Source organism: Pristiophorus japonicus, chromosome 15 (genome assembly GCF_044704955.1).
Source record: "Pristiophorus japonicus isolate sPriJap1 chromosome 15, sPriJap1.hap1, whole genome shotgun sequence".
In the NCBI taxonomy this organism is placed as follows: Eukaryota; Metazoa; Chordata; class Chondrichthyes; family Pristiophoridae; genus Pristiophorus; species Pristiophorus japonicus.
Window position 1 is genome coordinate 53,919,646 of NC_091991.1, and position 56,725 is coordinate 53,976,370.

Genomic DNA, 56,725 nt, shown 5'->3' on the forward strand with positions numbered 1-56,725 from the left:
ATAACCTTTTGGACTCTGGGGGAATCAAAGGATATGTGAATAGGGCAGGAAAGCGGTGTTGAGGTTGAAGATCAGCATGATCTTACTGAAAGGCGGAGCAGGCCTGAGGGGCTGTCATGTATGTATGCGTGGGTTGAGCTGACCGGCGCCTTCGAGCAGCTCTCGAGGGGAAAAGCCCCGGGGCTCAACGGGCTGATCGTGGAGTTCCACAGGGTGTTCTGGGACGTCTTGGGGTGCGACTACGCGCGGGTCCTGGGGGAAAGTCTGGCGACCGGGGAGATGCCCCTCTCTTGGCGCAGGGCAGTCATCGTCCTGCTGCCTAAGAAGGGCGATCTCCGCCTACTTAAGAACTGGCGCCCGGTCTCCCTCCTCAGCACGGAATATAAAATCTTCGCCAGGGTGATGTCTGCTCGCCTTGGCGCCGTACTGGACCACATGATCCACCCCGACCAGTCCTACACGGTCCCAGGCCGGACAATCCATGATAACATCCATCTGGTCCGGGACCTGATCCATCATTCCTAGGAGGCTGGTCTGTCGGTTGTCTTCCTATCCCTAGACCAAGAGAAGGCATTCGACAAGGTGGATCACGAATATCTGTTCAGAACTCTGCGCGCTTTCGGGTTCGGGACGCATTTCGTTGCCCGGATCCAACTTTTGTACGCTGCCTCGGAGTGTCTGATTAAGGTTAATGGGTCTTTGATGGCGCCTCTTCGCTTTGGGAGAGGAGTGCAGCAGGGATGTCCCATGTCCGGCCAGTTATACGCCATATGCGAGGAGCCTTTCCTGCGCCTCCTGCGGATGAGGTTGACGGGACTGGCTCTGCAAGGGCTGGGCGTGGAGGTCGTCCTCTCGGCTTACGCCGATGACATGCTCCTCATGGTCGAGGATCCCATTGACCTGCGGAGGATGCATGAGTGCCAGGAGATTTACTCGGGCACATCCTCCGCCAGGATCAACTGGGAGAAATGTTCCGGACTCCTGGTGGGTCAGTGGTGGGTGGACTCCCTCCCGGAGGAGCTCAGGCCTTTTGCCTGGAGCACGACCCATCTCCTCTATCTGGGAGTCTACCTTAGCCCCGACGAGGAAGCCTGGCCGGCGAACTGGCAGGAGCTGGAGGCCAAGGTCGCCGCTCACCTAGGGCGCTGGACAGGACTGCTCCGAGTGCTGTCCTACAGGGGTCGAGCAGTAGTCATAAACCAGCTGGTGGCTGCTATGCTGTGGTACCGGCTGGTCACTTTGACCCCTCCCCCTGCGTTTGTCGCCAAGATACAGAAGAAGCTGGTGGACTTCTTCTGGAACAACAGGAAACACTGGGTCTCTGCCGCGGTCTTGAGTCTCCCGCTTAGGGAGGGCAGTCAGGCGTTGGTGTGCGTCGACACCCAGCTAACGACTTTCCGTCTTCAGACCCTGCAGAGATACCTTTACGTTGAGCCCCCTCCTAGGTGGCGTGCGCTGGCGCCGTATTTCTTCCGCCAGCAGTATAGCCTCAATTACGACACACAGCTCCTGTTTGTGAGCCTGGGGGATCATCAAGACCACCATGCAGGGGCTGCCTGTCTTTTACCAGGAACTCATCAGGGTCTTTAACAAAGTCTCCACCAAGCGCAGCTCTCCACTGGCTGGAGTGGCGGCTGTCCTGCAGGAGCCGCTGCTCGGGAATCCGTACCTGCACGACCGAGGTTTTAGGTGGCGGTCGGAAGAGAGGGCTGTGGCTGGCGAGGTGACCAGGGTCGGGGACCTGCTCAATGGCGGAGGAGCGGACTGGATGGCGCCAGACATGCTGCCACAGCGCCTAAATTCGGCCGACGTCCGCCGCACGGCCAATGACATTGATTCGCTAAAAACAGCACTGGGCCCTGACTCCATTAGGTGTGTCGAGGAGGCTCAAGCACGTGGGGAGATCCCGTCCGAACTGACCCCCGTCCGGACGGAATTCCTCATCGGCGCCAAACACCGGAACCTCCCTCGGGAGCTGACACCTCACAACTTGAGCCGCCTCGGGGAAATCCCCTCCGTGCCTTTCAGTTCTGCGCGGAGGGGTTTCCTGTACGGGCTGCTCCTGCACACTCTCAACCTTGCCATCCTCGTCTGCCGTCCGGACACGCCATGGCGCACCATCTTGTCGTCTGTAGGAGGCGGGGAACCCCGATGGAGTGCACTCTACGCGGGAGTCCTCCCATTATTTATTGGGGATGGCCTGGAGGGTGGTGCACGGAGCATTCCAGTGCAATAAATTTTTAAGCCGGTTCACGGGCTCCCAGGCCGCCTGCAATTTCTGTGGTCTGGAGGAGTCCATGTTCCATGTTTTTATTGAATGTTCGAGGTTGCAGCCCCTGTTCCATTATTTAAAGGGGCTGCTCCTCAAATTCTGGTTGCACTTCAGTCCCACACTCCTGATCTTTGGGCACCCTGTGCGGAGGGGAGCGGGTAGGACTGCTCCTGGACACGGCCATGGGTGCCATCAGCCGGTCCAGGCAGCGGGCGGTCGAGGGGGTCGTTCAGCCCAACTGCCTGTCTCTCTTCCGCGCCTACATCTGAGCCAGGGTGTCCTTGGAGATAGAGCAGAGGTGGACGCCGGAGGGACTGGAGTGCATCATCACCCCCGGCAACCAAATTTTAATTTGATTTTACATGTTTTAAAGTTTAATTTGTTTTACTGCCGGGTTTTAGTGTCCCCCCCACACCCCCCCCCCCCCCAGTCAGGGGGCACTTGTATAACTTGCCTCTCGGTGCCCTAAAAAAAACCACAAAAAAAACAAAAAAAAGAGAAAAAAAGGGCACTTGAAAAGTGTTGGAGTGTGCCCCCCCCCCACCTTTTAATAAGGGGGCATTTTGATTTACTGTTTATTTTGTTTCAGCACAAAAAAGTTGTATGCGTGGGGTTACTAGCCACCAGGTGGCGTCACTGTCGGAGGTCATTGGGCTGTACGCACATGTTTGCGACCCAGGTATAAAAGGCAAGCCATCATGTAATGTAATCACTTTAGGCCCTAATAAAGCAGAGCCAGGTTTGTACCTGCGTTAGTTTACAGTATTCAGTCTATCGAGTTATTACTTACATAACATTTGGCGACGTGGTAACTTACGAACCTTCGCATGCAAAAATGAGCACAATTGGAATTCTGGAGATTCGTGGAGGGAGAGGACTGGGCAGAATTTGTAGCTCACCTAGACCAGTACTTTGTGGCCAACAAAATAGAGCAACCCAGTGACGCAGTTAGGTGCAGGGCAGTCTTCCTTACGGTTTGCGGTCCGAAAATCTATGGACTCATAAAGAATCTTCTCTCGCCTGCAAGTCCAACGGACAAGGACTATGAGGAATTGTGTGCTCTGGTACGTGACCATCTCAAATCAGAAGAAGGCATCATCATCTCACGATATCGATTCTACAAGCACGTTCGTTCTGAGGGCCAGGATGTGTCGGAATTCGTTGCCGACCCAAGACGTCTAGCTAGACCGTGTAAGTTCGAAAACGCATTGGGAGACATGCTGCGGGACTTCTTTGTAATCAGCATCAACCTGCGTAAGCTTCTGGCAGCGAAGACGCTGGATTTGAGCAAGGCCATCACGATTGCCCAGGCATGCATGACGACGGACAAAAACTTAAAGCAGATAGCATCGAAAAATCGGAACTCGGCAAGTACTGTAAACAAGATTGTATCGTCGTTTGGCAGAGCTGCATATGGCAGGGCCTACTCGACTGCGTATGTGAAATCTGTGGCTGCCCAAAGTCTGCCAACAGGATTGAATCTTACTTCACCGTGTTGACGTTGTGGGGGAAATCATCGGCATCATCAGTGTCGGTTAAAACAGTACATTTGTAAAGGCTGTTCGAGACTGGGGCATCTCCAGTGCATGTGTCCGCAACTGAGCAAGCGTGCTGTGATACACCACGAGGAGGATGATGACCAGTATAGCGCGGGTCCGGATATGCAATCCGAGATACCAGAGGAGGAAGTGTATGGACTGTATTCATTCCTAACGAAAAGCCAACTAATAATGATTAATGTGAAACTTAACGGTGTGGCGGTACCGATGGAATTGGACACGATTGCGAGTCAATCAATAATGAGCCAGAGGACATTTGACAAGCCGTGTGATACTAAGGCAGTGAGGCCTAAGCTGAGTCCGGTCAATGCCAAATTGTGTACGTACATTAAAGAACTCATAACGGTGATTGGCAGTGCAGTAGTCAAGGTGTCGTATGATGGTGTGGTTCATGATTTACTGTTATGGATTATTCCAGGCAATGGTCCAACGCTGTTCGGCAGGAATTGGCTGGAAAAAATCAAATGGAATTGGAACGATAGCAAAGCATTGTGTCGGAGGATGAATCTCTATGTGCTCAAATGCTGAGCAAGACCCCCTCGCTGTTTGAACCAGGCATTGGCAATTTCACAGGAGCCAAGGTGCAGATCCACATGGAGTTGGATGCAAGACCCGTCCATCATAAAGCTCGGATGCAAGACCCGTCCATCATAAAGCTCGGGCGGTTCCGTACATGATGAGGGAGAAGGTCGAAATCGAACTGGACAGAATCCAGCGTGAAGAGGTCATATCACAAGTCGATTTTAACGAATGGGCCCGCCCCATTGTTCCTGTGTTGAAGAGTGATGGCACTGTCAGGATTTGTGAAGACTACAAGGTTACGATCAATCGAGTTTCGAAACAGGAGCAATACCCCTTACCGAAGGCTGATGACCTGTTTGCAATGCTAGCCAGGGAGAAGTCGTGCATGAAACTGGATCTGACGTCGGCCTACATGACACAGGTCGAGACGTCGAAGAAACTTACATGCATCAACACTTATAAAGGACTGTTTATCTACAACAGGTGTCCTTTCGGAATTCGTTCGGCTGCAGCCATATTTCAGAGGAACATGAAGTCCGTCCCTAGAACAATCATGTTCCAAGATGATATCCTGGTCACAGATTGTGACACCGCCGAATATATGGACGACCTGGAAGAGGTTCTACATCGTCTGGACAAAGTGGGACTCAGACTGAAACGTTTGAAATGTGTCTTCATGGCAACGGAAGTCGAATTCCTGGGGAGGAAAATTGCTGCTGACGGTATCAGGCCTACGGACTTGAAAACCAAGGCCATCAAAAATGCACCCAAGCCTCAGAATGTGATGGAGCTGCATTCGTTCCTTGGTCTACTCAACTACTTCAGTAATTTCCTACCTAGATTGAGCACCTTATTAGAGCCACTGCACATGCTGCTAAGAAAAGGCGATTACTGGGTTTGGGGTGCATCTCAAGATAAAGCTTTTGAGAAAGCTATTAATCTGCTTTGCTCTAACAAGCTGCTGGTACATTATCACCTATGTAAGCATCTAGGGCCCAAGTTTCCACATGATTTGCGCCTGATTTTTAGGAACAACTGGTGGAGAACGGACTATCTTAGAAATCGCAATTCTCCACATTTTTTTTTCTGCAGTTCTAGTCAGGTAGAACAGTTCTACTTTGGAACAGAATTTTTTCTTCAAAAGGGGGCATGTCCGGCCACTGACGCCTGATTTCAAAGTTTCCACAGTGAAAACGTACTCCAAACTAAAGTAGAATGGAGCAAGTGAAGATTTCTGTAGAAAATCAGGCGCAGGTTACAAATTAGGCGTCCAGAACGAGGTGGGGGGAGAAGGGGGGGGGGGGGGAAGGGAAGTCATTAAATTCTACAATAACTCCTTATTTATACTTCTTCAAATATTATACAAATAAATCCAACCTGAATAAACATTTATAAGCAAAGAAAAGATTAAACAAAACATCTTCCTATCTGTGTGAAGGCACGGAGAATGCTGCAGTCAGCCTGAGGGTCCCGTTCTTCCCGCGGGGGAGAGGAGGCGCCCGTTCTTCCCGCGGGGGGGAGGGGAGAGGAGGCGCCCGTTCTTTCCCGCGGGGGGGAGGGGAGAGGAGGCGCCCGTTCTTTCCCGCGGGGGGGGGGGAGGAGGCGCCCGTTCTTCCCGCGGGGGGGAGAGGAGGCGCCCGTTCTTCCCGCGGGGGGGGGGAGGAGGCGCCCGTTCTTTCCCGCGGGGGGGGGGGAGGAGGCGCCCGTTCTTCCCGCGGGGGGGGAGAGGAGGCACCTGTTCTTCCCGCAGGGGGGGGGAGGAGGCGCCCGTTCTTTCCCGCGGGGGGGGGGGAGGAGGCGCCCGTTCTTCCCGCGGGGGGGAGAGGAGGCACCTGTTCTTCCCGCGGGGGGGGGGGAGGAGGCGCCCGTTCTTCCCGCGGGGGGGGAGAGGAGGCACCTGTTCTTCCCGCGGGGGGGGGGGAGGAGGCGCCCGTTCTTCCCGCGGGGGGGGTGGGGGGAGGAGGCGCCCGTTCTTCCCGCGGGGGGGGGAGGAGGCGCCCGTTCTTCCTGCGGGGAGAGGGAGGAGGCGCCCGTTCTTCCCGCGGTGGGGGAGAGGAGGCGCCCGTTCTTCCCGCGGGGGGAGGGAGGAGGCACCCGTTCTTCCCGCGAGAGGGGGAGGATGCGCCTGTTCTTCCCGCGGGGGGGGGAGGAGGCGCCCGTTCTTCCCGCGGGGGTAGGGGGGAGGAGGCGCCCGTTCTTCCTGCGGGGGGGGGGAGGAGGCGCCCGTTCTTCCCGCGGGGGGGGGAGGAGGCGCCCGTTCTTCCCGCGGGGGGGGAGGAGGCGCCCGTTCTTTCCCGCGGGGGGGGGAGAGGGGAGAAGAGGCGCTCGTTCTTTCCCGCTGGGGGGGAGGAGGCGCCCGTTCTTCCCGCGGGGGGGGGGGGGAAGGAGACAGTGAGAAGGCTGCAAGTGCTGATGTGCTGATGGCAATGTGCTTTTATTAAAAAAATGTTCAAAAATTAAACAGCTACAAAGAACTACAAAAATAGCCGAGTGCCAATGTCTTTTTCACACTGCGTGTGTGCGAACGCTCCAACGCGCACGCGCAGCGTTGCCGGCATGAAAAAAACTAATTTAAATAGTACCCGCTCCCTCCCACTTACAAAATCGGCGCGAGTGTAGGCTCCGCCCCCCTGGGCGCCGTGCCAGGCAGACAAGGAGCTGCAGAACGCTCCAGAATTGCGAGTTTTTTTTAGGCGCCGTTTTAGGCGCGAGAAACAGGAGTCCAGCTCGGAGGGGCACCCGTTTTTTATCGTGTGGAAACTTGGGCCCCTAGTATTGGCCTGTGATGCTTCGTCATATGGAGTTGGTTGCGTGCTCCAACATGCTAATGAGTTGGGTAAACTAAAACCTGTTGCATATGCTTCTAAAAGTTTGTCAAAGGCGGAAAGAACCTACAGCATGGTAGAAAAAGAAGCATTAGCCTGTGTGAATGGGGTTAAAAAGATGCACCAGTACCTGTTGGGCTTCGGTTTGAACTGGAAACAGATCACAAGCCACTCATTTCATTGTTTTCGGAAAACAAAGGTATAAATACCAACGCATCGTCCCGCATTCAGAGGTGGGCGCTGACATTATCTGCCTATGCTTATATCATTCGCCATACACCTGGCACTGAGAATTGTGCTGATGCATTGAGCCGTGTGGCATTGCCCACACCGGAGGTGGAGATGCCACAACCTGCAGACCTATTGTTAGTTATGGATGCTTTTGAAAGTGAAGGAACCCCTGTCACAGCTCAACAAGTTAAGACCTGGACTAGCCAGGACCCGATATTATCGGTTGTGGAATGTTGTGTCCTTTGTGTTGATTGGTCTGCCATACCCAAGCAAATGGGTGATGAGACCAAACCTTACAACCATCACAAAGACAAACTATCTGTCATGTATGTATGCTTGGATTACTAGCCACCAGGTGGCACTGCTGTCTGAGTTCATTGGGCTGTTCGCACGTGTGTGCAGCCCAGGTATAAAAGGCCAGCCATATTGTAATGTAATCACTTTGAGCTCTAATAAAGTAGAGCCAGGTTTGTACCTGTTCGGAATTTACAGTATTCAGTCTAATGAGTTATTGCATACATAACATTTGCCGACGAGGTAACAAGAACCTTCGCATGCAAAAATGAGCACAATTGGAATTCTGGAGCAATTCGTAGAGGGAGAAGATTGGGAAGACTTTGTAGCCCGCTTGAATCAGTACTTCGTGGACAACAAAATGGAGGAAGAGACAGAACCAGTTCGGCGCAGGGCAGTCCACCTCACGGTTTAAGATCCGAAAATCTAAGGACTCATAAAGAATCTCCTCTCGCCCTTAAGTCCAACGGACAAGGACTATGAAACATTGTGTGCGCTGGTACTTGACCATCTCAAAGGCATCATCATCTCAAGATATCGATTCTATACGCACGTTCGTTCTGACGGCCAGGATGTATCGGAATTCGTTGGCAACCTAAGACGTCTAACTGGACCGTGTAAGTTCGAAACTGCGTTGGCAGACATGCAGCGAGACGTCGTTGTAATTGGCATCAACCACGAGGTGATCCTGCATAAGCTACTGGCGGCGTAGACGCTGGATTTTGAGCAAGGCCATCACGATTGCCCAATCATGCATGACGACGGACAAAAGCTTAAAGCAGATATCATTGAAAATTCGGAACTCAGCAAGTACTGTAAACAAAATAGTTTCGTCGTTTGGCAGAGCTGCATATGGCAGGGCCTACCCAGCTGCGTACATGAAACCTGTGGCTGCTCAAAGTCTGCCAACGCGAATGAATCCGATATCACTGTGTTGGCGTTGTGGGGAAATCATCGGCATCATCAGCGTCAGTTTAAACAGTATATTTGTAAAGGCTGTTCGAGAGTGGGGCATCTCCAGCGCATGTGTCTGCAACTGAGCAGGCGTGCTGCAACACACCACGAGGAGGATGATGACCAGTATAGCGCGGATCCGGATATGCAATCCAAGATACCAGAGGAGGAAGTGTATGGACTGTATTCATTCCTAACAAAGAGCCAACCGATAATGATTAATTTAAAACTTAATGGCGTGCCGTATCGATGGAATTGGAAACGGGTGCGAGTCAATCAATAATGAGCCAGAGGACATTCGACAGGCTGTGGGATACTAAAGCTGTGAGGCCTAAACTGAGTCCAGTCAATGCCAAATTGCGTACGTACACTAAAGAACTCATAACGGTGATTGGCAGTGCAGTAATCAACATGTTGTATAATGGTACGGTTCACGATTTACCATTATGGATTGTTCCAGGCAATGGTCCAATGCTGTTCGGCAGGAACTGGTTAGAAAAAATCAAATGGAACTGGAACGAGATCAAAGCATTGTCGTCGGAGGTGGATACTACATGTACTCAAGTGCTGAGCAAATTCCCCTCATTGTTTGAACCAGGCATCGGCAATTTCACAGGAGCCAAGGTGCAGATCCACGTGGACTCGGATGCAAGACCCGTCCATCATATAACTTGGGCAGTTCTGTACATGATGAGGGAGAAGGTCAAAATCGAACTGGACAGACTCCAGCGTGAAGGGATCATATCACCAGTCTAATTTAACGAATGGGCCAGCCCCATTGTTCCTGTGTTGAAAAGTAATGGCACTGTCAGGATTTGTGAAGACTACAAGGTTATGATCAACCGAGTTTCGAAACAGGATCAATATCTGTTACCAAAGGCTGATGACCTGTTTGCAATGCTAGCCGGGGGGAAGTCGTTCACAAAACTGGATCTGACATCGGCCTATATGACACAGGAGCTGGACGACACGTCAAAGAAACTTACATGCATCAACACTCATAAAGGACTGTTTATCTACAACAGGTGCCCTTTTGGAATTCGCTCGGCTGCAGCAATATTTCAGAGGAACATAGAGAGTCTACTGAAGTCCGTCCCCAGAACCGTCATGTTCCAAGATGACATACTGGTCACAGGGCGTGACTCCGCCAAACATCTGAACAACCTGGAAGAGGTTCTACATCATCTGGACAAAGTGGGACTCAGACTAAAACACTCGAAGTGCAGCTGCATGGCATCGGAAGTCAAATTCCTAGGGAGGAAAATTGCTGCTAACGGTATCAGGCCTATGGGCTCGAAAACCAAGGCCATTAAAAATGCACTCAAGCCTCAGAATGTGATGGAGCTGCATTCATTCCTTGGCCTACTCAACTACTTCGGTAATTTCTTACCTAGGTTGAGCACCTTATTAGAGCCACTGCACGTGCTGCTAAGAAAAGGCGACAACTGGGTTTGGGGTGCGTCTCAAGATAGAGCTTTTGAGAAAGCTACTAACCTGCTTTGCTCTAACAAGCTGCTGGTACATTATGATCCATGTAAGCGCCTAGTATTGGCCTGTGATGCTTCATCATATGGAGTTGGTTGCGTGCTCCAACAAGCTAATGAGTCGGGCAAATTACAACCTGTTGCATATGCTTCTAAAAGTTTGTCGAATATGGAAAGAGCCTACAGCATGGTAGAAAAAGAAGCATTAGCCTGTGTGAATGGGGTTGAAAAGATGCATCAGTACCTGTTGGGCTTCGGTTTGAACTGGAAACAGATCACAAGCCACTCATTTCATTATTTTCGGAAAACAAAGGTATAAATACCAATGCATCGTCCCGCATCCAGAGGTGGGCGCTGACATTATCAGCCTATGATTATGTCATTCGCCATAGACCTGGCACCGAGAATTGTGCCGATGCATTGAGCTGACTGCCATTGCCCACACCGGAGGTGGAAACGCCACAACCGGCAGACCTACTGTTAGTCATGGATGCTTTTGAAAGTGAAGGAACCCCTGTCACGTCCCAACAAGTTAAGACCTGGATCAGCCAGGACCCGATATTTTCGGGTGTGAAACATTGTATCCTTAGTGGTGATTGGTCTGCCATACGCAAGCAAATGTGTGAGGAGACCAAATCTTATATCCGTCGCAAAGACAAACTATCCATTCAATCAGATTGTATATTGTGGGGTAGTCCTGTTGTTATGCTCAAAAAAGGCAGAGAGAAATTTGTGCATGATCTACACAGCACTTATCCCGGTATTGTCATAATGAAAGCCATTGCCAAGTCTCATGCATGGTGGCCTGGAATTGACTTGGATCTGGAATCATGAGTGCATCAGTGCAACACTTGCATGCAGCTAAGTAAAGTACCAGCGGAATCGCCGCTAAGACTGTGGTCGTGACCATCTAAACCATGGTCCAGGATCCACATCGACTTTGCAGGTCCCTTCCTGGAAAAGATGTTTTTAGTTGTGGTGGATGCATATTCCAAGTGGATAGTGTATAATCACGTCATCCAGTGCATTCACAGCTACCATTGAGAGCCTTCGTGTCATGTTTGCCACCTATGGTCTGCCCGGCATCATTGTAAGCAACAACGGATCTTGCTTCACCAGTATGGAGTTTCAAGAGTTCATGAAACTCAATGGTATCAAACATGTGAGGTCAGCACCATTCAAACCCGCATCCAATGGACAAGCAGAGCATGCTGTCCAAACAATCAAGCAGAGTATGAAACGTGTAAATCAAGGTTCACTGCAAACTCGCTTGTCACGCATATTGCTTAGTTACAGGACAAGACCTCATACGCTTACCAGGGTCTCCCCTGCTGAACTATTGATGAAGAGAGGTCTCAAGACCAGGCTCTCTCTTGTCCACCCTGACTTGAATAATCGTGTCGAATACAGACATCAAAGTCAGCAAGGGTATCACAATCGCGCTACTGTGTCACGCGACATTTCTATCAATGATCCTGTGTATGTACTGAATTATGGTCAAGGTCCCAAATAGATCGCCGGTACTGTTACAACCAAGGAGGGTAACAGAGTGTTTATCATTAAGCTCAAGAATGGGCAGACATGCAGGAAACATGTCGATCAGATAAAGCTGCGGCACACGGATGAACCGGGAACAGTCTGAGGAAGACACAATCAGTGACCAACCAACCTACCCTCAGTCATCAGAGGACTCCGCTGTCATCAATGAATCTGGACTTTCAATCACTGTCATGGTCAATGAATCTGGACTTTCAATCCCTGACGTGGTCATTGCCATTCCCATCAGACCCAGCCCCCAGTCATAGCAGACTCAAAATGCTCGCCCAAGGCTGGAGTTGAACTGAGACGATCAACTCGGGAGCGGAAAGCCCTGGACCGTCTCAATTTGTAAAAAGATCGTTTCTAAAATCTTAAAGGGGGATACTGTCATGTATGCATGCTTGGGTTTACTAGCCACTAGGTGGTGACACTGTTGAAGGTCATTGGGCTGTGCGCACGTGTGTGAGGCCCAGGTGTAAAAGGCCAGCCATCTTGTAATGTAATCACTTTGGGCCCTAGTAAAGTAGAGCCAGGTTTGTACCTGTGTTAGTTTACAGTATTCAGTCTATCGAGCTATTACATACATAACCGGGACCGTATGGCCTACTCCTGCTCCTAATTCTTATGTTCTTATATTCTTCTGCTGGAAACGCAGCAATTCAATCAGTTTCAGAATGGGCGTGTAATTGCAAATGAACTCCAATACAGGTAAGTGTGAGGTAATATATTTTGGTAGGAAGAATAAGGAGGCCACATACTCCTTGGAAAATAAGTGTCTAAATGGGGTAGCAGCAATGTGGTAATGACCAGATAATCTGTTTTTGTTATGTTGATTGATGGATAAATATTGGCCAGGACACCAGGGTTAACTGCTCTTCTTCGAAATAGTGCCATGGGATCTTTTACGTTCAACTGTGAGGGCAGACAAGGCCACAATATAACGTCTCATCCGAAAGACAGCACCTCCAGCAGTGCAGCACGCCCTCAGAACTGCAGTGAAGTGTCAGCCTAGATTTATGTACTGATAGAAACATAGAAACATAGAAAATAATGCAGGAGTAAGTAATTTGGCCCTTCGAGCCTGCACCACCATTCGATAAGATCATGGCTGATCATTCCCTCAGTACCCCTTTCCTGCTTTCTCTCCATACCCCTTGATCCCTTTAGCCGTAAGGGCCATATCTAACTCCCTCTTGAATATATCCAATGAACTGGCATCAACGACTCTCTGCGGTAGGGAATTCCACAGGTTAACAACTCTCTGAGTGAAGAAGCTTCTCCTCATCTCAGTCCTAAATGGCCTACCCCTTATCCTAAGACTGTGTCCCCTGGTTCTGGATTTCCCAAACATCGAGAACAATTTACCCGCATCTAACCTGTCCCGTCCCGTCAGAATCTTGTATATTTCTATGAGATCCCCTCTCATCCTTCTAAACTCCAATGTATAGAGGCCCAGTTGATCTAGTCTCTCCTCATATGTCAGTCCGGCCATCCCGGGAATCAGTCTGCTGAACCTTCGCTGCACTCCCTCAATAGCAAGAACGTCCTTCCTCAGATTAGGAGCACAAAACTGAACACAATATTCCAGGTAAGGCCTCACCAAGGCCCTGTACAACTGCAGTAAGACCTCCCTGTTCCTATACTCAAGTCCCCTAGCTATGAAAGCCAACATACCATTTGCCTTCTTTACCGCCTGCTGTACCTGCATGCCAACTTTCAATGACTGATGAACCATGACACCCAGGTCTCGTTGCACCTCCCCTTTTCCTAATCTGCCACCATTCAGATAATATTCTGTCTTTGCATTTTTGCCACCAAAGTGGATAACCTCACATTTATCCACATTATATTGCATCTGCCATGCATTTGCCCACTCACCTAGCCTGTCTAAGTCACCTTGCAGCCTCTTAGCGTCCCCCTCACAGCTCACGCCGCCACCCAGTTTAGTGTCATCTGCAAACTTGGAGATATTACACTCAATTCCTTCATCTAAATCATTGATGTATATTGTAAAGAGCTGGGGTCCCAGCACTGAGCCCTGCGGCACTCCACTAGTCACTGCCTGCCATTCTGAAAAGGACCCGTTTATCCCGAGTCTCTGCTTCCTATCTGCCAACCAGTTCTCTATTCACGTCAGTATATTACCCCGAATACCATGTGCTTTGATTTTGTACACAAATCTCTTGTGTGGGACCTTGTCAAAAGCCTTTTGAAAGTCCAAATACACCACATCCACTGGTTTTCCCTTGTCCACTCTACTAGTTACATCCTCAAAAAATTCCAGAAGATTTGTCAAGCATGATTTCCCCTTCATAAATCCATGCTGACTTGGACCGATCCTGTCACTGCTTTCCAAATGCGCTGCTATTTCATCCTTAATAATTGATTCCAACATTTTCCCCACCACTGATGTCAGGCTAACTGGTCTATAATTACCCGCTTTCTCTCTCCCTCCCTTTTTAAAAAGTGGTGTTACATTAGTTACCCTCCAGTCCATAGTAACTGATCCCGAGTCGATAGACTGTTGGAAACTGATCACCAATGCATCCACTATTTCTAGGGCCACTTCCTTAAGTACTCTGGGATGCAGACTATCGGGCCCTGGGGATTTATCAGTCTTTAATTCCATCAATTTCCCACCTAATAAGGATATCCTTCAGTTCCTCCTTCTCACTAGGCCCTCGGTCCCATAGTACTTCCGGAAGGTTATTTGTGTCTTCCTTCGTGAAGACAGAACCAAAGTATTTGTTCAATTGGTCTGCCATTTTTTTGTTCCCCATTATAAATTCACCTGAATCCGATTGCAAGGGACCTACGTTTATCTTCACTAATCTTTTTCTCTTCACATATCTATAGAAGCTTTTGCAGTCAGTTTTAATGGGGCCAAGTTTCGGCCTGAGTTGCTCCTGTTTTTTTGGAGTAACTGGTTTAGAATGAAGTATCTTAGAAATTTGAATTCTCGGCATTTAGTTTGCTTCAGTTCTAGTCAGTTAGAACAGTTTCACTTTGGAACAGAATTTTTTTTTCAAAAGGGGGCGTGTCCGGCCACTTACGCCTGTTTTCAAAGGTTAGGCAGTGAAAACTTACTCCAAACTAACTTAGAATGGAGTAAGTGAAGATTTTTGTACGTTCGAAAAAACCTTGTCTACACTTTAGAAAATCAGGCGTAGGTTACAAATTAGGCGTAGGGAATGGGGGGGGGGGTTTAAAGGGAAGTTTACAAACATTAAACACTTCAGTTTTATAAATAAAGAGCCATCATCAATAATAAATGATAAATACATCAATAAATCAACCAATAAATCAATCAAAAAAAATTAATATAAAATAAAAAAAATGTTTAAAATCAATAAATAAAACATTTTCTACTTACCAACTGCAGCACCGGGAGTCCTCCAACAGCATGCTGGGACGGCCCCCCCCCAGTGTGTCTCTATCTCTCTGTCTGTCTGTGTGTGTCTCTCACTCTCTGTCTGTGTTTCTGACAGTGAGGGGAGGGGGAGAAGGGGGAGAAGGTGAAGGGGGTGGGGGGTGGGAGGAGGAGAAAGGAGAGAGGAGGGAAGGAGGCTGAACGGCCGGGCCCAAGACTTTGGGCTGGATTTACAGGTAGGTGGCGTCGGGTCTCAGGGGGTCACAGATGTCCGGGGGGAAGAGTCACGGAGGTCGGGGGGGGGTGGGAGAGGGAGAGTCACGGAGGGGGGGGGGGGGCAGCGCGGAGGTCAGGTCGAGTCGGGGGAAAGCAGAGGTCGGGTCGCGGGGGAAGCAAAGGTTGAGTCACCGCCGGGGGGAGGGGAGGAGAGCGGTGGGGGCTCGGGTCCAAGGTGAGCCTTATCCACACAGCCCCGGTGAGGCCATTGGGCCAGGGCTAGGGGCTGCATGCTTCGGGCCCCTCCCACAGTTTTGGGCGCCTGGAGCTACTGCACATGTGCGCCCACTGTAGCGCGCATGTGCAGAGGTCCCGGCACTGTTTTCAGCGCAGGGACATGGCTCCGCCCCCCACAGCTCATGCTGCGCCGTGCCCAGCTCCAGAGGACCTGCAGGGAGCCGAAGAATAGGTACGTTTTTTTTAGGCACACTTTGTGGCGTGAAAAACGGGCCGTTTTAGGCACGGCCCGAAACTGGGCCCTATGTTCCCAGTAAGCTTCTTCTCATACTCTATTTTCCACCTCTTAATTAAACCCTTTGTAGAGTTTAATTTAACCCTTAATTAAACTCTACTGAAGTTCCTGGAGTGGGACTTGAACCCACAACCTTCTGACACAGAGGCAAATGTGCTACCCACTGAGCCACAGCTGACACTATGGTCGTCAAGATTATGAAATGGTTTGATAGGGTAGACATAAAGGAGATGTTTCCACTTGCATATGATATACATAGGATTTACAGCACAGAAACAAGCCATTTGGCTCAACAAGAAAGATGTTTACACCTGCCGGTGAGACCAGAACTACAGTCCATAAATATAAGATAGTTATAAATCCAATAGGGAATTCATGAGAAACTTTTTGCCCAGAGAGTGGTTAGAATGTGGAACTCGCTACCACGGGAGTAATTGAGGCAACTAGCATAGATACATTTAAGGGGAAGCTAGTTAAGCACATGAGGGAGAAGGGACTAGGAAGATACACTGATAGAGTGAAATGAAGAGCGATGGGAGGAGGCTCGTGTAGAACAGCGGCATGGACCTGTTGGGCCGAATGGCCTGTTTCTGGACTGTAAATACTTTGTGGACAGCTGGGCAACAGGAACTTTCGGCGAGCAGCGCTCCCGGGGCGTGGCTTATTGTAGTGGGCGGGGCTTTCGGAATGAGGGCCTGAGGTTGCAAATTATACGCAAGCGCATAAATGGTAAGGCGATGCGCAAGCGCGGGCTCATTTCCTGAGGTAAGACTGTGGCGGGCCGAGCTGAAAACAGCGGTTGGCGAGTGGGTGTCTGTGAGTGAGGTTGGGCGCTGGGGGGGGGGGGATGGCATGGCGCGGAGCAGGGGATGCCGCGAACTGCACAAAGCAAATTAGTGGCCTGGCGCGGCATCATGCGCGGGGGGACTACAGGTGCCGGCAGGCCGTGTGCGCCCCTGCACATGCGCAGAGCAGGCGCAACCATGTACGCACGCCCAGCAACAAGCCTGATGACTCGGAAGAGGCAACAGTTTGTTTCCCAATTCTGGGGCCTGGGGTGTGACAGCACAATTCTGGGGCCTGGGGTGTGACAGCACAATACTGCGGCCTGGGGTGTGACAGCACAATACTGTGGCCTGGGGTGTGACTGTGGCCTGGGGTGTGACAGCACAATACTGTGGCCTGGGGTGTGACAGCACAATACTGGGGCCTGGGGTGTGACTGGGGCCTGGGGTGTGACAGCACAGTACTGGGGCCTGGGGTGTGACCGCACAGTACTGGAGCCTGGGGTGTGACTGGGGCCTGGGGTGTGACAGCACAGTACTGGGGCCTGGGGTGTGACAGCACAGTACTGGGGCCTGGGGTGTGACAGCACAATACTGGGGCCTGGGGTGTGACAGCACAGTACTGGGGACAGGGCTGTGACAGCACAGTACTGGGGACAGGGCTGTGACAGCACAGTACTGGGGACAGGGCTGTGACAGCACAGTACTGGGGACAGGGCTGTGACAGCACAGTACTGGGGACAGGGCTGTGACAGCACAGTACTGGGGACAGGGCTGTGACAGCACAGTACTGGGGACAGGGCTGTGACAGCACAGTACTGGGGACAGGGCTGTGACAGCACAGTACTGGGGACAGGGCTCTGTGCACACACTCCTTGACACCAACACCGCAGCCTCAATTTTGCCCACGTGGTCACACATTAATGAACCCCGGTGTTAGTGGACGTTTTGACATGTTTCTTCTTTACCATCAGATCTAAATCCCTACGGTTTCCATCTGAGGTACGGTGTAAGCATTTCGTGTTAGCCCATAAGGGTGACCAGACAGCGGTGATCAAAGCAGAGTAGCTAGTCATGTTGGTCAATGTGAAAGAGTTCAACGTGTTCTGGTTGAAAATAAAGCTGTCTGGAATCTAAATGAAGGATTCAGATGGTCTATATCATTGTGAATTGCAGGCTGTAGCCTAATTGAAGGGTTGAGATGGCCTTTTGAAACAGGAAATCAGCTTTTAAGAACCCTGAGCACTTGAAGAGTAAAGGTCACATGAGCATTAACAATGACAGTATTATAGCAGAAAACTGCAGTTGATTTCTGAGAAAAATGAACTTGATTAACCAGCCTTTACGTCTCTTGCCTTTGCCTTTTCTTGTTTCTAGTTTTCCTACATTGAATTAAAATGATGCAGAAGTACTTCACTGAAGGACAGGTGTACACTGTTCCGATCATCCAGCCGGACTTGCGGCGTGAGGAAGCTATTCACCAGATCAGTGATGCCCTTCAGTATCTCCAGAAAATCTCCAATGATGTCTTCACTAGGTATGAACCATAAAGGACATTGGTAGTGAGGCACTTGTGTAAACATTAGGCGTTGTGTGTTAGCAGGGGAATTACTCCACAGATTTAGTTCTGTTTTTTTTTGTCTCTTGAGTTGCCAGATACTATGTTTGCGTCACTTGTGAGAACAAGTTAATAAACTGCCTTTGAGGGAAGAATTCTACTGGCTTTATTTATTTATTGCTAATTTGTGCAGGCTTTTTAATTTCATTTCTTAAATAATAGAGAATATTCTGAACTAGAGGAGGTAGAATAATACTGTTTTCATATTTAATAACAACCTTCATTTATATAGTGACTTTCGTGCAATAAAATGTCTTGAAGCATGTCATAGTGCAGGAATATCAAACAGTAAAGGAGGAAGTGACCAAAAAATGGATTTGAGGATGCTTTTAATGACCAAGAAAGAAGTAGCAAGACAGATGGTTTTATGGAGGGAGCTCTAGAGAATAGGGATGCGATGGCTGAGTGCTCTGCCACTGCTGCCGAGGAAAGGGAGGGCGTGATCCTCAGGATGCTGGAGGACTGAAGAATATGATCTTTAATGCAGGTGAAAAATTAATTTGGATTTAACAATGCAAAGAGTGCCTAAGGTGAGAAATGGACTGCCAAGGTAAGCAGTGGAGCCTGGTTATGTCGGAAAACAAGAGACAGATAAGCAGCTGGAGGAAAAAAAAATGATAGAGGAGTGTAATGTGTATTGTTGAGATATATCTCCTAGATACAGACACTGCCCAGATGGATTGCAATGATCTTTGCTGATCCTCTACATTCCTAGGTTGCTGAGGGAGGGAGGGGTAAGGCACTGGAGAGATTCATTCATGAGAATGAAGATATTGAATTGGGGAACAAGAAATCAATTGAGCAAGGAAGGCGAGTGGGTGGCAAAGTTTGGTCGGGTTGCAGGTTATGAAGGATAGAGTTCAGGAGGCCAGCAAGTGGATGTTGAAGAAATAAAATTTGAAGATAATGAAAGCACAGATGAGGGTTTCAGCAAGAGCAGTGGATAGGTATGGGGTTGGTTTCCATGTCCTTTAAGTACCAGAGTACACTAACGCTGCCCAATATCTACTTGTACAATAGTGTAACTCGGGTGCAACAATGATATCCCCCTTGATGACCTGAACTAGATATTTGTGTTTTTTGCATGTGTCGCAAGTGCTTTTCCAATCTTTCTGAAGGTGAGCTGAGCAAACACCTGGTATGATATGAATTGTTGTATTTTATTTCACAGCAAGTGACCATGCAGAGCAAGAGTTATAATCAGATCCATGTCCATGGGTGTTCCAAACAACTCCTAATAACCCTCCTGAATTCTCCTACTGTCTCTTGCAGCTTTTCTGTTTAAAACTTGATTGATTGATTTTGCAGCCTTTATTGGACTTGACTGCCTGTGTCTCTATCTTTATCTGAGTTCACAGCCAGAAGAGAAGGCCTGCCAGAAAACCCCTGCCAAGTGCTCAGGGCTAGAGAGTTTGCAGCACTTTGAGTGAGACTTTTATTGATTTACTGAGACAGGCTAAAGAATTGCTTATTGTTTAGTCTTTTAACTACCATCCATCTTTGTGTGTTTTTTATAAACTTGTATGAATACACTTTACTTTTGATGACCCAACATCTAAAAGTTACTCTTATCAAACCCATGAATGGACCAAAAGTCCTGAAACAGGAGAGTTGGTGATGCCAGTTCATTGGATATATTCAAGAAGAAGTTAGATATGGCCCTTGCGTCTAAAGGGATCAAGGGGTATGGAGAGAAAGCAGGAAAGGGGTACTGAGGTGAATGATCAGCCATGATCTTATTGAATGGTGGTGCAGGCTCAAAGGGCCGAATGGCCTACTCCTGCACCTATTTTCTATGTTTCTATGTCCTTTTCAGAATGGCAGGCAGTGACTAGTGGGCTCAGTGCTGGGACCCCAGCTATTTACAATATACATCAATGATTTAGATGAAAGAATTGAGAGTAGTATCTCCAAGTTTGCAGATGACACTAAGCTGGGTGGTGGTGTGAACAGTGAGGAGGATGCTAAGAGGCTGCAGGGTGACTTGGACAGGTTAGGTGAGTGGACAAATGCATGGCAGATGCAGTATAATGTGGATAAATGTGAGGTTATCCACTTTGGTGGCAAAAACATGAAGGTAGAATATTCTCTGAATGGTGGCAGATTAGGAAAAGGGGAGGTGCAACGAGACCTGGGTGCCATGGTACATCAGTCATTGAAGGTTGGCATGCAGGTGCAGCAGGCGGTGAAGGAGGCAAATGGCATGTTGGCCTTCATCGCTAGGGGATTTGAGTATAGGAGCAGGGAGGTCTTGCTGCAGCTGTGCAGGGCCTTGGTAAGGCCTCACCTAGAATATTGTGTTCAGTTTTGTGCTCCTAATCTGAGGAAGGACGTTCTTGCTATTGTGGGAGTGCAGCGAAGGTTCACCGGACTGATTCCCGGGATGGCAGGACTGACATATGAGGAGAGACTGGATCGATTGGGCCTGTATTCACTGGAGTTTAGAAGAATGAGAGGGGATCTCATAGAAACATATAAAATTCTGACGGGACGGGACAGGTTAGATGCAGGAAGAATGTTCCCGATGTTGGGGGAGTCCAGAACCAGGGGTCACAATCTAAGGATAAGGGGTAAGCCATTTAGGACCGAGATGAGGAGAAACTTCTTCACCCAGAGTTGTTAACCTGTGGAATTCTTTTCCGCAGAGAGTTGTTGATGCCAGTTCGTTAGATATATTCAAGAGGGAGTTGGATATGGCCCTTACGGCTAAAGGGATCAAGGGGTACTGAGGTGAATGATCAGCCATAATCTTATTGAATGGTGGTGCAGGCTCGAATGGCCGAATGGCCTACTCCTACACCTATTTTCTATGTAACATGATTGTGGGAGAAGAGGAGGAGGCAGTTCATTTTTGATCTTTGTGACACAAGCTTCTCGTACTCCTTATTGGAGGTAAAAATGGAGGAAGCAATGAAAGAAGATGGTTAGTTACTGAGAAAAGAGTTTATGTGCCATTTGCATTCAAGTCTACTTCCCTTGGATTTGAGGCACTTAGGGGAACAGTTGGGGATGAGAGACCTTGAGTGATTTAGTGTTGATGACATCATGAGAACCAAGGAAGCTGTTGAGTATGTTGACCCAAGCTGGAGGAAGGAAGGAGATGACTGGGGAAGCAATGGGAGGTGGCAGACAGCTAGGCAGGTGATGCGCCATTTAGATATTTATGTATGTAATAATATTTGTACATTTTTATGGGAATTAAGGAGATTATATTTTGATGTTTGTGGACTGGGTAGAGGATGGATTAGATAATTCTGTAAAATTGTGATTATTGATGGGGGATCGGATTAGAAGTGGGTTCACATAATATCTTGTTATTGAGATTCGAGTTCAAATCTAGCAAGAATGACTGGATGTAAATCTTGTCAATCTGCTGGCTAAAACAGATTTGGTTGACTGTCTCAACACCATTCATAGTGTGAATTAGTCCATGCAAAAATGGAGACTTACCTGGTAATAATGCTTGTGGTGCTTGATATAAGAAATGAAAATTGGTGCAGAAATGAAAATTGGTGCAGAAATGAATGTGCTTCTGAGAATAGGGCTAAGACTTGTTGGAGTGAGATAAAGATAACTTTAATCTGCACCTGATGTGTTCTATGGCTTGGTGATATTGGGTATTTTAAAAAATTCTACCTAAGTATTATCAGTCCTCGCCCAAAATAAACATTAAAACTCTACATATGTCAAAAAGAGAGGGGATACCCACAATTGCCCTAACTGTATCACGTAGCATGTTTCCAATTCAAATGTGGTTAGTGGAGACTCGGTACACATTATCCGATAGCTTGGAGGGTAGGCAGGTAGGTTACTTAGTTCTAGGCCTTGATGCTGGTGCCAATGGATACAATCGGGTGCACAACAGCAGGCAAATATGGTTCTTTCCATAGCTGTGGGGAAGTATCTAGCTTCTGATTGTCACTCCTACTCGTGACAACACAGGCGAGATTGAAAACTTGCACCATGATCACCTGTGTAACAAGTCTGTGTCTTTCCATCAGTAGTAGTATTTCAGAGTGATTATTGAACAAGTTATGCGCATGCGCACCTGTATGGGGGCGCGGCCGATTATAAACACCGTCCTGCCCTGCTACTGGAGCCATGCAAGCACACCCAATGTTGCAGCCGCATGCGCCCAGCCAGAGTTTGTGGCTTGAACCTTATTTCTTCCCTGTTGCAAGCCTGGAGAAGGGCAGGTGCTCAGGTGGGTGGAGGGACAGGAACAGGTGGGGGGGGTGGGGTGCAGAGAATTTGAATTACTCTGCAGCAGGCAAGATCAAATTACACATTCCAGACAAACTGTTGGGTGTGCCTTATCCTCCAAGGGGACCAATCAGAAATCTGGTCCAGCCCACTTTTGTTGCAAATAAGCACAGCCATATTATTTAACATCAATGTGCTAACCTCCCTTATCACCAAGGATTTTTTTCCCTTTTACTCTCCTCATCTGACAGTGTTGAATTCTTGCTGGGGTAAATTTCTATTGGCATAGATTGCCCATGGCACTTCATCCTAGTGGGCATGTGTGTGCTCAGAATGTGTCTGTGAACTATTTGACTGTACGGGCTGTCATATCTGAACCCAGACTTGTACTAGCTAATTATCCCCCCCCTCTAATACCATTGTTGTATCCCCAGCATTGTTGTATCCCTACTGCCACACTGGCTGACACATCGTCTAACTTGGCACAACTGAGGATCAAACCTGGGACCTTCCTGGTATCTGACTCAGCTGCTCTTTTTATCTTTTTAACTACTTGAACTATAGGGGTAGCTATGATATTTGCATTTAAGACATCCAATGAGTCCAAAGATACTAATTTTATCATCAAGCAATGAGGAAAGTCCTTGCTGAAGTCCTAAGATTTGAGTAGAGTAAATGGCAATGTTTGATGGAAGTAAGACATATCGCTGGAAATGTTCAGGCTTGATTGCTGTGCTGAGTTACTTGAACTCGTGCACGAGAGCAATAGAGCCATTTATAATGGGTCTCATTGTCCCTGGGGCAGGAACATTAGGCCAGGATTCCTGGTCATGGAGATCAGGTGACACCTCCCCCTTTGCTGGAAATGTGAACCAAAAAAAAGATGCAGTAAGAGAGAAAAACCTCAAGAATTTTAAATCTAACTCACTTTCCTAAAGCATTGTGATGCTATTGGTCTGACTGATTTGAAGCAGCTGGGAATTTTTGTGGTTGGAAAGATTGATAAGATGTGTATACCACCTCTGTAGAATTGCTATTTTACCAGTTATATAAAAACAATTATTAATTGGCACATAAATTTTGCTCCCCCCCCCCCCTGAAAGAATGAAAGACATCATTTACTGTAGGTATTGGATAGATAGGAGAATTGACATCTGAATTCATCACTGTTTTATAATGATGTGAATATTACATTTTAAATTGGCAAGTTGAATCACAGTTACTATGACAGTTACTATGACTTAAAACATGTTCTGAAATTCAATGAAAGCTCACGTTGAAAAGGACTCTAGTTTTTGAAAAGGTCTATAACTTTTGTGATCGAGCCCCCATTTATGCTTTCCAGTGCAAATACTGTAAAAGTAGAAATAAAAAAAAAAGAAACCTGCTGGAACTACTCAGCGGTTAGGGTCAGCAGGTCAGTCAGCACCTGTAAAGAGAAACGTTTGGGTGTGTAGCCCTTTCTTGGAACTGAAAACGAAAAATAAAGGAGAATGTTAGTACGGCTGGGAAAAAAATAGAGGAGAAACTGCAGATGCTGCAATCAGCTAATAGATGGTCTACAAATTGCTTAATAGGAAACTGCTAGATGATATAACCAGTTTTTATTTTTGTTTTCTGGTATTTGCAGGGTTTTTAACTATTGTAAAAGTAGAAATTCAGTCCTACTTTGTTCAATCCATCATTGAAACCAGTTCCAGTAAAATGAATGGATCATCTGACCAGTGAGCACCCAGTAGATGGGAATAAACATAACCTATGTTGACTCTTACCCAGTTGTCCCGTGAGCTGGTTCATGTGGCTCTTCATGCCTGTATCTGCTTAATATAACCCCATCAGGAATTTTGCCTAGTCACATTGTGTAGATTTGATCATGCGGTCCTCCAACCCTGCTTTCTAATTGGCTCGTGATGTGACTAGATTGTGCATAAAGAGTAAAGGATATTTGCTGTAATCAGCAGTACTGGCTGATCTAGAGAACTGGACATTCTAATGGCAAATTCTACTGAACACCAGAAAATCACAAACGAAACAAGTACAATAATAGAATGCAAAAACTTGAGTTACTGACAAAACTTATCAAGACCAGCAAAGAGCAGAAGTTCCTGGGTATAACCTTCCAGAGGAGTATTGCTTGGACACAGCACATCCCTCTGAGTAACATGCCCCCATGTTGTCTTTTCCCTCTGTAGTCTTAACCCTTTCACCACATGTAGATAGGTATACTTGTCCTGGTGTGCTTAAGCTTTCCTGTTTTGGTATCAAAAAACAGGTTATTGACCTCATTTTAGGAGGGAAGTGGGGTGGGGGGGAAACATGGAAAGGAAGCAATTGTTCCAAAAAAGTAACATTTACATTTTTTGAAAGGATGGAGGGAGGAATTGGGACAACTAGAAGGGCGGAATTGGAAGTATTTCAACTTTAAACATTAAAACTATATTTTTAGGAAGTTCTTTCAGGTTAATAGTAAAGAAATAGCTTTTCCTGTCACGAGCAGCTCTGTTACTGAATAGTGTTTGTTCCAACAATGTGGTGCCTGAGCTGGAACTTTGAAATTGGGCGGTCCAGGAGCGCAGTAATTTTTCTTGGCCAGTGGCAATCTAGGCTTAACTCAAACTAACTATGAAATTACTTTGTTCTGCTCTGAGTGTCTCTAATCCTTGTTGCAAAACTTGAGGTTGATATTTTTATTCTGCATTAACTGCACATTACTTAGACTTCATTTTCTTTTCTTTGTTCCTGGGATGTGGACATCGCTGGCAAGGCCAGCATTTATTGTCCTTGAGAAGGTGGTGGGGAGCCGCCGCCTTGAACCGCTGCAGTCTGTGACGTGAAAGTACTCCCACAGTGCTGTTCGGGAGGGAGTTCAGGGTTTGATCCAGCAATGATGAAGGAATGACGATATACTTCAGTCAGGATGGTACGTGACTTGTAGGGGAACTTATATAGGTGATGATGTTCCCATGTACCTGCTGCCCTTGTCCTTCTAGGTGGTAGAGGTTGCGGGTTTGGAAGATGCTACCGAAGAAGCCTAGCTGAGTTGCTGCAGTGCATCTTGTAGATGGTACACACTGCAGACACGGTGTGCTGGTGGTGGAGGGAGTGAATGTTGAAGGTGGTGGATGGGGTGCCAATTAAGCAGGCTGCTTTGTCCTGGATGCTGTCGAGCTTCTTGTGCCTTTGTAGATGGCGGAAAGTCTTTGGGGAATCAGGAGGTGAGTCACTCGCTGCAGAATACCCAGCCTTTGACCTGCTCTTGTAGCCAGAGTATTTATGTGGCTGGTCCAATTAAGCTTCTGGTCAATGGTGACCCCCAGGATGTTGATGGTGGGGGATTCAGTGATGGTAATGCTGTTGAATATCAAGGGGCAGTGGTTAGACTCTCTAGTTGGAGATGGTTATTGCCTGACACTTGTGTGGCATGAATGTTACTTGCCACTTATCAGCCCAAGAGTGTCATCCAGGTCATGCTGCATGCAGGCACGGACTGCTTCATCATGAGGAGCTGCGATTAGAACTGAACACTATGCCATCATCAGCGAACATCCCGACTTCTGACCTTATGATGGAAGGATGGTCAATGATGAAGCAGCTGAAGATGGTTGGACCTAGGACACTGCTCTGAGGAACTCCTGCAGCAATGTCCTGGGGCTGAGATGAATGGCTTCCAACAACCATAACCGTCTTCCTTGTGCTGTCATTCCGCGGTGCTGAGAAGATTGCAGAGTGGAATGCGAGACCTTCCTCTTTCTGCCTGTTTTCAATGTTGATGGAAAAGGGTTTGTAAAACTATTGCATTAAATTCTATCAAAGCCATTAGAAAATGTCAGATGGCTATTGGTGTTCTGGGACCAGAGCTCTAAAGATATAGCTCCATTGTATAGTGTATTAAAATACAACTGAACATGTAATCCAATTAACTCTGCTTTTTGGTGGATTCCATCCATGCAAAGTGTCACAGAACAGTGAAAAAGGTTGCTCAGAATAAGACCTCTATTATGGGTCCTTTATAACCTGTTAACTTCTATGTAATGCACCCCAGTGTAACTTTTGTTTGTGGTCTTCTAATGCTGTGCTTGTATCACAGCAGGTCTGTAATATCCTAGAGTCCTGTATGTATGGAATTCACTCAGTCCGTTATGGAGCTGCTAGCAAAAACCATAATTTGTACAATTAGGAGCTTAGCGAAGCCTGGTCTCCCATGCTCTGATGCTTTTTTTTGCTTAAAGAATGAACAGATATGTTTGATGAGGGATCTTGGGTTAGATACTGGCCTTTCACTTTTGGGACCTATGTTGGAATCCACCTCAGAATGATTAGATAAAATCTAATAGAGGACACCCTCTAACCTCCTTGATAAAGTGCAACGTCCCCACCCTCACCTGGGAATCCCTGGCCCAAGACCGCCCAAAATGGAGGAAGAGCATCCGGAGGGCCTCGAGTCTCGTCACCGAGAGCATGCAGAAATCAAATGCAGACAGTGGAAGGAGCGTGTGGCAAACCAGACTCCCCACCCACCCTTTCCTTCACCATTGTCTGCCCCACCTGTGACAAAGACTTCAATTCTCGCATTGGACTGTACAGCCACCTGAGAACTCACTTTTAGAATGGAAGCAAGTCTTCCTCACTTCCGAGGAACTGCTGATGATGATGATGATGATTTGAAAGTCGATTTACTCTGACTGCAAGGATTCTATGCCTTAATTCAACTCCTGCTGATCATAGGCACGAAATTGATAGCCTTTGTTTTGAATCCAACACACTCTCCATATTATAATTTTTACGACTCGGGAGTTGATACATTAAATGTAACACTTTGGAGCATGATTTCAAGTAGATACACTTAAGCTGTCTGCAGGTTGAGTTTCCTTGCAACATTGACAGAATGAAGATTGCAGTAAAAATTGCCATAATGCATTGTTATCGCTAATAGCATTTAAAATGAAAGGAACACTCTTAAATATTTAAAACTCTGCCCTCAGTGCTCTTCTTGTCACAATCTTGCTTCATGGTGAGGACTACAGGATTTGCATTATTTTGGTTTAGAACCAATTCTGCATCTGAAGGGTCTAATCTTAATCACAAGTTCAAATATTTTGCCTACAATTAAGTTTCTGTATTCTGTATGTTTTTGGCTGGGTTGTGCGTGTCTGTATGCATGTGCGAGATGGTACGATCTTCGGGGGTGGGAGCAGACAAGATGCTCCAAAGGAGATGGTGAGTAGCAGAATCGAGAATTACTGGGGGAAGGGAGAATTGAGGCAGTGCAATAAGGAAAACCTGTGCTATCTGTGATTATATGATGCATAGAATTTACAACCGGCCATTCGGCGCAACCAATCCATGTTGACATTTACGCTCCATCCTATTCCCGTATCCCTTCAAAATATTTTCCTTAATCCACCACCATATCTTTTGGTCTCTGTTCTAAATTTCTTATATTTATTCTTGTATCTATGGCCTCTCATTCTAGAATCCTCAACTACTAGAAACAACACTGTTTCTATTTACCCTATCTCATGCATTCATAATTTTAAACACTTCTGTCAAGTCGCCCCGTAATCTGCATTGCTCTGATGGAAAAGTCCCAATTATTCAAGTCTGTCTTACTTGTATTTCCTCAACAACAACTTGAATTTATATAGTACCTTTAACATAGTAAAACGTCCCAAGGTGCCTCTCGAGTGTTATAAAACAAAATTTGATGCCAAGCCACATAAGGAGAAATTGGGGCAGGTGACCAAAAGCTTGGTCAAAGGTAGGTTTTAAGGAGCGTCTTAAAGGAAGAAAGAGGGGTTAGCGAGGCAGAGAGGTTTAAGGAGGGAATTCCAGAGCTTAGGGCCTAGGCAGCTGAAGGCGTGGCCACCAATGGTTAAATGATTAAAATCGAGGATGCTCTAGAGGCCAGAATTGGAGGAGCGCAGAGATATTGTGGTGGCTGGGGGGATGTTGTGGGGCTGGAGGAGATTCCAGAGGTAGGGAGGGACGAGGCCATCGAGGAATTTGAAAATAAGAATGGGCATTTTAAAATTGAGGCATTGCTTAACCGGGAGCCAACGTAGGTCAGCGAGCACAGAGGTGATTGGTGAGCAGAACTTGGTGTGAGTTAGGACATGGGCAGCCTTGTTTTGGATGACGTTGGAGGAGGATGGAGTGGCCAGCCGTGTCAAAGACTGCAGACAGGTCAAGAAGGATGAGGAGAAATAGTTTACCTTTGTCACAGTCACAAAATATGTAATTTGTGACTGAGAGCCCTTTTGACACTAGTAGGGGCGAAAACCTGATTGAAGGGATTGGTGTGCCGGAAAGGTGGGCACAGATTTGGGAGGTGACAGCACATTCAAGGACTTTGGAGAGGAAAGGGAGGTTGGAGATGGGGTGGTAGTTTGCAAGGGCAGAGGGGGTCAAAGGTTTTTTTTTGAGGAGACCTCAAAATCTATGTTGTACCCTCTAAAACCTCAATATCCTCCATATAATGTGGAGCCCAATACTGAACAATCCTCTAATTGAGATCTTAAGATTTTGTATACGCTCATCATTACCTCTTTACTTTTATATTCTCTACCTCGAAATAAAACTTAGAATTCCATTATCTTTTGTAACAGCCTTATCAGTGATGCTGCCTTGTAATGTTCTGTGAACTTGTACCCCAAATCCCTGTGCTCTATCAATGCACTAAGCCTACCTCCATAAGAACATAGGAAATAGGAGCAGGAGTAGGCCATTTGGCACCTCAAGCCTGCTCCACCATTTAATAAGATCGTGGCTGATCTGATCATGGACTCAGCTCCACTTCCCTGCCCGCTCCCCATAACCCTTTATTCCCTTATCGCTCAAAAATCTGTCCATCTCTGCCTTAAATATATTCAATGACCCAGCCTCCACAGTTCTCTAGGGCAGAGAATTCCACAGATTTACAACCCCCTGAGAAGAAATTCCTCCTCATCTCAGTTTTAAATGGGCGGCCCCTTATTATTCTGAGACTATGTTCCCAAGTTTTAGTTTCCCTTATGAGTGGAAATATCCTCTCTGCATCCACCTTGTCAAGCCCCCTCATTATCTTTTGTTTCGATAAGATCACCTCTCATTCTTCTGAACTCCAATGAGTATAGGCTCAACCTATCTTCATAAGTCTTCGGAATCAACCTAGTGAACCTTCTCTGAGCAGCCTCCAATGCAAGTATATCCTTCCTTAAATACGGAGTTCAAAACTGTACGCAGTACTCCAGATGTGGCCTCACCAATACCCTGTACAGTTGTAGCAGAACTTCCCTGCTTTTATACTCCATCCCCCTTGCAATAATACCAATATTCCATTTGCCTTCCTAATTAGTTGCTGTACCTTCATATTAACTTTTTGTGTTTCATGCACAAGGACCCCCAAGTCCCGCTGTACTGCAGCACTTTGCAATTTTTCTCCATTTAAATTATAACTTGCTTTTCTATTTTTTCCACCAAAGTGGATAACCTCACATTTTCCCACATTATATTCCCATCTGCCAAATTTTTGCCCACTCACTTAGCCTGTCTATATCCTTTTGCAGATTTTTTGTGTCCTCCTCACAATTTGCTTTCCCACCCATCTTTGTATCATGAGAAAACTTGGCTACATTACACTCAGTCCCTTCATCCAAGTCATTAACATAGATTGTAAATAGTTGAGGCCCCAGCACCGATCCCTGCGGCACCCCACTAATCACTGTTTGCCAACCGGAAAATGACCCATTTAAGCCGACTCTGTTTTCTGTTAGTTAGCCAATCCTCTATCATGCTAATCGTGCCCCCAACCCCATGTACTTTTATCTTGTGCAGTAACCTTTTATGTGGCACCTTATCGAATGCCTTCTGGAAATCCAAATACCCACATCCACTGGTTCCCCCTTATCCTCCCTGCTCATTACACCCTCAAAGAACTCCAGCAAATTTGTCAAACATGATTTCCCTTTCATAAAACCATGCTGACTCTGCTTGATTGAATTATGCTTTTCCAAATGTTCTGCTACTGCTTCCTTAATAATGGACTCCAGCATTTTCCCAATGACAGATGTTAGGCTAACTGGTCTATCGTTTCCTGCTTTCTATCTGCCTCCTTTTTAAAATAGGGGTGTTACATTTGCGGTTTTCCAATCCACTGGGATCTCCCCAGAATCCAGAGAATTTTGGTAGATTACAACCAATGCATCCAGAGTATAATTTTTGTTATTTTCTTTTACCAAAATGCGTCAGCCCACACACTGACATTGTATTTCATCTACTTTTCTTAAGCCCATTCTCTCAAATGAATATCCCTTTACAACTTCCTTTGGTCTTCTAAAGAATTAACTATACTACCTATTTTGTACCAATTACAAATTCCAACACCGCTCCCTCTAGGCCTATATTCAAATCATTGATGTACAGAGTGGCCTCAGACGGAACCCTGTGGGACATTGCTATTCATATCCAACTACTCTGAGAAACTGCTCTTAACCTTTATTGTCTCTTTTTTTTTCCCTTCCAATCATGAATCCAGTTTACTATCCTTTCCTTAATTCCATAAATCTTAACTGAGTAGTGAAATATATTTTCAGAATGACATTTCACCATTTAGAACAAATCTTAACAGCAGGATGTCTTGTTGCAGGGTTTCCCAAAATGTGGAGAGCAACCAAACGCGCTTGCAGTCCATTAATGACCGGATCAACTTGGCACAAGCAAAGATCAAGAAAATCAAAGGCAGCAAGAAAGCCACTAAAGTAAGGGCTAATTATCCGGGGTTATCTGGGTGCGAGTGTGATTCTGGACCATTTTTCTACATGGAAATGGGGATTTGTGAATTCAAAAAAAATTCCTTCAGTGTGCTGCTGACCCTCTTTGTTGCATGATTTGCATTTAGATGACAATGTAAAATGCTAAATAACAGCACTTCAACTCCAGTTTTCTCTGAGGCATTTTCTGCACTTCCAGTCAGGAAACTATTTAACCGTTTGTATACCAAATTTCCATTACAGTTTGCAGAGCCTGTAACAATACAAATTTAATCTAAATAGATCTCATAATTAATTATAATTCTAGTCAGTTGCCCAGTTTGACTTCCTTCTTTACTTACTGAGGTGCCATTGTAAACTATGTTTGAATCTGAAACGACTGTTTGCTGTCATAGGGTCTGGCACATTGAACAGAGCTGCCACAATTAAGGGTTCAATTTTCCTGGGTCATTTACGCCGTTTTTTTTGGCGTTCTCTTTTTTTCTGGCGTATTTATTTTTTTCAAAGTTTCCCCCTGCGATCTGTGCCGGTGTAACTGAGTTAGTTACGATTTTTCTAGGTGAGTTTTTTTTTACGTAATACGTCGCCTCATGTCTGTGCCGATTTTCATAATTTTTCGCAGTTTGGCCAAAAAGTTTTCCTCCTAGGTCGGCCTATCTGGCCACTCCTGTAAAACGTTCTGGTGGGTTAGCAAAAAGCAGCGCACATTGACAAATCGGCACTGAAAGATGCCATTGTTTTTAATCGAAGATTTTGGAGGGAGTCAAGAACACTCTAAAAATCAATAATAAAGTTCAACTTTTTTTTAGCCTGTCAGCGTAGTAAATGGAAGTGTTTTGGATTTCTGAAGTTTTCATTTTTTTTTCTTACTTACACGCCACCACCGAACATCTTCAAACAGGGCTGGAGGGTTGTAGCTTTGGCTGGCAGAATGCGCCCCGCGATCGGGGCTCGGCTGGAAAACAAGCCCACACAAGACTGCATTTATTTGGGGGGTGGGAGAGAAGAGAGAAGTTTTAATAATCGAACAAATAATGGAAATGATTCAGTTTTAATGTAAAATATTTTCAAAATGTTAACAGTTTGTATTTAAGTTAACTTTAATAAAATTATTCTTGTATCAAACTTTAAAGCTTTCAGTTATGATCACTTTCTTACAAACTTTACGATCACTTACTAATAAACGTGTAAATTTGCATAACTTACAAAAAACTTTTAATTTGAGAACAATAGTTACAACAGTAACAATAATAATAATAACAGCAGCAGCAGCAAAGAAAGGCTGCACTTATCTCTCCTCCACCTTATTCTAAGACCGCCCACCGTGCTTGTTCTTGGTGATTCCACCACTCCTGCCCGCAGGCGGTGGCGCAGTGTTTCTGGGGTTGGTACCAAGCTTATTCTTTCTATCATCTCTGGTAGGGGGAGACAGCAGACGACAATGTGGGGGGCCCAGGCCTGGCTTGGGGCTCTTCAGAGGCTGGTGTATGGATTGGAGTGTGAGTGGCAGTTGATTCTGTCAATGGGCGCGGATTCTGGGTGTGTTCCCTTAATTGCAGCAGCTAACTCCAACATACCGTCCCTCATGAGCCCTGACAGTGTCAACGATCTGCAACATGCCCTCCATGTTGTTCAAAACTGTCTCAACTACCTGTGACATTCCCTCCCTCATGTTCACTGATAGTGTTTGCACCATCTCTGACATTCCCTCCCAGATGTTCACTGACAACGCATCACTTACCTGTGACATTCCCTCCCTCATGGTCACTGACATTTCTCGTGAGATTGCTGTTACTTCTCCTGACAGTCCTGCTACCTTGTCACGCAACCCACTGATGGTGTCCAGGAGTGATTGCATAAGGTCAATTCTCTCCCCACTCATTGCCATCATCTGAAGCACATCTGTTAGATCCTGCACCTCAGGAGAGCATGGTCCTGCTCCCCTTCCCCTCCTCCCCATGGGTGTGGCTCGCACCCCCCCCCCCCCCCCCCACTGGGACCCTTGGCCTCGGAAGGTGGGGCCCTGGGTGTGCCCTGCTGCACCACACCACTGGGACCCGCAGCCTCAGATATTTGGAAAATATGGAATTTCCCACCAGCACTCAAACCACTAGTCACAGAAGTGGCTGTCACCCCAGTGATCAGCACTTCCTCCAAGGTCAGTAAAACAGTGGGGGCTTCATCCCCTCCCCTCCGCCCCACCCCCCATGTTCTTGGTCTGGAGGGTTAGATTCGAAGATGTTATCCTGTTCAGGCTGGTCCTCATCTGAATTTTTTTCTACATCGTCTGGGTCGGCCTCAAGTTCTGCAAAATATAACAGAATACAGACAAATGGTTAGCAGCAGAGGAGGGGGCAGGGTGGGTGGCACGAGTAGGCTCACACCGTGCAGGCCAGGCAGCAGGCTGATTTGAAGGACCACGATGAATGATCGCACATTCCATCAACCGAAACGTAGCTGACGGAGACATCCCCAGGAACCGAAGCAGAGCTAGCCTGTGCAGTACTTAACATTTAGCAAAGCCAGATTGTGGAATTTGTAGGACTTGCCCTCTTTCTCGCGTGTGGTCCCAGCTTGTGCATGGTGATTTCTTTTCTCCAGGCAGTACCCATCAAAGCAGCGACCCTGTCTTCCAAGGGTGTCAATGGCTGAAAATTTGCCGGGCCTCCTCCTGCTCGGGTTCTTTCTCGTTTATGTGCCACTTTCCTCTACAAAGGTGAAAACAACTTTAGAGAAAGTGCCTTTCTGCTAGGTGGGACATATACAGCTGGTCACATTTACAATTGTAATTGCATTGAATAAATGAAAATATTACTTGCACTAACTACTTGACCACTACGTGTGCGGTAATGGGGAAAATGTTGGAATCAATTATTAAAGATGAAATAGCAGCGCATTTAGAAAGCAGTGACAGGATTGGTCCAAGTCAGCATGGATTTATGAAAGGGAAATCATGCTTGACAAATCTTCTGAAATTTTTTGAGGATGTAACTAGTAGAGTGGAAAAGGGAGAACCAGTGGATGTGGTGTATTTGGACTTTCAAAAGCCTTTGACAAGGTCCCACACAAGAGATTGGTGTCTAAAATCAAAGCACATGGTATTGGGGGTAATGTACTGACGTGGATAGAGAACTGGTTGGCAGACAGGAAGCAGAGAGTCGGGAAAAATGGGTCCTTTTCGGAATGGGAGGCAGTGACTAGTGGAGTGCCGCAGGGCTCAGTGCTGGGACCCCAGCTCTTTACAATATATATTAATGATTTGGATGAAGGAATTGAGTGTAATATCTCCAAGTTTGCAGATGACACTAAACTGGGTGGCGGTGTGAGCTGTGAGGAGGACGCTAAGAGGCTGCAGGGTGATTTGGACAGGTTAGGTGAGTGGGCAAATGCATGGCAGATGCTGTATAATGAGGATAAATGTGAGGTTATCCACTTTGGTGGCAAAAACACGAAGGCAGAAAATTATCTGAATGGCGGCAGATTAGGAAAAGGAGGTGCAACGAGACCTGGGTGTCATGGTTCATCAGTCATTGAAAGTTGGCATGCAGGTACAGCAGGTGGTGAAGAAGGCAAATGGTATGTTGGCCTTCATAGCTAGGGGATTTGAGTATAGGAGCAGGGAGGTCTTACTGCAGTTGTACAGTGCCTTGGTGAGGCCTCACCTGGAATCTTGTGTTCAGTTTTGGTCTCCTAATCTGAGGAAGGATGTTCTTGCTATTGAGGGAGTGCAACGACGGTTCACCAGACTGATTCCCGGGATGGCTGGACTGACGTATGAGGAGAGACTGGATCAACTGGGCCTTTAATTCACTGGAGTTTAGAAGGATGAGAGGGGATCTCATAGAAACATATAAGATTCTGACGGGACTGGATAGGTTAGATGCGGGAAGAATGTTCCCGATTGTTGGGGAAGTCCAGAACCAGGGGACACGATCTTAGGATAAGGGGTAGGCCATTTAGGACTGAGATGAGGAGAAACTTATTCACTCAGAGTTAACTTGTGGAATTCCTTGCCGCAGAGAGTTGTTGATGCCAGTTCATTGGATATATTCAAGAGGGAGTTAGATATGGCCCTTAAGGCTAAAGGGATCAAGGGGTATGGAGAGAAAGCAGGAAAGGGATACTGAGGGAATGATCAGCCATGATCTTATTGAGTGGTGGTGCGGGCTCGAATGGCCTGCTCCTGCACCTATTTTCTATGTTTCTAAGTGTGTCTGGCTGCAGCTTCTGACGGACCGCATTGCGGCACTGGAGCTGCGGGTGGATTCACTCTGGAGCATCCACGATGCTGAGAATGACGTGAATAGCACGTTTAGTGAGTTGGTCTTACCGCAGGAAAAGGGTACACAGCCAGATAGGGAATGGATGACCAACAGGAAGAGCATTGCAAGGAATGTGGTGCAGGGGTCCCCTGCGATCATCCCCCTGCAAAACAGACACACCGCTTTGTGTACTGTTGGGGTGGGGGGGGGAGGAATGACTCATCAGGGGAGGACAGCAGCAGTCAAGTTCATGGCACCATGGGTGGCTCTGCTGCACAGGAGGGCAGGAAAAAGAGTGGGAGAGCTCTAGGGGTTTCAATTTTAAGGGGAATAGATAGACATTTCTGCAGCCACAACCGAGACTCCAGAATGGTATGTTGCCTCCTTGGTGCAAGAGTCAAGGATGTCTCGGAGCGGGTGCAGGGCATTCTGAAAAGGGAGTGTGAACAGCCAGTTGTTGTGGTGCATATAGGTTTAAAAAAGGGATGAGGTCCTACAAGACGAATTTAGGGAGCTAGGTGCTAAATTTAAAAAGTAGGACCTCAAAAGTAGTAATCTCAGGACTGCTACCAGTGCCACGTGCTAGTCAGAGTAGGAATCGCAAGAGAGCTCAGATGAATATGTGGCTGGAGGGATTCAAATTCCTGGGACATTGGAACCGGTTCTAGGGGAGGTGGGACCAGTACAAACCGGATGGTCTGCACCTGGGCAGGACCGGAACCAATGTCCTGGGGGGAGTGTTTGCTAGTGCTGTTGGGGAGGGGTTAAACTAATATGGCAGGGGGATGGGAACCTATGCAGGGAGACAGAGGAAATAGAATGGGGGCAGAAGCAAAAGATAGAAAGAAAAAAAGTAAAAGTGGAGGGCAGAAACCTAAAGCAAAAAGGGCCACATTACAGCAAAATTCTAAAGGGGCAAGGGGTGTTAGAAAGACAAGCCTGAAGGCTCTGTGCCTCAATGCGAGGCGTATTCGGAATAAGGTGGATGAATTAACTGCGCAGATAGCAGTTAACAGGTATGATGTAATTGGCATCAAGGAGACATGGCTCCAGGGTGACCAAGGCTGGGAACTCAACATCCAGGGGTATTCAACATTTAGGAAGGATAGACAGAAAGGAAAAGGAGGCTGGGTGGCATTGCTGGTTAAAGAGAAAATTAATGCAATAATAAGAAAGGACATTAGCTTGGATGAAGTGGAATCGGTATGAGTGGAGCTGCAGAATACCATGGGGAAGAAAATGCTAGTGGGAGTTGTGTACAGATCACCAAACAATAGTAGTAAGGTTGGGGACAGCATGAAACAAGAAATTAGAGATGCATGCAATAAAGGTACAGCAGTTATCATGGGTGACTTTTTAATCTACATATTGATTGGGCTAACCAAACTGGTAGCAATGCGGTGGAGGAGGATTTCCTGGAGTGTATTAGGGATGGTTTTCTAGACCGATATGTCGAGGAACCAATCAGGGAGCTGGCCATCCTAGACTGGGTGATGTGTAATGAGAAAGGACTAATTAGCTATCTTGTTGTGCAAGACCCCTTGAAGAGTGACCATAACATGGTAGAATTCTTTATTAGGATGGAGAGTGACACAGTTAATTCAGAAACTAGGGTCCTGAACTTAAGGAAAGGTAACTTCGGTGGTTTGAGGCGTGAATTGGATAGAATAGACTGGCAAATGATACTTAAAGGGTTGACGGTGGATAGGCAATGGCAAACATTTAAAGATCACATGGATGAACTTCAGCAATTGTACATCTCTGTCTGGAGTAAAAACAAAACAGGGAAGGTGGCTCAACCGTGGCTAACAAGTGAAATTAAGAATAGTGTTAAATCCAAGAAAGAGGCAGATAAATTGGCCAGAAAAAGCAGCAAACCTGAGGACTGGGAGAAATTTAGAATTCAGCAGAGGAGGACAAAGGGTTTAATTAAGAGGGGGAAAATAAAGTACGAGAAGAAGCTTGCCGGGAACATAAAAACTGACTGCAAAAGCTTCTATAGATACGTGAAGAGAAAAAGTTAAGTGAAGACAAACGTAGGTCCCTTGCAGTTGGATTCAGGTGAATTTATAATGGGGAACAAAGAAATGGCAGACCAATTGAACAAATACTTTGGTTCTGTCTTCATGAAGGAAGACACAAATAACCTTCTGGAAGTACTAGGGGACCAAGGGTCTAGTGAGAAGGAGGAACTGAAGGATATCCTTATTAGGCGGGAAATTGTGTTAGGGAAATTGATGGGATTGAAGGACGATAAATCCCCGGGGCCTGCATCCCAGAGTACTTAAGGAAATGGCCCTAGAAATAGTGGATGCATTGGTGATTTTCCAACAGTCTATCGACTCGGGATCAGTTCCTATGGACTGGAGGGTAGTTAATGTAACACCACTTTTTAAAAAGGGAGGGAGAGAGAAAACGGGTAATTATAGACCGGATAGCCTGACATCAGTGGTGGGGAAAATGTTGGAATCAGTTATTAAGGATGAAATAGCAGCGCATTTGGAAAGCGGTGACAGGATCGGTCCAAGTCAGCATGGATTTCTCAAGGGGAAATCATGCTTGACACATCTTCTGGAATTTTTTGAGGATGTAACTAGTAGAGTGGACAAGGGAGAACCAATGGATGTGGTGTATTTGGACTTTCAAAAGGCTTTTGACAAGGTCCCACACAAGAGATTGGTGTGCAAAATCAAAGCACATGGTATTGGGGGTAATATTCTAATGTGGATAGAGAACTGGTTGGCAGACAGGAAGCAGAGAGTCGGGATAAACGGGTCCTTTTCAGAATTGGCAGGGAGTGACTAGTGGAGTGCCGCAGGGCTCAGTGCTGGGACCCCATATCTTTACAATATACATCAATGATTTGGATGAAGGAATTGAGTGTAATATCTCCAAGTTTGCAAATGACACTAAACTGGGTGGCGGTGTGAGCTGTGAGGAGGATGCTAAAAGGCTGCAGGGTGACTTAGACAGGTTAGGTGAGTGGGCAAATGCATGGCAGATGCAGTATAATGTGGATAAATATGGGGTTATCCACTTTGGGGGCAAAAACGCAAAGACAGAATATTATCTGAATGGTGGCAGATTAGGAAAAGGCGAGGTGCAACGAGATCTGGGTGTCGTGGTTCATCAGTCATTGAAAGTTGGCATACAGGTGCAACAGGCGGTAAAGAAGGCAAATGGTATGTTGGCCTTCATAGCTAGGGGATTTGAGTATAGGAGCAGGGAGGTCTTACTGCAGTTGTACAGGGCCTTGGTGAGGCCTCACCTGGAATATTGTGTTCAATTTTGGTCTCCCAATCTGAGGAAGGACATTCTTGCTATTGAGGAAGTGCAACGAAGGTTCACCAGACTGATTCCCGGGATGGCTGGACTGACATATGAGGAGAGACTGGATCAACTGGGCCTTTATACATTGGAGTTTAGAAGGATGAGAGGGGATCTCATAGAAATTTACAAGATTCTGACGGGACGGGACAGGTTAGATGCGGGTAGATTGGGGAGGTCCAGAACCAGGGGACACAGTCTTAGGATAAGACCATTTAGGACTGAGATGATGAGAAACTTCTTCACTGAGTGTTGTTAACCTGTGGAATTCCCTGCTGCAGAGAGTTGTTGATGCCAGTTCATTGGATATATTCAAGCGGGAGTTAGATATGGTCTTTATGGCTAAAGGGATCAAGGGATATGGAGAGAAAGCAGGAAAGAGGTACTGAGGGAATGATCAGCCATGATCTTATCGAATGGTGGTGCAGGTTCGAAGGGCTGAATGGCCTGCTCCTGCACCTATTTTCTATGTTTCTAAGGTCCTGCCACTTTTTACACTGGCCTCCAGGTCTCGTGGTGATCACCATTGCGCAGTAATTTTCTGCAACTTGGTTCCAGGGTTCCATCATTTCTTTGGGTGGAACATCTATGTTACCTCTGCTGGTGTCCAGCTCCTGCTATCTGTTCTCAATCACAGTAACTAATGCCGCCACTTCATCCTTCAAGAAATATTTGGTCCTTGTACCGCGATGTATCTTGTATTGCTGCAGCTCTGATTTTTCCAATGCTGTCACATAGCACTCCTTCTCACACACAACTGGCTCTTTAAAAATGGCCAATTGTCAACTTGGAGCTATACTGCGCATGCGCGTCCATTGCAACATCAAAAACGTAACTTTTTTGTCGCGCATGCGCAGAAGGTGTGGCATCGTTTTTTTCGGTGCACACAGCAGGCTCCATCCCTGAGGCGATTGGACATGCGTGGCGCCAAATTTGAATTATAGATCAGGGAAACTTTGGCTAAATATTTTCGCCGCATTTCTGATCTAGAAAAACGAGCGTAACTCTGGCAGTACGTCAAAAAATGGGCAAAATTGAGTCCTATAATCTTGCATTGCAACTTTTTCCAAAGGTGTACCACAGAATGGGGGTGGGGTCAATGAAGCTTGGATAGTGCGCCCTTCAAATATTAATTAGAAGAAGCATCAAATCTATTGTAAACTAATTGTATGCATGTGTACATGAGTTTCTTGTGTGTGTAATATATCTTCCTCGGCAACATTTTATTCAGTGGAATAAAGGGATTGTAAAATGGCAGCCGTGTACAGTAAATAGAGGTTTGAAGGGAAATCTCAATTCAAGTTTCAGCACACTATACCATGAAGTGCTAGGGTGTGGTTTGCATTTTACAGTCCTTCATGTAGCTAGTTCCAGGTCACAGTTTTGGTGAGAGAGTGATCATAGATAGTGTGCTTCCTCAAAGGAGGTAGATGGATCTGCAAATTCATCTTTGGCCGTTTGGAGGTGAGACTGTGTGCTGTCACTTGGCTAGTACCAGCTTAATGTTGGGTTTCATGTGTTCTCTGCAGGTCTTTTCCAGTGCAAAGTATCCTGCACCTGACAGGCTTCAGGATTATGTTTCCATTTTCACTGGGGTAGATGACACTGCTTTGCAAAAGCGTCCACGCTACAAGATTCACAGCAAGCTGAAGCCACTGGACGAAAAGGCAGTGCAGGTATGGGGCAAGCAGAGGTGAAAGAAATTTAGGATTAATCATTTATCCATTTTAGGATCCTTCCATGTATTTGTGCCGCCTTTTTCAACCAGGAGTATTTTCAGTATAAAGCTGGCTGCAAAATAATGTTCTGTTTTGTTAATTACATTTGGGCGATCTCTTGCTCCTGGAGGTACACAATTTTTCCAGAGTGAAAATGTAATTCTCAAAACACAGCCAGTTTCTGCAGTTAGGCGGTGTTTGTGATTACATTGGTTTCGATTTTAAAAGGATAGGGTATTTTATACTGAAAGCACTTTCTCAAAGTACTTTGTCCAACCTATTGTCAAAATACTAACCTGTAGTTACCCCTTACGTGAAAGAGGTGTGCAGCTGGGTCCTGAAATACCCTGGGCTATTGGGAACTACTGGCCACAGCATTGTCCTTGTAAATTATGTGGAGTTTAATTCATTTTTAATTAAAATATAAGCAGCCAATTTACTCCTCCAATTCTCTGATGCGACTTTTTTTTATTGCCATCCTGATGATCCTTTTTATGCAAGCTGTATAAATATTAAAAGCTGTGCAAATGGGGCTGAAGTATTTTGCATATTAAAAATTGATGTGATTGAACTAAAATACTCACCATGTCACTTTCCTTCAAAATACTGTGCAATGCCTTTCTGGTTAATACACTACAAATATTAATCTAGTTAGGCAGTGGATTATTTATTTACAATGCAAAGTGAATCAGACCAGAAAACTAAAAGAATAGTACATCCATCAATCCTTCCAGCTCCTATATGTTGCCTTTAGTGCCCTTCAGAGCAGTCTTTACAGGGGATTTTCCATCTCTTTCCCTAATCAAGTATATCAGTAATACACAACCTGTATGTCTTGCTTCTACTTTGTATCTCAAATGTAATCTTGTGGGGAAAAATGAGTGTTTTACACACACTTCTTGAATGGAAAAGATAGCAGGTGATCCACATAGAATGCCATTTGGTGTATAAAGGTAGTGTCAACAACGTGAAGAACGTATTCCACCACTTTCTGCTCCTGCAGGGGCTTTATATTTTAAATGAGACTTTTGGATGAGACGTTAAACCGAGGCCCCGTCTGCCCGCTCGGGTGGATGTAAAAGATCCCGTGGCACTAATTTGAAGAAGAGCAGGGGAGTTATCCCCGGTGTCCTGGCCAATATTTATCCCTCAATCAACATAATAAAAACAGTTTATCTGGTCATTATCACATTGCTGTTTGTGGGAGCTGGCTGCCACATTTCCCACATTACAACAGTGACTACACTCCAAAAGTACTTCATTGGCTGTAAAGTGCTTTGAGACATCCGGTGGTCATGAAAGATGCTTTATAAATGCATAATCTTTCTTAAATTGGAAATACAATAAATGTATACGTAGAATTAGAACACAGGAACAGTTGGCTCAGTTTTCCTCTACATAAGCAATAGTCCTAATCCCATGTGCCCACCTGTTCCCATATTCCCTTTTCCCATATCCATTTTCTCACCTTTCAAACACCTATCCAACCTATTCTTCATTGTTGACATGCTCTCCATCAATCAGTATATTATTGAGATGGTTGATTCAATGTTATCGCCACCGCCCTATTATTTCCAACCTATAATCTAATCTCAGCTGAGGTGACAGTGAGGCCTTAATGTGTCTGAGCTAGGGAGAATAATCAGCTGGAATTTATGATCCCAATCATTGTTCAGCGAACCCCTTCCAGGTTGAAAGGACATGTGAGATGGATGTCAGGTGCATGGAGCAAGGGCTCTGCTCTGATTATCCTCCCACAATCATTCTGCTGAAATTCACTGCCAGGGCTCGCCATGAAAAGTGAGCAAGTTGTTCATGTGATTCCTCCTCTGACATTAGGGATCAGTCTCCACTTTAGTAAAGTAAACATCTCGAAGCCAATCTAGCTAGAGCGAGAAATGTTTCCAATGTAGGCCGAGACTTGCAGACTGAACTAATTGAGATATTTTTCTTCTTTTCCTTCAGGAGAAGGCAAAGCATTATCCGGTGTGTTTGAACACTAAGTCGCGGGAGGAGAATGAGACAGAGGAAGGGTTGGGAAGCCTTCCTCGAAATATCAGCTCCATTAGTTCTCTGCTACTTTTCAACACCACTGAGAACCCGTAGGTGTCACTAACCCTGTTAAGTGAAAGTGAATAGTTTTGTTTTTATTGGTATGTTTATTCTGTGCGTGAGTTGTACATGCACATGTCAACTGTCAGTATGGTGTATGATTTATGCTATTAATGCGAGACAACATTCTCAGGAGATAATTAACTATTGACGTTATGACGACACTTTTGCAGAACAGCAACTTGCAGCTTAATGACCAAAAAATCTCTCTCTGGCGTGTATTGCATGTTCTGTGATGAATTATAAATAAAGAATATCACAGTGTAATATCACACTTAAACAGAACCGTCACATAAATGTGTAATCATAGGTGTGTTTGTCCTGGCCAGCTCATACCACAATCAAAATAGGTCATTACATTTCATTCAAAAAGAAACTGAAACTTGCTTTTATATTGATGCCCAACATCATGAAAGAATAAAGTGGTTGTATTCTAATTTTGGTCAATATAAAAGCAGTTGGGGGCCCGGTTTTCATGATGTGCGAACTTCTGAGTTCACTTTTTTTAGGCTAAAAATTCAGAGAATATTTTACTGCTGTTTTTTTTAATAATTTTTATGGTTTTAGGAGATCCTTCTTTTTCCTAAGAAAGTCTTCAAAGCATTTTAAGCTTTTTTATGTTCTTACAGGAAACTGTGTTTCCCGACATGAATTTCTGTGCCAACTTTGTAAAAAAAAAAGTGCATCCTTGAAGAGAATGAAAATAGCGTGAAACCTGATTACATGTTTCAGCTCACAACAGCTCATGTAATCCTATGACAAGTGTTGCCACAATGCCTGGAGGTGGTACAAATTATTTAGAACTTATTTCAACCTCTCGATTCAGGTTGTCAAACAAAGTAGATGGACTGGAACATTTTTCATTGAACATAAGCTACCCTTAAGATTCTGTGGTAACTGGTACTAGTTTGTATGTTTCACTGAGATACCCCTAGAAATAGAAATGCTGGACTGGTTCCAATATACTTTCAACTTTTATGGTTGATGGCTGAAGTATATGTTTGGAAGTTGTAAAAATTACTTTTATACAGTAATATATTTAGCAAAAATATCCAGAGGAAGTATTGTGTGTTCAACATGTAGCTTGGTTTATAAGTATTCAGTTCGGCTCTTTGCTCTCTAGAATGGAGGCCTAAGATATTGAACCAGATCTGCTTGGCCTGTGATGTTTGATACTATTCTACACTTTCTCCCTACAGCTACAAGAAGTATGTTCTATTGGATCCATTAGCCGGAGCTGTGACAAAAACTCACACTGCACTGGAGACCGAGAAAGAGGAGAAACCATTTGATGCTCCACTCTCTATCACCAAGAGGGAGCAACTTGAAAGACGGGTAATTGTAGAGGATTGCATCACTGAGGTTGAGGGGAGCCCATGCCCCATCCACTCTGCTACATAACACGCTGTGCCATGATAATACTTTTTATTATTTAAAAAAAATGGATATGCAGAATGCAAATTTGGCAGTGTGTTTGGCACAGCTTTATATTATGCACAGATAATAGGTTGTTGTACATTGACCTGCCACCAGTCATCCCCTGCAGTTTGTCTCATTGGGCATGCGAGAAGGAGAAATGTCCATGCTTGTTAATCCATAATTAATGAAAGCTACATAATGCTTCATTCGCTGAACAAAAGGGAATGAGAGTAACCTGGTTAATTTCTGCAGTCAGTCATGATAGGAAATCGTTGGTAACAAAGTTACTTCATTGTGAATTCTGACCATAATTAAACTTTCACTAGTAGATGTTCATTGCTGCAAATGTTTCCATTATCGATACATCTAGTTTCTGAGCTTTGCGCTGAAAGGTTTGCCTTAGCTCTGTCGGCTTGGCATTGGCTGTCTGACGACTGGATTTATTTCCTTGCACTTATAATGTAGATAAAGGTTTAAATGTTCAAGTGGGACCACAGTCACTTGTTCATGGGGAAAACTCTGAACTCTAACCTTTGGTAAAGTTTGGAACTCGAGCTATGGTAGTTAGCCTCCCCTCTCCAATTTCATGAGCCCAACAGAAGATCTCGAGGGAAATGCAATTGATGCAGTAATGTCCTGCCCCTAAATGTCTTTCTGGTTTATAAATGTGATCCAATATAAAAATGACTGGGAGCCAGGCGATGCACTTTTAGTACAATAGCTATAAGCTGGTTAAAACTGAATATTCTTCTAATATCTATTTCTCAATATTGCTACAAAATGTTTTTTGAGTTTTATGTGAGCTTCTGAACATTGAATTCTTTTGTTATTTCAGACAATGGAGAATTATTTCTATGTACCAGACCTGGGACAGGTCCCAGAGATTGATGTCCCATCTTACCTACCAGATCTGCCTGGCATCGCAGATGACCTCATGTACAGTGCTGATCTGGGTCCAGGCATTGCACCCTCCGTACCTGGAAGCAACATGCCTGAACTGCCCAGTTTCAATGCAGAACCACTTTACACAAATGGGCCAGGTACTGCTAGATGGTCTGCATTTACTGCTCTGAGCTTTGTAGAACTATTGATAGTGTAATGTTTTCACCCACTGGAAACAGCTAAGCAGAGCAAAGTTATACATTTACACTTGGTAGTGATGGTTATTTTTGTCTTTTTAGGGCTCTTATGACATTTTAACAATCTCCTAGTAGATGCATGACAAGTCCACCAGTGTGACTAGCCCTCCCCATTTATTTCTATTAAAAAGATGCATGGGGACTCATTCCTCTCCTCCCACCCCCCACCCCCTTTTTTTTTTTCTTGCATGTTCCACACCACATTCAGTTAAGAGAGTGAGCCACAAGACCGTTCCTGGGCTTCTGCCAATTTCTCTCTTGGCTGGTCACCAGAAAGCGCATTAAAACTGCCCCAGAGAAAATTGAAAAGAGAAAAATTAAAATGCATTCAAAATTTATATCTCAAAATGAAGTCACTATATAAAACATTCAGTATATAGGAAGGAGAACCACTTTAATATCTGAGATACAACCACTATAAAGCATATGATTTGTGGGGTGAGGGGAAGAGGAGGAACGGAGAAAGTGTGCAGTATTGTGTTGTGTGTGACATCTTTGTCTGGACATGTACACTTTATGTAGACCTGGCAGTTTTAATAGCAAACCAATTGTTACCAAACATTAGGAAATAGCTTAAAATGATAACACATCTTCTTCATTAAGGCAATAATCTTCCATTTCTAGGAAAATGCAGGAATTATATATTTGTAAAGCAATAATCAGAGCTCAATCTAACCTTTTTCGTTTGAGATTGTGGAATGGCATCATGGTCTAACTCAAAGTCTATAATTTTTATGTTCTGTATTTCAGATCAACAGAATACTAGTCTCCCACTGCCACCTGTAGGACTTCCTCCTCCTGAACTGCTGACGCCAGTGAGTGCTCCTCCTCCACCACCTCCACCTCCACCCCCTCCACCTCCACTTCCAGCTCAGTCATCTCTGCAAACAAATGTTGGCAATAATCAACCACCAGGTCTGTTTCTAAATGTATCTCTTCTCAATCCGGTCTAAATTATGTTTCAATCAATGCAGGGCAGTTGCATGAAAATATGATGCATGGTTCTCTCCTGTGCCACCAGGATTAGGGTTGCTAATGAATGAATGGACGTTCGTCCCCATTAATCTTCTGTTCATGGTGTCTTTCTCTAGATCAGCACTGCCATCAGCAGGAATGTAGTGGGACTGCAGGTCATTACTGGGTGGGACGTTCACTGCACCAGATACAAGAGGGTTTATGCCCAAATGAGTTTGTGCAACTCGACCTACATTTTATGTTTCTGCGCTCTTCAGTCTCATGAACTTACAGGAATATCAGGATTTCTGAAACTATTTTGCCTTAAAGTACCTGGTTTTTTTTCTTAGAAATTATAAAATCCAACTAATCCAAGAGATGGCTGACTTGATTCTGACTGCCCTCAAATGTTTCCAATGCAGGCTTGGTATTGGCAAGAGGATAGCAATTTGAAACCGAAGTTAAAATGAGCATCACAGGTTATTCTGCAAAGAGCATCATAACTTTGCCTGATCATCTCCACAAATTAATTTTTTAACAGAAGTCTCTAGATAGGAGTCCGTGAACCCCAACTATACTTTTTTTTTAGTTATTCTCCTCCCTAACCCAGGAATTCTGAGGCCAGTTGTAATGCCCCTCAAATCACAGATATGGATCAAATTTGAAGACCTTACTTATCTGTGGTTCAAATTACAACACATGGTGTATTGTCCACCAGTCATGTATCCCCTTTCAGCTTCACTGGCTTAACATCCGGAACTCTGTACTTAACAGCATTGTGGAAGCACCTTCATCACATGGACTGCAACAGTTCCATAAGAAGGCCCACTACCACCATCTCAAAGGCAATTCGGAGTGAGCAATAAATGCCTTTCTTACCAGCAACACCCACATCCCAAGAATGGAAAAAAACTACAAAGGGAACTTGAAACCATACTTGTGAGGCTGAGGTTGTATGGCACCCTGCAGTATTCCTTCAATTAATTTTTTTTTACAGATCATGCCTCATTGGAATTAGTGCATAATATTTACACCTAGCTGTTATCTGTGTGACTGTCCTTTTGTGTTTGGCACAATCTATGTGGATAAAATACAGTTCCTCCAATGGTCCTCCCTGCACACACCACCTCCATGATTGTAAAAGAGTGGTAGCAGTCTTGCTTCTGAGTCTGAAGATTGTGTGTTTAAAGCCTCCTCCAGGATTTGAGCACATAATCTGCCTGACACTGGGGGTTAATGCATTGATGGAGGTGTGGACTTTCTGTTGAAAAATTTTAACAAGACCCTGTTGGCCTGTTTATGTGGACGTTAAAGACCCTGGTATTCTGGCCAATATTTTTGCATCAACTAATGCCACCAAAACCAGATAAATAGCAAAAGACCAGTTAGAGGGATCCTGCTGTGTGTGAAATAGCTACCATATTTAGCTACATAAATGACTTCAAAAAATAATTAATTGGCTGTTAAGTTCTTTGTGATGTCTAAGAAACATAGGGAATAAAATCCCACTTCACCCGGGGGGGGGGGGGGCGGGGGGCGGGGGGGGGGGGGGGGGGGGTAGAACCAGATCGGCCACCTATTACACATCCTGCACAATTTTCCTTTCCATTGAAGACATTTTGTGCTTCTGCCAAAGTTCAACCTTTTACTGAAATTTCTCACCCAAATCAATAGGACCCTAATTGTGAAAAGTGTTTTCATTGACTTCTACTTTCTTTAATTGTCCTTCGGAAGGTGGCATTGTTCAGGGAGCACCTCAGGAGGTTGTGAAACCCTCAAATGGAAGAGCCAATCTGCTGGAATCTATTCGACAGGCCGGAGGAATTGGGAAAGCCAAACTGCGCAATGCAAAGACTATTAAGATGGAAAAGAAGAAGCAGAAGGAACAGGAACACGGTATTTTTCTGTTTTTTTTTTTTTGTTTCAGATAATTGACCAGAACTAGATGTGATGTTTTAGAAGGTATATAAAACCTTTTTACATTGATACTGGGGTTTTAAAGGTTTTTGGAGGTGTTGACTGGTGACATTGATTGTCACACTTTTTTTCCCCCAGGTACTGGACTACAAAGGAATCATTTGTGTGATATTTAGTTAACTAATGACCCTGCGAGAGAGGCAGCAGACACCCTCCCTCCACACCCCCCGCCCCGCCCCGCATAATTCAGGAACACTGAGCTGGTGCAAACTCCCACTGTCAATTTGGGAAATATTTTATCCAAGTGAAAGTAAAGCATCTTGCCAGTTGTGCACATGTGGAGCTTTCTGCAACATGGATGCTGATGATTGCAAAACAGCTCAAACCCATGTATCATTTGTTGAGAATCTGAATAGTGGACTTGTTCTACAGGATGTCCTTTTCCCCCTCACTTGTCCTGATAGTTTGTTCATGGGAGTGTGTATGAAAATTTAGATTAGAAACCTGGATAATGTGCTCTTTTTCTTGCGGCAACTACATTAATGGAGCCATGTTGAGTGTGGCAGAGGAGTGTGACCTTGACCTGTATTACGTGTTCTAGGTGGAACAATGGAAGGAGGTGGGAATCTGATGTCTGATCTCTTCAACAAGCTTGCGATGAGGAGAAAAGGTACAAAACCCAGTGCTGGCATAGCTTTACAAATAGAGTGTAGAACCAGTTGGTATCAAATCGTATGTGACATTATCTAAAAGATTGAACAGTTTACATCTTTACTCACTAATATTTCTACTTTTTATACTTTGGGTATAGCATTGATTTTAATGCAGTGTAAAGCTTCCTCTGCTTTGCCCTGATAGTGTGCCTTGGCCCTGACTACACTAGTGTAACATTTCCACAGTAGCTATTCTTCTGGCCTTTCTCACGAGACCAACAACTTTTAGTACCAACCTGTGGGCAGTTTTATGCTGCAAACTCAACTCCCTAAACTGGGTTGAGAATTACCTCAAACTCGTTTCACAGGTGCTTTACAGCCAACAGAAATAGAAACTGTATTCTGCATTTCATCTTGCTGGAGCGGTTAGGATTGTTCTGATGACGCTAGGTACAGTAGCTTGAACTAGCCACAAAATATGTAATAGCAGATATTGTACTAATATATGTAATAGCAGATATTGTACTAATATGTTATCATTCAGTATAATCAACTAGATTAAAAGTTGTATGTCTGATTTACAGGTATTTCAGGTAAAGGTCCTCAACAAGGTGAGGGTGGCAGTGGTGGAGGAGCTGTAGGCGACGTTCCCGTAGCAGGTGGTGCTTTTGCCCGAATGTCTGACGCCATTCCACCCCTCCCACCTCCACAGCAGCCAGCCGCTGAAGATGAGGACGACTGGGACGCATGAGATTTGCTATCTGATTTGGCGAAGATGTCTGCATCTATTCTCTGGTTCCTGTGAAACTTGAACTTTTCATTCAGTTGTGTTACGCCTGTCTGTCAATTCCAGTTCAAACTTAGAACTCTCTGAACAAAAAGGAAGGGGGAAATTTGCTTGTGTGATGCTGCCTTTTTGTACCCAATTTGTATATGAGATGGGAATAGAATGGTCCGGTCCATGTGAATGCAATCAGAGGGCTTTTCACCTTCCTGGCACCCCAGTTAGTTACATGAATAAGTACATCGCTAGCCAAAGACCACAACAATTAAGCAGCAGAATATCCATCATAGCATTATTTCATATAATTCCTTAAATGGCCTCATCAGCAACACTAGCACTGATGTCCATTAGGCCAGAGTGTGTGTGTGTACTGTGGGCAGAAGGGAAATCCAAACTACACCCAATAATAAAAACAATGTTCGTGGTGATTCTTTTGAGGAAATTTGCTTTAATATTTAATCCTTTCATAATCTAGTGTTTAGGTTTGAAAACAAACATTGTTGCAGATGGCATTAACCTCATGATTTAAAAGGATGTGAAATTTACAACTCTTGCATGGCCATGTATCTCTTGCTGGATGGCTAACTTTATTCCAGGCCTCCACCAATGCTTCTTCACCAATTATCAGAAAACCGATGACAACGGCCCTAATTTTCTACCCATAGCAACATTGCTGAGTTGAGGAAAGAAACCAGGGTGTTCCACTGCTCTGGTGCTGCTGTGTACTGCACTACTCGAGGGGCTGTTGAATATGCTTAACTCAGCATTCAACAAGGATTGGAGTTTAGCAAAATGATGAAACAAAGTGTAGAATTCAAATTAAAATTCTCAGCAACCCAAGCTTGGCATTGTCTGCAGAGCTTTAGCATCATTCTAAAATGTAGTTTGCTTATTGAAGAGAAAATGTAAAATATAAATGGCTGCTACCAATAGTCTGGAAATAATTTGATTTCTACACAACTGCATGCTGGTACAGGTTTCAAGTAAGAGTGTCCCTGTCACCAGTTGGCTTGGAATGAGAAGCATATTAATACTATCCAAATGGATTGTAAAATATCACGGAAGGTGCATTATCCATGTAGAACAATAATCAAATTTACATGGGCGGGGTGTTTTGCTTTATGTGCATATGTTTTAAATAGGATATTTTCAAATTCAGTCTCTAGGTATAGTGAAAGTTGGTTTGCTCTAGGTTGGCAGAGTGTATACAATGAGAAAATCTGTTCCTGCATAGCTACTTGGCTTTCACTCAAACGTTCCTATGAACAGATTAACTATTACCTGTTTTAGAGAATGATTGCAATTTGTTTCCAGACTTGTGCCATTTTGCATCAAATTCCTGTCACAACATTTTCTTAGGTTATTGAATAATTTAAATCATCTCATAGACAAAATGCCTCAAAACTGTTGGATTTTGGGGAAAACAGCTCTGAAGAGGAAATCTGTGATGATTTTAGATGCATTACTGGCAATTTCTTATCTAGCTCATCAGATTGGGATGTCCACAACCTACCTTTATTAAAGCATGGTCTGCAATTCTAAATTGTCCTTTAAGCTTTTGCTATCCTTAAGCACACCTTGATCATATTTCTGCTGTGTGCCAAGTGCATAAATGCTGTCCCTTCATCATGGCAGCTGTCATTCTATCTGCCAGAGCCAGATAAACCATTGAGAAAAGGCACTTCATACACTTACCCATTCTACATTGCAATCCCCTTCATTGCACCATTTTTAAGATCAGTTGCACTTTACCACTTTAAACAGGAAGTACATCACAAAAAGTGACCATGGAGAACAGTTAATATCTTGCCATGAACTATGTAGAAATGTAAATCTAAATATAAAAATAAATAAGAACTTTTACTACTTTCCTGTGTTGGAGATTTTTTTGACCTCAGGAGTACCTCTTAATAATGGGGTCATTACCACATTTGATTACAGGATACATCAAGTTTTGGACTGTTATGAAGCAAGGGGAAGCATTGTTCAGCTCCATAGAAACCTTCAAACCAGAGTTCACACATGGAATACCTTGTCCCTTTTGCCATGTTAAAATGCCACCACAATTCACACTAGTCTTGCTTACTAAATTGCCAAAGCATAATTATTCCTGGCTTGTCCGACCATGTTTCATGCATGATGGTAAAAGCTGTGTTTTTTCTCCTACAGGAGGAATTGTTGAAATCTGACCTTTGCAGGCAACTTTGTCTGTCTTCTCTCCCCACTGGCTCCATTTAGCCTTCGTTGGCTTAGAATGTGGACAAGGAACCTCCACTCAGGCTTCTGCCATGATTAAAGTAACCAAGTACATGCATCTGACTTCTAAAGTGAGACTGGTCATAGAAACAGTACGGTATGGCATTTAACACCTTGAACCTATTCTGCATTCAGTCAGATCATGGCTGATTGGTACTTCAATTCCATTTACTCACCTTTACATAAGAACATAAGAAATAGGAGCAGGAATAGGCCATTTGGCCCCTCGAGCCTGCTCCGCCATTCAATAAGATCTTGGCTGATCTGATCTTGGCCTCGGCTCCATTTCCCTGCCCGCTCCCCATAGAAAACACAGAAAATAGGTGCAGGAGTAGGCCATTTGGCACTTCGAGCCTAACCTTTGACTCACTTATCGTTCAAAAATCTGTCTATCTCCAACTTAAACATATTCAATGACACAGCCGCCACAGCTCTCTGGGGTAGAGAATTCCAAAGATTCACGACCCTCGGAGAAGAAATTCCTCCTCATCTCCGTTTTAAATGGGCGACCACTTATTCTGAAACTATGCCCCTAGTTCTAAATTCTCCCACGAGGCTGAAACATCAACATCCTCTCTGCATCTACCCTGTCGAGCCCCCCCTCAGAATCTTATACATTTCAATAAGATCACCTCTCATTTTTAACTCCAATAAGTATAGGCCAACCTGCTCAACTTTTCTTCATAAGACAACCCCTTCATCTCAGGAATCAATCTCGTGAACCTTCTCTGAACAGCCTCCAATGCAAGTATATCCGTCTTTAAATAAGACCAAAACTGTACGCAGTACTCCAGGTGTGGTCTCACCAATACCCTGTACAAATGTAGCAGAACTTCTCTGCTTTTCTACTCTATCCCCCTTGCCATAAAGGCCAACATTCCATTGTTCTTCCTGATTACTTGCTGTACCTGCATACTAACTTTTTGTGTTTCATGCACAAGGATTCCCAGGTCCCTCTGTACTGCAGCACATCGCAATTTTTCTTCATTTAAATTATAATTTGCTTTTTTACTTTTTCTGCCAAAGTGGATAACCTCACATTTTCCCACATTATACTCCATCTGCCAGATTTTTACCACTCACTTAGCCTGTCTGTATCCATTTGCAGATTCTTTGCGTCCTCCTCACAACTTGCTTTCCCACCTATCTTTGTATCATCAGCAAATTTGGCTACATTACATTTTCGGTCCCTTCATCCAAGTCATTAATATAGATTGTAAATAGTTGAGGCCCCAGCACTGATCCCTATGGCACCCCATTAGGTACAGTTTGCCAATGACCTATTTGTCCTGATTCTCTGTTTTCTGTTAGCCAATCCTCTATCCATGCTAATATATTACCCACAACCTCGAGCTCTTGTGCAGTAACCTTTTATGTGGCACCTTATCGAATGCCTTCTGGAAATCCAAATACACAACATTTACTGGTTCCCCTTTATCCACTCTGCTCATTACATCCTCAATGAGCTCCAGCAAATTTGTCAAACATGATTTCCCTTTCATAAAACCATGCTGACTCTGATTGATTGTATTATGATTTTCTAAATGTCCTGCTACTACTTCCTTAATAATGGACTCCAGCATTTTCCCAATGACATGTTAGGCTACCTGGTCTATAGTTTCCTGTTTTGTCCCCCTCCTTTCTTAAATAGGGGCGTTACATTTGCGGGTTTCTAATCCGCTGGGACCTCCAGAATCCAGGAAATTTTGGTAGATTACAACCAATGCTTCCACTATCTCACAGCGACTTCTTTTAAGACCCAAAGATGCAGGCCATCAGGTTCAGGGGACTTGTCCACCTTTAGTCCCATTAGTTTTCCTGGTACTTGCTAGTGATAGCGATTGTTTTAAGTTCCTACTGCCTGCCTCCCCCCCCCCCCCCCCAAATAGCCCCTTGATGATCAATTATTGGGATGCTTTTAGTGTCTTCTACCGTGAAGACTGACACACAAGATTTGTTCAAAGTCTCTGCCATTTCTGTTTTTCATTATTAATTCCCCAGTTTCATCCTCTAAGGGACCAATTTTACTTTAGCTACTCTCTTCCTTTTTATATACCTGTAGAAGCTCTTAATGTCTTTTTATATTTCTTGCTAGTTTACTTTCATTATCATCTCATTTTTTTTAGTCATCCTTTACTGGTTTCTAGAAATTTCCCAATCCTCTGGCCTTCCCCTGATCTTTGCAACATTGTATGCCTTTGTTTTCAATTTGATACCATCCTTTACTTCCTTAGTTAACCATGGATGGTTCATCCTTCTCTTAGAGTCTTTCTCACAAAATGTATCTTTGCTGAGAGTTATGAAATATCCCCTTAAATGTCTGCCACTGCTTGTCTACATTTGCGGTTTTCCAATCCGCTGGGCCCTCCAGAATCCAGGAAGGAGCAGCATGGCGGCTTAGCCCAGCAGTCTGAGCGGCCCCCGGCCTGTGAGCACCATCGGAGCAGGCCGGGGCGCATAAGCAGCAGCGTGGTGGCATACTACGCCAGGGAGCAGCATGTGCTGGAGCAGGGGAGCAATGGCAGTGAAAAGGGACGTCATCAAGGTCCAGGTCGGTGATTGGAGCGTGGGCAGGTACTGCAGGAGCGGTGGGAGATTCTAGAGGGACATGATTGGGGCCCAGGGACAGCACGCGCACTAGGTCTGTGCAGCAGAGCTGGTCTCCAGTCGTCTTGGTTAATCCTTGCTACTGGGCCAAGACCAAGCTCTGTCAAGCCCGTGTGGTGGCTGGTGTGCAACGGTCACCACACGTTTTTTTTTTAAATCCAAGCACAGGCATCTTCCACCCTTCAAGATTTAGTTCAGACCTGGAATTTTAGGTCCTTCATTGAAATACCTGTGAACTTTTTGACGTGGAAGCAAGTCATCCTCGATTCGAGGGACTGCCTATGATGATGATGATGATGACCAGCTTAGCCTTTAATCTATTTTCACAGTCCACTTTAGCCAACTCTGCGTTCATACCTTTGTAATTGCCTTTGTTTAAGTTCAGGACACTAGTTTGAGACCTAACTTTTTCTCACCCTCAAACTGAATTTGAAATTTACCATGCTATGATCACTCTTCCCAAGAGGATCCATATTGCATGGTGTCTTTGCTGAACAAAAATGTATTGATCTCAGTCTTAAAATTTTCAAGTATCACTGCCTTTTCAGCGAGATTTCTAGATTTCTAATACCCTGTATGAAAAAATGCTTCCGGATTTCATTCCTAAATGTCATGGCTCTAATTTTAAGATTTTGACTCCCTTGTTCTGGATTCAACCAACAGAGAAAATAATTTCTCTATCTACATTTTTGAATCCCTTTATACTTTTAAACCCTTCAATTAAATTAGCCCTCAACTAACTAAATTCAAGGGAACATAAGTCAAACTATTGAAAACAGGATTCATAATTTAACCCTATAAAACCTGGAATGCCAAATGGGGCCAGGTGAAGACACTGTACAACTGTGCAACTTCCTGCTCCCATCTACACAATTTACTGCACATCCTCACTTGATATAATCTAAAAACTTGGATAAAAAAACTCACTCTTCATCCAAGTCATAGAATCCTAGAACGATACAGCACAGAAGGAGGCCATTTGGCCTATCTTGCCTGGACCTACTCTTTTGTTGGAGCTATCCAATCCCACTCCCCTGCTTTTTCCATTGTCCTGCAAATTCTTCCCCTTTATCCAATTCCCCTTTGAAAGTTATTAATGAATCTGCTTCTAACACCCTTTCTGGCAGTGCATTTCACATAATGTCTTGCTGCATAACAAATGTTTCCCCCATGTCACCTCTGGTTCTTTTGCCAATTACCTTAAATGTTTGATCTCTGGTTCGGACTGTCACTTCTGCCGCAGCAAAACCTTCATGATTTTGAACATCTCTTATCAAATCTTCCCTCAACGTTCTCTGCTCAAGCAGAACAACCCATTTCTCCAGTCTCTCCACGTAACTGAAGTCCCTCATCCCTGGTGCCATTCTAGTAAGTCTCTGTAAGGCCATGACATCCTTCTGAAAGTGTGGTGCCACAATACTCCAGCTGGGGCCAAACCAGTGTTGCATAAGAACATCGGAATTAGAAGCAGGAATAGGCCATACAACCCCTCGAGCCTGCTCCACCATTCAATAAGATCATGGGTGATCTTTGACCTGAGCTCCACTTTCCGGCCCAATTCCCATATCCCTTGATTTCCCTGGAGTTCAAAAATCTATATCTCAATGACTAAACATCTACAGCCCTTTGGGGCAGAGAATTCCAAAGATTCATAATCCTCTGTGAAGAAATTCCTCCTCATCTCAGTCTTAAAAGGCCAATCCTTTACCCTGAGATTATGCTCCCTAGTTCCAGACTCTCCAGCCAGGGGAAACAGTCTCTCAGCATCTACCCTGTCAAGCCCTCTAAGAATGTTATATGTTTCAATGTTATCACCTCTCATTCTTCTAAACTCCAGAGAGCTTAGGCCCAATCTACTTGATCTCTCCTCAGAACAACCTTCTCATCCCAGGAATCAATCTAGTGAACTTTTGTTGCACTGTATCCAAGGCAAGTATATCTTTCCTTAGATAAGACCAAAACTGTGCACAGTACTCCAGATAAGGTCTCACCAAAGCCCTGTACAATTGTAGCAAGACTTCCTTACTCTTGTACTCCAATCCCCTTGCATTAAAGACTAACATGCCATTTGCCTTCCTAATTGCATGCTGTACCTGCATGTTTTATAAAGGGTAAACATAACTTTCTTGCTTTTGTTCTATATGCCTCTATTTTATAAAGCCAAGATCCTGTATGCCTGAATAGCCTTCTCAACTTGTCCTGACACCTTCAAAGACCTGTGTATGTACACCCCCACATTTCTCTGTGCCCCCTTTAAAATTGTACCATTTAGTTTATTTTGCCTCTTCTTTCTTCCTACCAAAATGAATCACTTCACACTTTTGTGTTAAATTTTGGCTTCCCATTTCACCAACCTGTCTATGTCCTCCTGAAGTCTGTTACTAACCTCCTCAATGTTTACTACATTTCCAAGTTTTGTGTCAGCT

At 45.0% G+C, this 56,725-nt stretch overlaps 1 protein-coding gene across 4 annotated transcripts; it reads left to right on the top strand.

The window, feature by feature from the left end:
- The first annotated feature begins 16,542 nt into the window (after positions 1 to 16,542).
- wash1 (WAS protein family homolog 1) lies at positions 16,543 to 51,302 on the top strand. 4 transcript variants are annotated; one of them, XM_070900441.1, is made up of 11 exons: positions 16,543 to 16,563; positions 17,961 to 18,120; positions 31,028 to 31,139; positions 40,270 to 40,416; positions 42,424 to 42,560; positions 43,770 to 43,905; positions 44,825 to 45,029; positions 45,879 to 46,043; positions 47,817 to 47,978; positions 48,601 to 48,669; positions 49,237 to 51,302. In XM_070900441.1, exons 2-11 carry the CDS (start codon positions 17,981 to 17,983, stop codon positions 49,401 to 49,403), a joined length of 1,440 nt encoding a protein of 479 aa, XP_070756542.1. In that variant the 5' UTR covers positions 16,543 to 16,563; positions 17,961 to 17,980; the 3' UTR covers positions 49,404 to 51,302. The 4 variants fall into 4 exon arrangements, with proteins under 4 accessions (XP_070756542.1, XP_070756543.1, XP_070756541.1 ...); XM_070900442.1 differs by lacking the exon at positions 16,543 to 16,563 and adding an exon at positions 16,589 to 16,614; XM_070900440.1 differs by lacking the exon at positions 16,543 to 16,563 and adding an exon at positions 16,754 to 16,828.
- Positions 51,303 to 56,725: the final 5,423 nt, after the last annotated feature.

What these genes read in the sequence shown, in the direction of transcription:
- wash1 (XM_070900441.1), top strand. Translation starts at nt 17,981, where the DNA reads ATGATGCAGAAGTACTTCACTGAAGGACAGGTGTACACTGTTCCGATC. An exon ending in GCAGCAAGAAAGCCACTAAA is followed by an intron (nt 31,140 to 40,269) that starts GTAAGGGCTAAT and finishes TGTTCTCTGCAG; the next exon opens with GTCTTTTCCAGTGCAAAGTA. An exon ending in GGGAGCAACTTGAAAGACGG is followed by an intron (nt 43,906 to 44,824) that starts GTAATTGTAGAG and finishes TTGTTATTTCAG; the next exon opens with ACAATGGAGAATTATTTCTA.